The sequence below is a fragment of the Phyllostomus discolor genome, chromosome 6 (genome assembly GCF_004126475.2).
Source record: "Phyllostomus discolor isolate MPI-MPIP mPhyDis1 chromosome 6, mPhyDis1.pri.v3, whole genome shotgun sequence".
Taxonomy (NCBI): domain Eukaryota; kingdom Metazoa; phylum Chordata; class Mammalia; order Chiroptera; family Phyllostomidae; genus Phyllostomus; species Phyllostomus discolor.
In genome coordinates this window covers 160,165,380-160,233,997 of record NC_040908.2, presented here as the reverse complement: position 1 = coordinate 160,233,997, position 68,618 = coordinate 160,165,380, and the positions used below count along the sequence as shown (strand labels likewise).

Sequence of the window (68,618 nt, the reverse complement as noted above, 5' to 3'; positions counted from 1 at the left end):
ACCAGTTTGATTCCCAATCAGAGCACATGCCTGGGTTGCTGGTTGGGTCCCCAGTGTGGGGGGAGGACACTTGAGAGGCAACTCCACATTGATGTTTCTCTCCTTCTCTTTCTCCCTTCCTCCCCCTCTCTAAAAATAAATGAATAAAATCTTTTAAAAAATACTCTAGAGAGCACTAAATACAATTTAGGGACTGCCCCCACACCCTTTTCTCCTTTGATGGCCTGAGAACAGCTCAGAGCTGCCAGGGCTCACCCATGTTCTCCATGATTGTCATCATGTCCTGGTTGCTCTTGAGTTTGAATCGGGGCATCGACACAAAAGTGGACTGGAACTTGGTCATCTCCAGCTTATTCATGATGGCCTTGAAGACAGTGGGGCTGAGAGACTTTTCCACATCTTTGAGACTGTATTTCAAGTTCTGGGGTATCAGGATCACCATACTCAGGTTGTTGGAGAGCTGCAGTTGCCCCACCTGGAGAAAAAGAGGTGCATCTAATCACTGGGTCCCAAGGCTGATCGTCAGTCCGCTGCTCCAATCTGTACCATTTCAGCAAGCAGCAGCCAAATCTAGGCTTCCAGGCTATGCCATGAAATGGGGATGCCATCTGGGTAAACAGAGCTGGTGAGATGCAGAAGAATGAGCTCAAGTTCCTGATCACACAGGCGGAGGATGACACCCTGACCCTACCAGTGGTGAGCTATGTAACACAGGGAAGGAATTTGATCTTCCTGAGCCCTGTTCCCTTCCTCTCAAGTGTGTTGTGCATGAAGCATGTCATGTGCATAAGGTACCTCCAGAGTTATGAGGTCAGTCCTTTTAGAGACTTTTGATGGCTCTGTGGTACCTATGAGAGTAAATGTAAGTCTCTTAGTGTGACCCTCAAGGTTTTGTACCAGCTGATCCTAGCTTACTTCCCAGTTTGCTATTAGAAGGACTTTCACTGACGGCCAGACAGAAATATGAGAGAAGTGCAGCACCCATGGGTCTAATACAGTGGTTCTCCACCCAGGGCGGATTTGCCCCCAGTGGACACTCGGCAGTGTCTGCAGACATTCTGGTTGTCACAGATGGGGGTGGGGCTCCCAGCATTACCAGGATCTAGTGAGTAGAAGCCAGGGATGATGCTAAAGCCTACGATGCCCAGGCCAGCACCTCATAACAAAGCATTATCCAATCCAAATGTCAATAGTGCCAAGGCTGAGATTCCTTAGACTAGTAGGATATAAGAGACAATCAATAAAAGGGCATTAGGCTTGGGGTGGAAAGATGGACACGAAGAGTCTAGATTACAGAATTCAATTGGGCAATAAGAAAGGAACTGGAACCCATCACTATTTGGAATTTGAAAAAGTGGCTCAGAAGGAGCAGGATGTAATTGCTACCAACTGATGAGGAGCACGGACATGGGGTTCCTTGGTGGAGGCTCCAACTAGGAAGCCTAGTTGATCATTTGGGCAGTATGTACCCTTCAAGTCCTGTATATGGACCTTGAATCTCTGACCAAAAAGTACCATGTTATAGTCTTGAATTGCCAAGCCAGTAGCCTGGGCAGAACTGAACTGGTAAATCTAACCCCCTTGGTTGGGTGAATACTCTCTGAGTGTCATGAAGATCTGGAAGTAAATATGGGAATGACAAAACAAGCCAACCTCATAGTACTAATACAAGGTGATAAGTTTGGATAATATTTAAAAAAAAAGATTTTATTTACTTATTTTTAGAGAGAGGAGAAGGGAGGGAAACAGAGAGGGAGAGAAACATCAATGTGTGGCTGCTTCTTGAGCGCCCCCTACCCGAGACCTGGGCCACAACCCAGGCATGGGACCTAGACTGGGAATCGAACCTTTTGGTTCACAGGCTGGCACTCAATCCACTGAGCCATACCAGCCAGGGCAAGTTTGGATAATTTTAAGTGAATCAGACATGCTAGTTTTACGCTTTTAAGTGAAAAGGTATAGGGTGATTTTATTTATTAAGTTTGAGAATGATGTCAAGATGTTGGGTTAAAGTTGATTTAACCTTTATTTATTTACATATTTATTTAAAAAAATATTTTGTTTATTTACTTTTAGAGAGAGGGGAAGGATGGGAGAAACAGAGGGATGGAAACATGGATCAGTTGCCTCTCATATGCCCCCAACTGAGGACCCAGCTGGCAACCCATGCATGTGTCCTGACTGGGAATCGAACCGGCAACCTTGTGGTTCACAGGCTGGAGCTCAATCCACTAAGCCATACCAGCATGGCAAACAAACAAACAAAAAAAGGCATATTTTTCAAGTAAACCCATAAGCTTGAAATGCTTATGGGAATATTAGTTAACTATATTTGTAAATGGAACAAATCATTTAAAGAAGTTTAATCTGTTTGAAGTTGCTTAAAGAATAAATTAAAGTGTTTTTATATAAGAATTATTATAGATGATTACAAGTAAATTAGCTTAAAGTTAAAAGGCTTATGTAAGATTTTGAATTTATAACATTAATACATTAAATAAGCCCTGACCAGTGTGGCTCATTTGGTTGGGAGTCATCCCACAAAGCAAAAGGTCACTGGTTTGATTCCCGGTTGGGGCATATGCTTGGGTTGTGGGCCAGGTCCCCAGTTGCGGGCATGTGAGAGGTAACCACACATTGATGTTTCTCTCCCTTACTTTCTCCCTCTCTTCCTTTTTCTCTAAAAATAAATAAATAAAATCTTTATTTAAAAAAAGACTTTACGTTATTCTGACTAGTGTGGCTCAGTTGGTTGGAGTGTTGCCTGGATACACCAAGGTTGCAGGTTCGATCCCCAGTCAGGGAACATACAAGAAGCAACCAGTACATAAGTATAACAACACATCAATGTCTGTCTGTCTGTGTGTCTCCCCTCTTTCTCTAAAATTAAAAAAAATCAATCTTTAAAAAACAAAAAAAGACCTCACGTTGATACGTCCCTACCATACATATACACTCTGAGTTAGAGCGAAGGCCTGAATATGCCATACGTATTCACTCTTCTCTGCCCTAGACATGCTGTTCTGGTTTTGTGAAGTAGTTATGAATGGTCAAATTCACTGAATGGGAATGAACGTGTGGAAAAGTCAAAAGTAACCTCCTCTGTGTCGTCTTCCCAGACACACATACTAGCACCCTCTACTGAATTCATTCATTCCTTCATTCACTCAGCAAACATGCCATGAGCACTTATTATATGTGGCAGTGCTCTAGGCACTGGGGACACTCTAGGAAACAAGACAGGTACGGCCTCTGTTCCCCAGGAGAGAGACAGACAATACTGTAATCAAATAAGCAAATAACATAATTTCAGATAGTGGTAAATACTATGAATATAATAAAACAGCCATGTTGCGGGGTGAGGAGGGGACCACTTCAAGGAAGGGAAGGGCCCCTCCACCAAGGCCATCTTTGAGCTGACACCTGGGTGAGCAGAAGGAACGAGGTGTGTGAACATCTCGGTGAAGAAGGGTATAGGCAGCGGGAAAGCTAAGGATGGCTCCCAAGGTGGATACAAGCCCAGTGTGCTCCACGACACATCCTTTACTTCTCAGCCTGGAACTAAGTCACTGGATGCCTCCCACTCTTTTCTGTCTCATGGGTCTGGCTCTTGCCCCTGCTAAAAGGCAGAACTATCTGATCACTGGGCATGAGACACCTTACTAACTAGAATCTTCCAGCTTCCACATTGTCTTCCCTCCCTCCCAATTCACTGAAGTAATACTGTTCAATTTCTGCTAAGGAACTGGAGCCATTAAATACACGTGCACCACACATGTGTGTGCATACACCACATGCATGCACACATAAGATATACCTATACGTGTGTATACATACATGCATGCTCTACATGCATGCCTATATCAGATGAAGAGAATGGAAACACGACTCACTTCTTGCCATTTGATGCAGTAGAGATGAATGTAGAAACTTTAAAATCCTGCTTTGCAGCCTAAAATATATCATGCGTGCCTCGGCCAAGGCTGGAGAAGAGAGCAAGAGAAAAGAACAGTGTGGAAATACAGAGGCAAAGAGTAGACATGAGTAAAGGTACACCCCAAACCAATGGGGCCATGGCAGAAAAGAAATCAGGACACACAAGAAGAGGCAAGGAAACAAGAGTGAGAAGAGCCAAGAACTGACCTTGGCCTTCAGTGACGGGTCAGTGAAATGGGCCACCGGGTACTTCTTGCTCATCATCATAGGCACTTTTATCACAGAGGATTTTAAGTGAAAGGGCTCCTTCTTGGTTTTTCCATGTTCAAATGGTACCTTCCACTTGGCTAGAGGAAAGACAGAGGGGGAGGGTTACTCTACTGCAGGTGGGGAAAGGATGTAGAGCTAAACTCCCTGTGAGCAAGGGGTGGGACAGGTATTGTACAATGGGCTGCAGTCATGAAATCTGGGGCCGAGTGGGCTCTGAAGCCAGGAGGGGAGGAAGGGCCTGGTCCAGGGCCCCCTTACCATTTAGGTAGATAGCATTGAGGAGGATCAGGCGGGTGTCGGAGGGCAGGCTGTCCAGCAGCTGCTTGATCTTGTGATTGGTCTTCTCCGCCGCCCAGGTGTTGATGAGGTCCAAGTTGGCATCACTGTCATTTCCCAGGAGTCTGGGGCTGCCATACACATTCTGAGAGGCATTCACAAAGGCATCCCTTATGGCCAGGTCTGTGGCAGGGGGAGCAGATCAAGAGAAGTAGGCATGAGTCCCCTGAACAGCCCCCCACCCTTCCAAGAGCAGGCTTTGAGCGGGGGTGTGTTTCCCATCGCTCTGTGTTCGCACTTCAGTGAACACAGCGCGCTGGAGCAGGGGTCCGGGCCGTTCCTCTAATGGATGTGGCAATGAGGCCCAAGAAGCCAAACCCTAAACTTGGGGCAGAATTCATCCTGGGCTCCACCAGCCTCTGCTTGCTGTGTGAGCATGGCTCAAGAAGAAAACTCCAAACGTCCGTTGGCCTGTATTCTCCCTGCTTTCTTTTCTTAATTCAAGAGGCCAACAGCGTCTGCTTGCTGGCCTCCGTGTAAGTTTATAACAAGACTTCCCAGCTTCTGCTCTCCAAAGCCCAGGTCCACTAAAGAAAACGGCGTTTGAAAGAGAAATGTTTCCTGGATTAAGTAACTGATATTGAATGCAGCTGTATTTTCCACCAACCCAGCGAGGCAGAGGATGAGGTGGATTCCTAGCAAATAAGTAAATGCGATGCTACATAAACACCTCTGAGCAGCCCCGTTTTCCCATCTCTAAAAAGAGGTTTTTTTTTTTTTTACCTTGTGTTTTGGTATTTTCTCAGTGTCTACAATGAACACGTATTGCTTTCATCAGTTGAAAAAAGACAAGAACACATTTCCCCCTTTATTTAAAGACAGGGCCAGACTAGATCTGTAGTTTTCAAATCTTTTCAAACAGCAGAGAACTGTGTTTTCAAACCTAGTCATGTCTGAAGCCCACAGTGTAAAAGACCTGTGGTGGAGCCTGGGCAGCAGCTCAGGGCCCAGCTGGCTCCACCTCCCTCTCACAGGACAGGCACCCCCTTCCCACTCTGCCTCCCTGATGCCCACGACTTCCGAAGCAGCTCTGCAGAAACCTAGGGCTCTGTGTACCAGACCTTGAAGAAAACTGCATTCCATCATTTTGGAAGCGATTGCCCTTATTGCCTACTTACCAATCTAACCCATGTAAATGACAATAAAGCATATAATACAAAAAAAAAAGTACAAAGACTAAGGAGGCCCAAGACACTCCCAACCCAGATTAGCAGACATTTTTTTTTTTTTTTTTTTTTTGCCTATTTTACGTCTCTGGCTCTTATTCATGAACTATTCATGAACTCTTATTCTAGACAGAGTTGATGAATACAAAGAACTTGCCCAAAATCTCATGGGTTCTCTGGAGTCCCCACGTGTCTGCTGAGGCCCTCCTGCTGCTCTGCAGTCCATCCTGGGTGTTCGAGCTCTGACATTCCCTCCCCACCCCAGGGCTGGGTCGCCCTCAGAACTCCCTCAGGACAGGACCCTACCCAGCAGCTGCCTCCCTGTTCCCCGTCCCAGCACTCACCTGGGCTGTGGAAGATCTGAGAGGCTGAAGTGAAGCCTTTGGACACATAGGCCTTCAGGGCCTGGTGGACACAGGGAAAGTCCTCAGGGTAGGAGAGGAGGGTCTCCAGGTTTTTCTTGGTGTTGCCCCCAGCCCCTACAACAAAGGGGACAGATGAGAGCCAACTGCAGGAGACGTTGGCCCTCATCGGGGGGACAGTGGGGGTCCCCCTGTCGGGACCACTTTTGAGGGACCAGGCTGGAATGGGGTGGGGAATCACGTAACACCAGGGCCAGAAGCGTAGTTCCGGGAGACAGTACATATACCAGAAAGAGAGGGGTGGGGGGATTAGGAATATCACAGGGAGACCTTTTCAGGCCTTCAGATACTGCCCTTCCCTAGTTTTCTACCTAATATCCATTCCACTCATCAGTCAAAGCCTGGTCCAACCACTGCCTGTTGCACAGGAACTATTATTTAGTTAGTGTGGGTTTACCAAGGTTCACCCGATAGGCAGGGCCACTAGATTCCTATTAAGAGGAGACATCACAGAATCATAGAAGAGAACGGATGTTCAACACCCTGTCAATTACTCATGATTAAATATTTATCACACACATTTTCTACGCAGTAACACTTACTTGACTGCAGACACTGTAAGTGCTTTCCCCACATTATCTCATTGAATCATAATAACCCTTTTTACGTAAGGACAATCATTATCCTTAGGGTGCAGATGAGGAAACTGAGGTTTAAAAGGTTAAGTGATCTACTTAATTTAAGATCACAGAGTTCAGCCCTGGCTGGCGTGGCTCAGTGGATTGAGCACAGGCCTGTGAACCAAAGCATCGCTGGTTCAATTCCCCATCAGAGCACATGTCTGGATTGCGGGCCAGGTCCCTATTATGGGGTGTCTGAGAGGCAACCACACATAGATGTTTCTCTCTGTCTCTTTCTCCTTCCCTTCCCCTCTCTCTAAAAACAAATAAAAGAAAATCTTTTTTAAAAATCACAGAGTTCCGCCCTGGCTGGCATAGCTCAGTGGATTGAGCGTAGGCTGGGAACCAAAGTGTTGCAGGTTCGATTCCCAGCCAGGGTACATGCCTGGGTTGCAGGCCATAACCCCCAGCAACCGCACATTGATGTTTCTCTCTCTCTCTCTATCTCCCTCCCTTCCCTCTCTAAAAATAAATAAATAAAATCTTCAAAAAAAAAAAAGAAAAGAAAAGAAAAGAAAAGAAATGCAGGTCCCACAGCTATTCGGCCTGTGCAGGTCCACAAAAAAAAAAAAAAAAAAAAAAAAAAAAAATCAGAGTTCCTAAGTAGAGGATGGAGACAAGGATTCAAGCCGTTCAAGCCGTATCTTTTGGGCAATAAAGAAGTTAACTGAAACCAATCAACTGAATTGGCACTATCTGAAGACACTTAGGTAGTCATAACTGAGGGGATGCTACCGGCACCCAGCGGGTAGAGGTGATTCCGGGACTCCAGAGGAGCCGCTCTCACACAGGCTCCCTCTGTTGTCTCTAGTAGCCTTCCTGGAATTTCCCTTGGAGTGATTGCTCTGTTTCCATTACATGTAGCAACTTGTTTGTGTCATTCCTAGGGCAATTAACCCATGGGTGGTGCTTGAGGGTGATCCCTCAGGAACCCAGAGGGATTAACATTTTTTGACCTCCCATCAAGCCAGGCCCTGGACTATCCTGCTTAATTTTCTGAGGTAAATAAAACCACCTCCACTTTCTACAGGAGGACTCGGGCTCCGAGACGTGAAGTGATCCGCCCAAGGTCACACAGCTCGAAAGCAGCGGCATCACGATACTATCCTACTTATTCGACTTCTGCCTCTTTCAGTTCATCTCCCTTATCGTCTGAACTCGAGCCATGGTTGGTGGGTGGGGCTCTGTTTCGTACGTTCTTTTTTTTTCTTTTTTAAGATTTTATTTATTTACTTTCTAGAGAGGGAAGGGAGGGAGATAGAGAGAGAAAGAAACATCAATGTGCGGTTGCTGGGGGTTATGGCCTGCAACCCAGGCATGTACCCTGGCTGGGAATCGAACCTGTGACACTTTGGTTTGCAGCCCGCGCTCAATCCACTGAGCTACGCCAGCCAGGGCTCGTATGTTCTTGTATAGTACAAGAACAGTATAGTATAGTTTTATAGGCGAGAGTACTTGTTAAATCATTGTTACAGGAAGGAGTACATGAAAGTTCAAGAACAAAAAGATGACTTCTCCCCTCCCCTCGAATGTAGCCCATTGGTATAGCTTCCTCACTGAGGCACAGCTTTGGGGATCCTCATGGGAGGGTCTGGCATACAACCTGGACAGGGCTCAGTCAGGGTCTTACCAAGCAGGACCTGTGTGAGCAGGCCGGCGATGCTGAAAGGTGAGAAGACCATATTGGTCTCAGGCTTCTTCACGGATGAGAAGGCGTGGTAGAGCTTCAGGGAGAAATCTACCAAAGCCTCCTGCAACAGGGTCCTTGATGAAGGGTTCTCCAAGTCAGGACAGTAAGTGTCAGGCTCCGGGCAGAGGGGCCCAGTAGTGGGCAGGGTAGTTGGGAGGGTAGGTTCAGTGGTTGACTCGATGCTGAGCTGACAGGTGCTTTGCAAAGTGCTATTGGCTACTGGGATGGCTGAGTTGTTTGTTTGCATAGAAGAGCCCACGGTGGGTTGAATGGGTTGATTCTCAGGTACCTCTTCCTCTAAGATTTCTTTGGCCTCGGTGGGTTGAATAGGTTCATTCTCGGGAACCTCTTCCTCTAAGATTTCTTCGCCCCCGGTGGGTTGATTCTCAGGAACCTCTTCCTTTAAGATTTCCTTGCCCCCGGTGGGTGAAATGGGTTGATTCTCCAGGATCTCTTTCTTTAAGGTGTTCCTTTCGCCTTCCTCTGGCAGGCTCTCTGGATCGGCAGGGCCATGGTCAGTATCCTTCAGATCTGAGGAGGCTCTACCCTGTAGTTCAAGAAACTGTGTTTCATTTTTCTACGAGGCACAGGCCCCTCCAACACTCAAAACAGGAAGAGGAGGTGGGGATGTGGACAACGTCCCTCACCCAAGATAATTTCCGAGAAGGCCTGGTGGGTGAGAGGCCTGCTCTGGAGTCATGGCCACAGAGTCCTTCAGAATAGGGGTCAAGGCAGGACGGGTGGGGGTGGGGGCTGGGACAGTCTCTGCAGAAGATGAGGAGTAGTAGGCAAGGGCTCTGCTGACCACTCACTGCTGGCTGTTTCCCAAACTTGGGAGCTGAGTGTTAATAGCCACTCATCTATGTTCTTGCAATTTAAAAAAGAAAAGAAAATATCTGGCCCTGACCAGTGTGGCTCAGTTGGTTAGGTGTTGTCCTGCAGAGGGAAAGGTCTCCCGTTTGATTCCCAGTCAGGGCTCCTGCCCAGGTTGCGGTTCCACTCCCAGTCAGGATGTACAGGAGAGGCAATCTAGTGATGTTTCTCTCTCACACCAATGTTTCTCTTCCTCTTTCTTCCTCCCTCTCTCCTTCCCTCCTTCCCTGAAAGAAAGAAAAGGAAGGAAGGAAGGAAGGAAGGAAGGAAGGAAGGGGAAATGAAAGGAAAGGAAGAAAGAAAGAAAGAAAGAAAGAAAAAGAGAGAAAGAAAAGGAAGTAAGGAAAGACAGGAAGGAAAGAAAGGAAAGGAACGGAAAGGAAAGGAAAAGAAGGAAGGAAGAAAGGAAGAAAAAAGAAAAGGAAAGAAATGAAGGAAAAGAAGGAAGGGAGGGAGGGAGGAAGGAAGGAGGGAAGGAAGGCAGTCTTTTTTTTTTTTTAAGATTTTATTTATTTATTTTCAGAGAGGGAAGGGAGGGAGAAAGAGAGAGGAAGAGAAACATCAATGTGTGGTTGCTGGGGGTCATGGCCTGCAACCCAGGTATGCACCCTGACTGGGAATCGAACCTGCAACACTTTGGTTCACAGCCCACACTCAATCCACTGAGCTCCGCCAGCCAGGGCTAGGAAGTCAGTCTTTAAAAAAGAAAATACCTGCCCGCCCAGACTCACCTGCCTGCCCAGCAGAGACATTTGAGCTTGTGGCCTTTGCTTTAGAACAAGTGGATTTTCATACTGTGGGTTGCAACCCACTAGTGGGTGTTGAAAACAACTGGCGTTCCACAAGTGAGGAAAAAAGGAAGAACGGAGGGAAGGGAGGGAGGGAGGGCAGGGAGGAGGCAAAGGAGGAAGGAAGGAAAGGGGGAAGGAAGAAATAGAATAGACTAGTGGCACTCAGTCACAGGCAGTTTTGACCCCAGAGGATGTGTGGCCATGTCTGGAGGCATGTTTGGTTGTCATAAGGGACAGAAGGGTGGGGGGGAGATGCTACTGGAGCCTAGTGGGTGGAGGCCAGGGATACAGCAAAACATCCTGGAACACACAGGACAGCCACTCACACTGAGGAATTATCCAGCCCCAAATGCCGAGTGTTCTGGGTTGAGAAACCAAGTACTATCTCCATTTCACTGACAAAAGAAACTGATGCTGAGTCATACTAAGAAACTGGCCCAAGGTCTCGCAGAAGCTGGAGGACGACTGGGAGTGGAACCTCCGTCTGATGCCAGGCCCCTGCTCATCATGGCATCACCCGTTGAATCTCCAAGGGCACTGCCCGAGCCACCTTCCCCACAGATGAGCACACAGGCCCGGGTAGCCATCCACCTCGCTCCTGGGTTCAGCCCTTACCCCTGACCTCCCAGACCACTGGGACGTCTCACCGTGACTGACGCCCGCTCAGCCCCAGGTGTGTCTGCTACCACTGCTCGGCCCCAGGTGTGTCTGCTACCACTGCTCGGTTCCCACGGAGGAGAACCTGTGTCTCAGCTGCCAGCAGCCCCCACCCCACAGCTCAGTGTCCACAACAACCCTCGCTTGTATATCCCAAAATGCTGTCCATCTCCTTGCCCTATGTGGTCTTTCTACTTTGCACGTGATGAATCAGGACAGTTAGGCTCGGAGAACTGACCTGCTGAAGGCCACCAAGGCTGGTGCCAGGCAGGTCGGACCCGAACCTGCTGTCGCCTGAGTCCCCAGCTCTTCTCAGGCTGTCTACGAATGGGGCTGCAACGACCACACTGGCTGATCCCAAGAGGACCTCTCCTCATTCTCCAGGGCCTGAAGGGTTAATCCTAAACACACACCCCTACCCCCATCCCTTGAAGGGGCCACTCACCCCAGCCAGCAGCAACAGCAGCAGGAGGGTCAGCGGGGTCAGCCTGGAGGCCATCTGGGAGGCGACGTCAACCCGGACCTGCGCAGCCAGCCAGCTTTAGAGACAGCTTTGAGGACCGGGGCCCATCCCCGGGGCCCGCCCCATTCCATTCCTGCCCTAGCCCCTCTCAGCAATGCCCTCAACCGCCCTCTCCCGGACACTTTCTCCCAGGCTCCTCCCTCCGTTTTGTTTTCCCAAAACTGCTCCCCTTTCCCGGCACTGGCTGGCTCTGCCTCCCCGCCCCCCTCCACCCCCCAGGCCCGGGTCTCAGTCCATCTGTTCCATCCTGGGGGTCGTGCTTTAGCCAAACAATGAGGCCAGAAGCAGGGGGAGGAGGGGAGGTCCAGAGGGGGCTAGGCACCACAACCCAGGAGGGGCAGGGGAGGGGGTGGGGGAGGCAGAAGTCTCTAGCGGAAGCAAGTCTGTAGAGACTGCAGAGATAAAAGGCGGGGCGGGGCGGGGGGGGGGGGGGGGAAAATGGGGGAGGGAAATAGGGAGATGGGAAGACCCCCTCCCCATTTCCCCTCGAAAGAACCAAACCTGCTTCCAACTCCTGGTCACTGGGCTGCTTCAGTGCAGACTGAGTGGATAGTCCCACGGGATCAGGGAGGGTGGGGTGTGTGTGTGTTGTGGGGGTTGGTCTCCGCTATTGGCTGGCCTAGGACACTGCCCAGTTACAAATTAAGGATGATTGATCGCTGGTGTGAGTTCCTGTAAATCCGATGGGAGGGACCCCTTGGTGGGCTTTGGGGGCCAGGAACCAGGGATTTAGCCCAAAGTTCCTTGGGAGGTAGGAGTGGGGAAGTTTGGGTGCAGCTCTCAGCTTTTTGCAACAAGAAAGCTCACGCCCCTCCATGCTCATGGTTCATGTTAAACGCCTCAGCACAGGCAGAAGCTGTCCCACAATTTACCGGCAACCAGGGTTTCAGAAATGGCTCATCTGCGCTGATCTTCAAAGTAACCCTTTCAAAGTAGACCCCTCTGTGCCCACTTGATAGTTCAGAGACTGAACCTCGGGCACTCAGTGTCTGGCCCAGGGGCACCCTCACTCACTCCGAGATAAGCCTGGGCTGCTGGGCCTCCATCTCCGGACGTCCTAACCTGGTCCCTGCTCCTCTGTGCTGGGGGAGTGTGCTGCTTCTCTGCTCTTGAGACCTGGGATCAGTGACCCTTCTCTTGTGACACAGTCCAGCGATGCGGGCACCCAGCCCAGCCAGCCTTCGGTAAAAAAGGGAAAGCTGGGTTTATGTTGGGGACAGGGGACGTTTGCAGTGGCCTGGGAGCCAGCAGACCCGGCTGGGAGACCTGGCTTCCCTCTCAGCCCCTCCCCTCTGCGGGTTGCCAAACAAAATACAGGAAGCCCAGTTAAATTTGCATTTCAGATACACAAACAAAAAATTTTCTTGAACGACGGTCCACGCCATGTTGGGATGTAATCATACTGAGTTTCTTGTTGTCATTCACCTGAGATTCAAATTTAACTGGGCATTCTGCATCTTATTGGCTACATCTGGCAACCCCACCCCGTTTGAAAAACAAGGCAGTCTCTGGTGGCCTGATGCAGCTCCAATGTTCTGCGCAGCAATGATTGTCTCACTGCTGGGCCTGTCCAGTTTGGCACATTCCAGAAAGCTGGCTGCTAGCACCAGAAGTGCTGTGCAAAGGGACTGACCTGGGACAGAAATGAGGGAGAGTGTTTGTCTCCTTGGGGGCCCTTGGAAAAGACCCATAAATACTCTGCACCTGCTTGGCTGGAGTTTCCGTTCCTGTGGCCCCTTGGGAACTTCTTACACCTGGGGAAGTTCCTTCGTGTCAGTGCCAGAAGTAAAATGGGGTCACTGTAGTCAAGCTGCTGAATCACGAACATCAAGAAGGTTGAAGCATGAGGAAACGATTCTATCCTTGTTTTAAGTAGCCTGGGGACTTACACTTTTGAATTTGCCCATCCTGTGTCCTTGCCTGGTGTACATCAAACATCCAGATAGCCTCTGGTTACCTCCCTCCCTGCTGAAGGACTCAGGTATCCAGACCAGCTGACATCCAGCTGACATCCATCAACCAGACTGCCCGACATCTGACTGATAACCATCCTGGCCCAGTCCTGGAGCTAACAGTGCAGGACTGATTATTTCCAAGGATGTTCTTTTTGCTGTAAGAACATTGAACTTTTCTTTCTTTTTTGGAACACTTCTGGGGTTTTGCCTACCTGTGTCGCTGGTATGCAAACTTGAAGACCCTTGAGTAAATCTTTATTATTTATTCCTAGCCAAAGCCTCCAGGTCACTTTTGAGTTCATGTCACACATGGTTGGGGCAGCGGCACACACATTACTTCTCCATCCCAGGGCCTAACCGAGGGCCTCAAAGGCACATTGAGCTTGTGGGTTCTGAGAAACAGGCCTGCCAAACAAAATGAAGTTGGTGGAAAACAACCTCACTCAACCTCTCCTTAATTCTCCTGACACCTAGGAAGTGGGTGCTAATATTACCCCCACCTTAAATGGAAAAAAAAAAAAAAGAGAGAGAGAGACTCACAGAAGTTCCCTGATTCATTCAACACAGCTAGTAAGTGACAGAGTGAAAACATGGACCACGTCTGTTTGACCCCGTATTAACTGTAACAGTGGGGAATTGTAACCTGTCCCACCATTCCTCTGACCTTGTTTCTCTAAGTGCTGACTCTAACTAATATGTAGCTTGTAGATGACCAGCATGTGTGTGTAAGAATCCTAGGAGCTAACTTCAAAAGACACAGACCCTGACCTTCAGGCACCCCAGCTCCAGGAGATGTGCTGACCTTTATCTGTGGAGCAGGCTGACGTGCAGTCAGGATGACTAAACCAGGATGACGCATGCCGAGCTGTTACTGGCCTTATTGGAATGGACCGCGCTCCTCTGCACCCGGAGGGCTTTGCAACCCCCTCCCTCCATCTCTTCGTTCTCTCCCCCCTCCCTCCTTGTAAAAACCCCTGCCTCCACTGAGATGATGTGGAGATGGGCTTTGACACTTGAGTCCCTCATCTTCCAGATGGCTGGCATCTGAAAATAAACCACTTTCCTTTACATCAGCACCTGCCTCTTGAGTATTGGCTTTCCGAGCGGCAGGCAGCCGGACCTGCATTCAGTTACATTAACCCCTATAAATCACTGGCATACACCGGGGCTGGCCTGAAGCAGGCAGCAGACCGAGCCTCCTGTGCCCAGCTGCAAGGGTCTGAGGCTCTGTGGACCCAAGTCTCAGGACAGACTAGGCCTGGTGGAGAGGTTTCCCTGCCTGTGGGTCTACCTCCAGCAGCCGTCTCAGCTCTGTGGCCGAAGCCATGCCTGCACTCTGGACATTCAGAGGGTGTGTCTGCTGTGTGGGGACTCTCCAGCCTGAAAAAGCTGGAGCTGGAGTGGAGTTCTCCCTGACTAAGCCACTGGCACTTTTCCCCAGCAGAATGGCTGGAGGCTGACTTAACTGAGGTGTTAGGAGAATTCCTCCCTAGTATGGGTGTTCAGATAGTCGGTTTAGGCTGTGCCTTCAGTGCTTCCCAGGTCTTGGGTTTCTCTGGCATGGGAACCGTCCTGTCTGATGGGTGAGGGGTGGGGAGCCCCCAGGGACGTCTCCCCCTGTGTTTTGTGTGTGTGCATGGCTTCTCCCCTCTGGTGCTGGATGAGGTTCTAGTTCTCACTGAAGCTCTTTCTGTACTCAGAACATTTTATCATGTTTTTCTCCCACTTCAGTCCTCAGATACTGAAGGTTCAAGTTGCTGGGGGTGAACGCTTTCTTCTCCTCTGAAGAAAAATTGTACAACACTTGGAAATCACACAGAAGAATCCAGGTCAGTTGACTCTCGGAACACAGAGAATCAATCGAGTGATGATGATGTTCTCTGTGCTGGCACAGGCAGGACTCAGCTAGTGCCACTCCGGATGCAGAGAGGTGTCGACTGGTGACAAAGATCGCCTTGGGCTTCAGGGCTCAATCCTCTTTTCAGAGCCCTGACTGAGAAATGCCATTCTTGGGGAATAAAATTTTCTTTGACTTCTTATTTATTATGGATCGGGGCCCAGCGTCTTTCATATCAGATGTAGACCTGCCCCAATGGATAAGATACAAATTTTTTGGGGGGGGGGGCCGGTCTGGTAGAGACGAGAGTGAAATGGAAACATTTGGAAGAGACGATAAGGATAACTCCAAGGCTATGGCCTTGTAGTCCTGCGGGGCAGTAGCCAGTTTGTAGTTAATGTAGCTCTGTTACTCTCCATTCTCCTTCCCACCGGGCACACAGGCGCGCACACACACACACACACACACACACGAGTTCCTCGATCATTCCCTGAATCAGCTTTGCCAGCCTGGTGTTGGTCTCACTCCGGTTCTCACCGTGGGTTTGTCCCAGAATGTTTCTGCCATTGTGAGAGCTGTGTTTTCGCTGTCCCTTTTGTGGGGTTGTGGACATTTCAAAAGACCGGCTGAACCTTGTCTTTCATTTCCTGCAAACAGAGCCCTCTCTTGGGGGAGGAGGCACAGGCTTGGTGGCCAGGAGTGAACGGGCCGTGGGGGTTCCTGCTGCCCGTGCTCCCCGGACATCTTCATTCATGCTCTTCCTCACAGGTCTGTCTCGCCTGGGCTCCTTCCCTCTCACCTTGCCAGGGACCGAGCCTTCCTGGGAACTCACTCACTATGGAGAGTCTCCATTCACAGGACCTTCCTGCTGACAACCCTCCTCTCAGGTGTCAGCACTCCATGCCTGTGGCCGCACTGTTCACAGTAACTATGAGGAGGAAGCAACCTAGATGACCATCACCAGACGGAAGGCTAAAGAGAACGTGACATGCACAGGAGTGTACGGAGCCTTCAAAAACGAGGAAATTCTGCAGCATGAGACCACCTATTGGACCTTGAGGACGTTATGCTAAATGAAATAAGCCGGACACAGAAAGGCACATACTACATGATTTCACTTATACGAGATAACTTAAAAGAGTCAAATGCATAAAATCAGAGATTGCCATGGGGGTCACCAGGGAGTGCGGGGGAGGGCGTTTCTGGGGCATCATATGAATTGACAGGCATACGGTTCCAGTTCAACAAGGTGAACAAATTCTAGGTATCTGTGGTACAACCTTGTACCTAGAGTCCACAGCAGTGACCAGTGACATTTGTTCAGAGGGTGACTCTCACGTTGTGTGTTCTCATCAAAGCGAAGTGAAACAGTCCCTCTTCTTTCATCTCCCCTCTGTCTCCTGGCAGCAGACGGGTGGGAACGAGAGACAAAGACAGGAATTAGATCCGAGTAATCAGACACAAACAACCCGAAACCTGCACTCACACCGCATCTGGAGACCCCGGAAGGCCAAGGGTTACAAAGCTTTCCTGGGTAGCCAGACACAGGTGATGAGTCTTTATGGGTGTTTGAAATGGTCTCATTTCTTTCTTTCTAAGGAAATTTTATATGGTCCTGTCAAAATTACCACTACAATATCATATGTATGTTCTGTAAACATTTCTAGGCTACCTGGACATTTCTAAAACGGGAAGTCATTCCAGATACAGCTGCTGATAACAGTTGCACGTGTGTTCTTCCAGACCCTCCTCTCTATGTACACAATTGTGTGATTTCGTACACCTCTCCCGCACACGTGGTTATTCCTTTCCCCCTCAGTGGGCAGGGCCGTGTTCCCTCTCATTCCCCCCACGGCCACATAGCAGTGCACTGTGCGGCTGTCTCCCACACTATTTCTTTGGTCTCACACGGAGAGACATTTGGGTCGACCCCCCAACCCCCCAACTGCACGCTGGCTCCAAAAGGCTCCCTGGTGTGTGCCCACGGTTAGCCTTCTCACTCAGCGGCATGCTTGGGTTCTCTGCCACGTTTCCGTCTCTGACCTTTGCCTCCAACTCCCTGTTGCCACCTCTTTGGACAGAAAACTGAGGTCTGGACTATTTACTCAGCCGTGAATGCAGTCCTCTTTGGATGGTAACTTCTGTTCTGAAACTTGTTTTGCTCTGTCTGTTGAGAGAGAGCAATATATCTGTAGGTAGCTATGTATCTATGTGTCTGTCATCTATCTACTGTTTATGTATGTATCCATCTACAGAGAAAGAGGAAAAGAGAGAGACAAGGCATTTGCTCTAGGAAGGCCTCCAATGGATTGGGTGAGGCCTGTCCACATTATACAGGGCAATCTGTCTCATTCAGTGCCCACTGATTCATGGACATACATGTATGTATGTGTGTGTGTATGTATACACACACACGCACACCCTGTTGGTTCTGTTTTTCTGGATAATCCTAAAGTAAAGGCTCAATACTGTGTGATGGTTTGACAGCTGGTGAAAGCAGGAGAGACATGCACAGCCTGACTGCAAGGCCCCTCCCCACTCTGCTTCCTCAGATCAGGTCCTGCAGCCAAAGAACCTTCCTTATCAAGGGGGCCAGGCAGAGCTCCTGCTTACCTCTGACTATGCGTGTCGGGCCCCTGCCAGCCTGCAGAATTATTCAAGCAAGCCAATCACATACCTCCTCCTCGGGGAGCCAGGGGCACTGCACCTTCTGGGTACGAGAAAGCCTGACTCCTGCAGCCCCTGGTTGCTGGCTGTCTTCCTGTGTGCAGCCTCCATGTGGCCCTGTGTGGCATTGAAGTCCCCCTCCCTCAGGGTGGAAGCACATGTGACCAATAGCCAGCTGTTGTCCATCCAATGTCAGGTGTCATATGTTCAGCCATCCCCCTAATGACAGGGCAGGAGTCCCTCCCTCACCAGTGGGATCAGAGGTGTTTCCAACAAAAAGCCACTATCCCATCAGATTCTCCCACCTCCTAGTATTGTCCTAATCTAAGCGTTTAGCCAGTCTATTAATGTCTCATGATGGTCTTAATTTTTATTTCCTTGAATTACTCGTGAGATGGAGCACTTTTTCATGCTTATGGTCCACTTGTATTTTTCTCTGTTGGACCATCTTGTGGCAGAAGCTGATGCGCCGTGTTCATCAGAGTTGTTTCCTTTTTCTCCTGGGCACGCAGCTAGACTACATTTCCTGTCTCCCCGTGCAGTTCTGTGAGCCCGTGGCTGACATCTGGCTAATGGAATGGGGGTGGGGGTGACAGGCGCCATTTCAAGGCTTGACCTTGAAAATCCTCCCACCCACGAAACTCTCTTTTTTCCTTCATCTGCTTGCTGGCATGGGAATGTCCAGGGTGCCTTTGAGGGCCACATACTGAAGATCACCATGGGTCTGATGCCTGGGTGCCTGAGTGGCTTTGTGGAGCAGAGCCTCCTCTGGTGGAGAACATCGGTTTTGGACTTCACCTGCGCAAAAAATAAATTTCTACAACTTCTATTGTAGGTGGCTCTGCTCTAGCTATTAGTCTGCCTTAGCTGATATTTGCCCGTTGCTCAATTAGGCTTTTCTTTTGTTTCAGAATTCTTTGGGGATACAAGTCTCTTGTCAGTTATACATGTTGCAAATATACTGCAGATATATTCTTTCTGACACTTTTGAACACGCAGTACATGCACAGCCGTGTTTCCAGCCGTGCCTGCGCAGAAATGTCCCCACCTGCGCATGCCGTGACCGAGTCCGCCTTGATGTGGAGGCACGATTTCCCCTAACAAAGATGGATTCGGTGCATTGTTCAGGGACACACTGCTCTGAGGACAATCCCTGGTGTGTCCTTCTCGTAAAATCACCTCAGAGCTGTCTTTAGACTGGCAACTACTGAGCACCGGGACCAGTTTTGTCCTGTAACAAAACCCAGCTGAGTCTTTTTGTTTAGCCAGAAGCTCCCTGGGGCCTTTGTGGGCCATGTTTCAGGCCATGGTGCAGCTCGGACCAGTGGCAATAGCTCTGAGCTCACAGAAGGACCCTTTCGTCTCCCACCACCGTTCTAACTTGCCATCCGGACAGCCGGCACAGAAAGTTGGCGCATTGGTGGATCTGGCTCTCCTGCTAGGCCTCCGGACTCTCTCCTCACTCAGCCTCTTCCCCACTGGGCTGAAATGGGAAAGGGAGGGAGAACAAAACCCTGGGGGAATGGGGAAGTCAGCGCCCCTTCTTTTACCTCGGGGTGTGTCCTCTGATGAGGATATGGTTACTTGGGTGACAGAAGTGCCCGGGCCTTTGAAGAGGCTCCTAGGCAGAATGCTGGTTTACTCCTCTTCAAGCTTCTTTCTCTCTCTTAACTTTCTTTTTCTTTCTTTCTTTCTTTCTTTCTTTCTTTCTTTCTTTCTTTCTTTCTTTCTTTCTTTCTTTCTTTCTTTCTTTCTTTCTTTCTTTCTTTCTTTCTTTTTTCCTTCCTTCCTTCCTTCCTCCCTTCCTTTTCCTCCCTCCCTCCCTTTGTTTCTCTCTCTCTCTCTCAACACAAACAGAAGAGGCCATCTGCAAGCCAGGAAGAGGGACCTCCCCAGTCCCCTACCGTGCTAGCATCCTGACCTCAGACTTCCAGCCTCCACAACTGTAAGAAGATAACTTTCTATTGTTTAAGTCCCCCAGTCCATGGCATTTTGTTATGGTGGCCAAGCTGACTGATACAATATTGTTTAATGGACTCATTTTGATTACTTGAACACACTTACATAAAAAAGGAAACCTGACATCTCTCTTGTAAATGGAAAATTGGAGCCCTCACTAGTAACAGAATGAATTGGGGCTGAGCAGACACAGGGCCCCAAACCCAGGATACTTTTATGTATCCTTTTATGAAAATGCTTTAACTTTAATTACTTTTAAAATTTACAGAAAAAATAAATGTAACAGGGAATCTGATCTGGATTATATTCTTGTTTATACCAATGCAATAATACAATGTAATTTTTAATCTTTTCTTTTTCATGAAAGAAGGGACCCCCCCCCCCCCCACCAAGGCAAAACCGCCTAGGGCCCTGAAAGTCAGAATGCAGCCCGGGAATGAAGGTGCCTATAAGAGAAATGCTGTGAGAGGAGTTCAGTCTCAGGGAAGAAACCCTATCTGGTCATACTGAACTGAGGTAGAGAAGGGATACAACTGAATACATCAACAACCAAATTTATCATTTCATGAAATTGTTACTTCAGATGAAACTTGTATTCCTTTTCCTGCTTGCATATTGTTTTCCATAGAGGTGCTTTCATACAGATTATTTAGCAGAGTTCAAATTTCAGAGAATTGCTTTGGCTCTATAAATTTAGGCTCTGCTATGCTCCACCTTTTTGTTCCGTTAAACTTATGACATTATGAAAACCACCACAACAAAAAGCCCTGGCTGGTGTGGCCCAGTGGACTGAGCACCGGCCTGCAAACTGAAAGGTCATGGGTTCAATTCCTGGTCAGGGCACATGCCTGGGTTGCAGGCCAATGCTTCTCTCCCTCTCTTTCTCCCTCCCTTCCCTTCTCTCTAAAAATAAATAAAAACTAAAAAAAAAAAAAAAACTTTGTTCCAGCCCTGGCTGGCATAGCTCAGTGGATTGAGCTCGGGCTGTGAACCAAAGTGTCACAGGTTCGATTCCCAGTCAGGTCACATGACTGGGTTGCAGGCCATGGCCCCCAGCAACCGCACATTCATATTTCTCTCTCTCTGTCTTTCTCCCTCCCTTCCCTCTGTATAAATAAATAAATAAAAACCTTTTAAAAAAACTTTGTTCCCCCCTCTGCTGAACAAAGCTATGGGATGGAAGTTCAGCCTCCTGACTTGGTTATTCTAACATGAGTATTTGACCTGGGGTGGTTGTCGTGGTGCTGCTCCCTCCATGTGCATCCTGAGTTTTGTGTGAGCTGCCTCAAGGCCATAAACTGAGCAAGCAGGTGATACCCTCTGCTCTGCATCAGACCATAAAGACGTCTTTTTGGCTATGTCTAAAGGACAAGACCCACTTCCGGTTCCCCAAGGAGCCAGCTACAGGAAGCTGGGGACACTGTGGTCTTGTGAGCAGCACTTAGGTAGCTACGCAGCCTCTTTGATACTGAGGGCACCCCTACTGGTTGAGAGCCACATGGGGCCTTCTCAGCCAGTGGAAGCAGAGGAGTCCTCTACAGAGAGGGGTTCTGAAGGAGTCCTTCTCTGGAATCATAGTCTACCCAAAGAAAAAACTTACATGCAGACATTAACATAAATATATATGTGGATCAGGGACAGCCTTCTCTTTATGGATGATCCCACAATAAAACTCAGGGACCCAAACAAAAGGAATTGGCTTCCAGACATCTGAGCCTTGCTGCCTATACAAGCGTCAATTCATTTTCATGCTTTTTATGACTTTCGCATTGGTAGAACTTTTCATACTCTCTCAGTTTTTTTTTGAAATGACTCAATTTTTTATTACTCAAAATAGCTCATTGGAGTGCATTTAGAAAAATAGAAACAGTAGAAATTGCTATTAACCTTGTGCATTGAATAAGCAAGCAATGGCATCCCAGCCATTTCCTTGATTACTAATGAGGGTAAATAGTTGTGGTTTTTGACTAGCTGTGTTTCCTCTTTGTTCAAATGTTCATGTCCTCCACCTCTGTAGTGCTTACTGGAGTTGTTTTTGTATCAGGTTATACAATCTCTTCAGATAATAAATATAGTTAAACTGGCAATAAAAAAGGAAGAAATGTCATGAAAAGAGAATGATGTTACTAATTTCTAGCTGATTCTGCCTGCCGAAATCCTGTTACCTCCTCACTCCTTGTTGAAAGAAAAGATTTACATGTGATAGGTATGAAAGACGGACCAAGGCCAAACTGACACTCTGTCCTTGGGAAACCAAAAGAGTCAGAAGAAATTGAAAAAGGAAAAGCTCTTTCAATCTGTGATTTATTATGATTTAGTGCCCTACACTTGCTTGACACCTCTTCAGTGGGTTCATCCAGTAGGTGGGGGCACACTGGATTTGATGATGATGTTGGTGATGAAGGTGAAAATGTTGATTATTATATTATTGTGGTCCAGGGTTATTGCTCATTGTAGGTCGAGCCCTGGGCTAAAAAATTTCAAATTAAACACTCACATACTCCTCACAATAACATTAGGAAAAAGGTGTTATTATCTCTATTTTATGGGTAAACTAAAGCTTAGAGAGCTTAAATAATTTGCACAAAATAACTTGGAAAATGTCAGAGCTTTAAATCCAGGTGTGATTGACCCTAAATCCCATGTTCTTCATGGCTAGGTTACACTTGTTATTTTTTGCTCCATCTTTTCAATTCATTTTCTTTAAAAAACATATTGTGTTTGTTTATAGCTTTGAATGGGTAGTTACTCACATGGTGGGAAATTTTAAAGGTACAAAACAGTTGGAAGAGAGTTTCCTTCCTACCTCATCCCAGGATACCAAGTTTCTCTCCCCAAATGGATAGACCACTCATCAGTTTTTTTAAAGTATATTTTATTGATTATGCTATTACAGTTCCAATTTTTTCCCCTTTTCTCCCCTCTGCCTGGTACCCTCTTCCCTCCAGCAATCCCCCCGCCCCTCTTAGTTCACATCCATGGGTTGTGCACATAAGTTCTTTGGCTTCTTCATTTCCTATGCTATTCTGAACCTCCTCCTGTCTATTTTGTACCTACCATTTATGCTTCTTAATCCCTGTACCTTTCCCCCCCATTCACTCCCTTCCCCCTCCCCACTGATAACCCTCCAAATAATTTCCACACCTTTGATTCTGTTCCTGTTCACTTAGTTTGTTTTAGATTCAGTTGTTAATAGTTGAGAGTTTGTTGCCTTTTTAATGTTCATAGTTTTGATCTTTTTCTTAAATAAGTCACTTTAGCATTTCATATAATAAGGGCTTGGTGGTGATGAACTCCTTTAGCCTTACCTTGTCTGGGAAGCACTTTATCTGCCCTTCCATTCTAAATGATAACTTTGCTGGATAGAGTAATCTAGGTTGTAGGTCCTTGCTTTTCATCACTTTGAAAATGTCTTGCCAATCCCTTCTAGCCTCTTTTGAGAAATCGGCTGACAGTCTTATGGGAACTCCCCTGTGGGTAATTATCTGCTTTTTTCTTGCTACTTTTAAAATTCTCTCTTTATCTTTAACCTTTGGCATTTAAATTATGCTGTGTCTTGGTGTGGTCCTCTTTGGGTCCAACTTGTTTGGAACTCTCTGCTTCCAGGACTTGCATGTCTATTTCCTTCACCAAATTAGGGAAGATTTCTTTCATTATTTTTTCAAATAAGTTTTCAATTTCTTGCTCTTCCTCTTCTTCTAGCATGTCTATGATTTGGATGTTGGCACTTCTGGAGATGTCCCAGAATTTTCTTATTCTCTCTTCATTTTTTTGAATTCTTGTTTCTTCATTCTGTTCTGGTTGACTGTTTATTTCTTCCTTGTGCTCCAAATCATTGATTTGAACCCCGGCTTCCTTCCCTTCACTGTTGGTTCCCTGTGGTGTTTTCTTTATTTCAGTTCGTATAGCCTTCATTTCTTCCCTTATTTTGTTGCCATATTCAATGAGTTCTTTGAGCATCCTGATGACCAGTGTTTTGAACTCTGCATCTGATAGGTTGGCTATCTCCATTTAGTTTTTTTTTTTTTTCCTGGGGCTTTGTTCTGTTCCTTCATTTGGGCCATATTTCTTTGTTTCCTCAATTTGGCCATCTCCCTGTATTTGTTTCTGTGTATTGGGCTGAGCTGCTTTGACTCCCTGTCTTAGCACACCTGTTAAGTTGTATGGGGTGGAGCCTTCGGTATTCACAGGGGTAGGGCACCCGCTTCACTGCTTTGTGGCTCCGTATGAGGGGAAGGGTCGGAGTGGGGACAATGCGCTGCCTAGCTGCTGGAGGCTTGCTCAGCACTCGCCCCCCTTCCAGTCACTTCACCTACTTCCCATATGCAACTGGCACCCTTCTTTATCACTTTGATCAGGGCTGTGGCCCTGGTGTTGGTTCCCAGAGTGGGTGGGTTTGCAAACATTCTAGGACCATGCAGGCCCTTTAAATAGACTCTCTTGAGAGACTGGCAGGGTTTTTTTGCCACCCCCAACCCCCACTGATTTTTACAGCCAGAAGTTATGAGACTTTCTTTTCCCAGTGCTGGAACCCTCGGCTGTGCAGTCCAGCCTGGGTCTGGGGTTACTCTCTCCCCAGGTATCTCTCCTGATTTTTATCCCCCACATGTGCATGCGGGACTGCTTGTTCTGCTGGCCACCCCACTGCCTTGCCACAGCTGCCTCCCTGCCAGCACACTGTGTCCTCTCCACCCCAGCTCCCCAGCTCCTCCCCTCCTGCCCATCTGGGTGAATGTGGCTTCTTTAAACCCTTGGTTGCCAGTCTTCCATACAGTTCAATTTTCTGGCAGTTCTGAGTGATTTTTTTTGTTTTGACGTTGGTTGTGATTCTTCTTATGGTTGTACAAGAAGGTGAAGCATGTCTACCTATACCTCCATCTTGACTGGAAGTTCTCATCAGTTTCTTAAGCAGCCTTACTTACATGTTAGTCCACAATCATTAAAGACAATTTTCAGAAAAAAAGGCAAAATCATGACTCTTGTACAGATATCAAAGGAACACAAAATTTCTTTCTGCTCATTAATCAATGAGGGAGCCAGGCAGATGTTAGGGTCAAGGGACTCTGCCCTGACCAGTGTGGCTCTGTTGGTTGAGCATTGCCCTGCAAAGCAAAAGGTTACCGGTTCGATTTCTGGTCTGGGCATATTCCTGGATTTTGGGTTTGGTTCCCCACTGGGGCATGTGTGTGAGAGGCGATGTTTCTCTCTCACATAAATGTTTCTCTCCCTCTCTTTCTCCTTCCCTTGCCCTCTCTCTAAAATAAATAAGTAAATATTAAAAAAGGAATCAAGGGACTCTGCAACAGACATTTATAAATAGAGGATGAACATGAATATGTAAATGGAGGCAAAACTGTTTTCCATGGGGTAGGAGGAAAGGAAGTCCATTAAACCTCTATTAGAAAGAATTTGCATGCGCATATGAATTATTTTGCCATGGGAAACAAAAGAAAAAAATAAGCAAATGGGATTATAGCAAAGGAAACCACCAACAAAATGAAAAGATAACCAATAAATGGGAGAACATATTTGCCAATGATACATCTGATAATGGGTTAATATCCAAAATTTATAAAGAACTTCTACAACTCAGCATCAAACCCACACCCCCCCAAATAATCCAATGAAAAAATGAGCAAAAACACCTGAATAGACATTTCTCAAAAGAGGACACACAGGTGGCCAATAGACATATGAAAAGATGCTCAATGTCAGTAATCGTGGGAGAAATGCAAATTAAAACCACAATGAGATATCACCTCACATCTGCCAGAATGGCTGTCATTCTACATGTTGTTTTTCAGTCTACAAACAACAAGTGTTGGTGAGGATGTGGATAAAAGGGGACCTTAATGTATTGTTGGTGGGACTGCAGACTGCTGCAGCCACTGTGGAAAACACTATAGAGCTTCCTCAAAAAATTAAAAATGGATCTGCCTCATGACCCAGTGATTCCACCTCTGGGAATTTATCTGAAGAAACTTGAAACACTGACTCAAAAGAATATATGCACCCGTAAGCTCATTGCAGTATTATTTACAACAGCCAAGATTTGGAAGCCGCCCAAGTGTCCATCAGGAGATGAGTGGATAAGAAAGCTGTGGAATACTACTCAGTCATAAAAAAATAAGGAAACTTTACCTTTTGTGACAGCATGGATGGACCTGGAGAGTAGTATGCTAAGTGACATAAGCCAGGCAGAGAAAGATAAATACCGTATGATTTTGCTTATAAGTGGAATCTAATGAACAAAACAAACAAAATAGAAACAGATTCATAGACACAGAGAACAGAGGGACTGCTGTGAGAGAGGGTGGGGGTTGGGGGGCTGGGTGAAACAGGTATAGGATTGTCTAACCACTATGCTGTACACCTGAGAATTAATACAAAGTAATACTGCATGTAGACTGCAATTCAATAATATACTTTAAAGTTCATTTTTAAAAAAAGAATTGTTTTGCGTGCTATCAGTTACTACAACTTATAGAATTGTAAAATAACACAAAGACAGTGCGGGGCAGAAGGGGACCCAGCTCCGTGCTCACCGGGGCTTCCCCAGCCTGGAGAGCACACCTGTGTGCCGCCCCACCTAGCTTGGAGAGCTGCTTCCCCAGGCGGCTGCAGCAGAGGAGGAGAATGCTCGTGGTGAGCTGAGTATGCCTTCCACGTGCCAGGGAGGGAGCTAGATCCTGAAGATACAATTGCTAACATGACTTTACAGCTCTTCTTGATTATCTTAGGTATGACAGATTCTATAACAAATGCTTGTGAGTTACTATAAAAAAAGGAAGACAGCCCTGGCTGGCATAGCTCAGTGGATTGAGCGCGGGCTGGGAACCAAAGTGTCCCAGGTTCGATTCCCAGCCAGGGTACATGCCTGGGTTGCAGGCCATAACCCCCAGCAACCACACGTTGATGTTTCTCTCTCTCTCTCTCTCTCTGTCTGTCTCTGTCTCTCTCTCCCTCCCTCCCTTCCCTCTCTAAAAATAAATAAATAAAATCTTAAAAAAAAAGGAAGACAGTCTGAAAGGATGTGTGTAGACCTAGGTAGGATAGTAAGAAGCTAAGAAAAGTTCTTGGCAAGCGGAGTGGGGAAACTGAGGCAAGACAATTAAACAAGGTGAGACAATTTGAACAATTTACAGCCAGCTAGTAACCTTATCTTCCCTAACCAAGAACACCTGAGAACAAATGGTTTCTACCTCTTCTCCCTAACCAGAGAATACATAGTGTAAGTCACCCTGGTTAGGGAGATAGAGAGCAGAAACCAAATGAATGCATTTGTGCCAGCCAACCCCAAGGACACATGTGCTCATGGGGCGGGCGGGGGAAGGAATAACAAAAACCTGCTCAGAGCCAGACAGAGCCAAAATAAAAGTAGAGCGGTGAGGCTGACCAGAGAATGATCCCATACTCCCCTATGAGCTCGTTTGGATGAGTCAGCATGTTGAAGGGTGCACCTGGACAACGAGTGAGTATTCTGGTGAGACCCCTCCCTGAAAACTCCCCTAGGATTCCCGCCTGCAGAAGAGAGATTAAAAACTCTCGAGACAAAGGAGGCCAGCGTGGGCTCTCTCTGGAGCATACTCATGTCGCTTTTTGGACATGAACTTTTTACTTTCTTTCTCCTGAACTCTTGGGGTCCCCACGAGACTTGCAACCAGGGCAGCAATGAGCAGCAGGCAGTGGCAGCTCGTCCCCAGGTTTACCCCCTGAACCTGCTCCAAGGCTCCCCTTTTTCTCTGACTTCCCAGGGAGCTCACAGCAGCCCTGCCTGGCTCACGTCTGTCACTGTGACTTTTACTTCTCGGTGAGTTCATGTAGCCCAGCGTGGGCCCCTCCTTTCCGACCACATTTCTAGGGAGACAAAGCAGAGCAAGGCCTGTTGCTTCTTTTACCCTATGCTCTTCCTTTGTTCCACTGTCCCCAGCTTTAATAACCATACTCTCAAAATGAGTTGGGTTTAGGTTGTGAAATTTTTCCTGCACGAAGGCAAGAACTCATGCACTACAGGCCGGCCTGAGGCAGGCCTGCTGTGGTCCTGGCCTGTTTTGGGTGGCACAGACAACGATTTTTTCCACCCAAACCGATAACTACTCTATCAGTTTCTTAGGTATCCTCCAGGTTCGTCTCTAACATGCAAACATAAATGTATGTACTGTCATCTTTAAATATACTGCTGGGGTGTCATACTGTCCATGGTGCTTCAGACACTTCAATGTATGCCCCCGCCCCGACTCCTTTTCAGACAGTCTCCGTGACATGCTGGCAATGGCAGAGCTGCCAAAAAGGAACTTCCTGCCTCATCCAAAGGTGGGAGATGACAATGTTCCCTGTGAAGGCCCTGGAAGGGTCCTGGGAACCAGGCATAGCCACACCTTCCAGACAGGTACACATCTATGACTACAAAGGCCACAGCCATCACGGGGCCTGGAAAACCCTGACCCAGGGGGGAGGAAGGAGAAGAGCGGTCGAAGAGATAGGAAGTTAGCAAGTGCAATCAGACTCCAGAGCTGGGACTCCTTACGGGGCTAGGTGGCTAGCACAGCCGGTGAGGCTGGCCAGGCCAGGAGAAACCTGGGGAGGCGAGGCCTGCAGGGCAGGGTGGCCTGCCCTCCTGCTCTGCAGCAGCCGCCCGGACTTTGCTCCAGCCAGGCTCTGCCGCGAGGGATTGTGGGACTGGTATCGCAAAGGCCTCGTTTTTTGAGAATGAAAATATTGGTCCTGGCTGGCTTAGCTCAGTGGATTGAGCACGGGCTGTAAGCCAAAGGGTCGCCAGTTTGATTTCCAGTCAGGGCACATGCCTGGGTTCTGGGGGCCACATAAGAGGCAGCCACACATTGATATTTCTCTCTCTCTCTCTTTCTCCCTCCCTTCCCCTCTTTAAAAAAATAAGTAAATAAAATCTTTAAAAAAAGAATAAAATGTTAATGTGACAACTTTTTCATTTTAAAAAGAGAATAATGTTAAATTGAAATGTTATCCAGTTTTGAAGAGGTAGTTTATCCACGTTGTTCAAAGATTTAAAAGGAAATGGGGTTTATAGTTTTCCTTCCCTTGCTGTACCCAGTCACCTAGTTACCCTCCCCAGGGACTCTCAGGATCTTGAATCCCTGCAGACCTGTTGCAGGCATACGAAGGTGAATATTCTAGTATGATTATAATTATCACATATTGTCCAAAATCAATTCCTTACTCCATCCACTACCATTAGCCCCATTTTATAGATGAGGAAGTGGAGGGACAGACAGGTGAAGGTTATTCAGACAATAACAGTAGACCTGGGGTTGAATCCTTATTATTTATACCTGGGAGTTACAGTTTTCAAAGTTCTCCACCTCTGTGAGCTTGGCCTCACAGCAATCCTGGGAAGCAGGTGGGAGGTTCCATGGCTCGCCCAAGGCCATGCTGCACTGGGGGCAGATGTGGAAGTAAAGTTCAGGTCTCCTTGGGGCTCGTCCTGCCACACACACACACAAAGGTCTGCATTGTGCCAGGACCAGAAGGCCGTGCACATGGGTCTCCCACTTGTGTGGGCAGTTAGGGTCCATCCCAGGATGGGGAGGCTGGTTAAATCCATGACTCTGAATTCAACTCACTTAGGGTTTCCGGCAGAGAAAGGAAGGAGAGTCACAAAACTTTGGACAGACTAGGCTCCACATTACGGAACTGCTTTCCGTTTCCATGTGCACTGCCTCCACACCTTTGCTCACACTGTTCCCTCGTCTGAGAACACTCTCATCCCTAGTGCTTACTCCAGCTAACTCACCAAGCTTTGCAATGCACCTGGGTTTTTATCTCTTCCAGGAAACCTTGCTCCTTTCTGAGGCTGCATCAGGTGACCCTCCAGGCTCTCCCTAGATCCTCAAGCTTACCACTTGGTATTACAAATCCAGGATCCAGGGGCTGCCCTGCCTGGGTAGCTCAGTCGGTTGGAGCATCATCCTCATGGCCACCGTGCTAAGGTAGCGGGTCCCATCCCTGGTCAGAGCACATACAGGAATCAACCAATGAATGCATAAATGAGTGGAGGAACAAATCTCTTACTCTTCCTTCCTCTTTCCCAAATCAATAAATAAAGAAATAAATAAAAATGGAAGGCTGTGTTCTTATCTTCCTCAAGGGCAGGATGGGACCCCACAGTCTCATTGTGCTATTCCCTGCAAGTTAGTGCCCGACACTCAGCAGTACAAAATGCATGTTAACTGAGGTGAATGACCAAGGGTAGGGTCAAACACCTCAGTTCCCTCATCACTACCTAGATTAAGGCACTGTGGACAGTGTGCTATTCATTTCTGGCATATAGAGGGTGCCTGGTTAAACTGTATTGGCTTGAATTAAACAGAACTAATCGACTTGTAAATACATCGCACATCTGAGCAGAGAAGTCATTCGGTTCCAGGTTCCACGACACTTAGATAAAAACTACGTGAGGCAGTGAGCACAAAACTCAAAATAGGGGCTCAAAACTTGCCGATTTCTTTTCTCATCTGGACGGAAAGCGCTGGGGGGTGAGGAAGGCGGGTTCAGTCCTCCCAGGAATCTCATCATTACTATGCCATTCCTGCACGACTGTTGCTCGGTGCTCAGGAGCGGCTCTTCCACTGTGGCCTCAGATCCTGGCTGGGGGGAAGGGGTCTCTGCCCCTGTGCCCCTGTAGGTTGTAAAAGACCGATGGTGAAATAAGGGAGGCTCCTGAAGTCCACCGTGGGGCTGCCCCCACCCAACTGTTTTCCCAATTGGCACCTAGTAGGCACTTACTAAATATTAAACCTAGTAAAGGACCCAAACCCCTAGGCGAGAGAGGATGGGACCAACAGCGCCTCCTTGCGGTGCTGTTCACCATCCAGCCGTCACCTGGGAGAAATGACCCTGCAATTCGCCACTGAAGGCTGGACCGCACAAACTGCAAGGGGGAGGGGTCCTTGGAGGGCACATAGCTACATCGCCCCCCACCCCTTTTTAGAGGTGGGGTACGGGGCCCAGATGGGGGAAATGACTCGTTCGAGGGGCTCCGGGAGTTGGCTGGGAGAGCTCTCGGCGGCAGTTTGAGGGTGGAGACGGCCGAGCGGTCTGTCCTGAGCTGCGTTGGTAGAGCCAGCATCCTGTAAAGACTTAGGCGAGTGAGTGTTTGGGGAGGCGGGAGATGGGGGAGTCCGGACACCGCCTCTGGCGACAGGGAAACCAGAACCTAGATGGGCGGACACGAGCGCCACACCCCCGAGGGCTCGCCGCTTGGTGCACAGCGCCCCCCAGCGGGTCGCCGGGGTCCGGGCACGCTGCGTGCCCGACAAAGAGCGCGAGTTCAGGGGATCCGAGCCCACCGCACCAGAGATCGGGCGGGGCCCAGTTGTCCCCTGCCCTCCGCGGGGGCCCGTTATCAGGGAGAAGGAGGGAGCAACTTCATTCGGGGGCCCCCCCGCCTGCGCGCGGGCGGGGCTTCCGGAGGTGGGGCCCTGGGGGTGGGGCGCGCCGCGCCAGGGCTGCCGGCGCTTGCACACAGCAGCTGGAGTTGTCGGAGCCCACTCTCTGCCCCAAGATGACAGCGAGCAAGCGGGTCGCGAAGGTAATTAACTGCCTGTAGATTGACCCCTTTGTCAAGGCTCCCCTCGCCCTCCCCAGTTCCTCCTCCCTCCGTTCTTCCGCGGGGCTCTCCGAGCGCATTTGTTTGTACCGGTTCCGGGGCTGGCTGAACCCTCTTATCCTCTCCCTCGCCCAGTGGAAGAGTGGGTCTGCGAGAGGGGCCAGAGCTGGAGTTTTGGGGGTGTCTAGTGGCATATCAGGCGGAGGTGTCGCCGGCTCCCTGAGCAGTAGTGAAGATGAGGATGAGCCAGCTTCCTCTAGTTGGTTTTGGTTTCCCTTCACCTGCCAGAAACTTGTGATAACAATTGCTTGCGTCTCAGCTGCGGAGGGGTTCCAGGAGCTAGGTCCGGTGGAGTGGGTTATGAACAGAGATAAAACCAGGACAAGGTCCTTGCCTTCGAATAGCCCGGGGCCCGCCCTCTGATTTGGCACCTGCATTACCGAGAATCCCAAGGAGAAGTCTGGGGTGCTGAGTAGGAGTCGGGAGCAATGTTCCCTGGATATTCTCGGGAGAAAAAGATGCCAAGGCGGACCTGGAAGATGTCCTGGAGTAGGTGGCATGCATTCATTCGTTTGTACAAATGTTGAATGCCTACAATGTGCTACCTCCTGTTCAGAGATGAGCAAAAATCCTGCCCTGGCAGGATTCTCCAGAATTGGAGATTCGTAGCAAAACAGGTCAGAGGGTCTTTCCAGCCAAGCGGGAAAGAGCAAGGAGCTGTTATCTGGTATTGACCCCGCTGGCACCATTAAGTGCCGAGCAGTGTACATTAGTTATTTCATCTAATTCTCACAGAACCCTGTGAGCTAAGTCATAGGCCCCCATTTTACAGATGAGGACATTGAGGCTCAGAGGGAACCACTCAGTTGTCAGGGTCACCCAGCAGGCAGGGAAGGGGCGGGATGTGAGTCCAGGTGGATAGGGTTCCCACCTGCCGGTCCCTTCAGTGGCCTCTCTACTTTCATTTTCTGTTCCTCTGAGTCAGGTGATGCCCCACTGGGCCTTAGGAAGGAGCTGTGTGTCTTTGCTTGGGTTTCCACAGTCTCAGGCCTGGGGAGAGTTTTGGCAGAACTCACCTGTAGCAGATACAGCCCAAGTGTGCCCAGTGCTAGTTAAGTCAGGAAGTGTCCATGCCACCGCTTCTCCGTTCAACCTTGGCCTTCATTGCTGCCGGAGTCACAGGTATTAGTGGAACTAGAAACTTGGAGTGGCAGATGCTTCCCAGATATGTGAGGTAAAAGACAAGTGAGGGTCATAGACGCTGGGTGGAAGCTGTTGGTTGGTGTGAATAGAGATGGAGTATGTGCTGAATGGGGGAGAGGGGTGTGCTTATATATTGGGGGGCAGGTAAAGTTCAGGTGGTCCACAGTGTTAAGGGACCCCTCCCCAACTGTGGACGGGCTTTGGGAAGCTTTCTCTCTGCCTTTGTTTACACTAGGGTCTCTCAACCTTGTCACCATTGACATTTTGGGCCAGATAATGTTTTTGTCGGTTGTTTATGAGCATCCCTGGCCTCTACCCACTAAATGCCAGTGGTGCCCCATTTGTGACAACCAAAATTGGTTGTAGACCTTGCCAAGTGTCCTCTGGTGGGGGGTGGGGGCTAAAGTTGCCCTTAGTATAGAACCAGAGGTTATACCCATTCCATGTTCTAGAAGATATGACCTGCCCTTGAATGTCTTTGAGTCTTTAAATCATTCCCCCACCAAAGGAAGTCTGTTGTCCCACAGAATGGACCCCGAAAGGGAGAGGGTTCCTTGATCAAATACATTTGAGAAGTACTGCATGCTGTGGGCTCACATCCTGGAGATTCACAGCACACAGTAGCGTATTAAAGACTTGGGAAGTCCTGCCGTAGAGAAATCTGATTAGCCTAGTGTTTCCCAATGCATTCGACCAGGGGACCCTTTTCCTATAGTAACTACTAACCTTGCCTGAGGCACACTGTACACATTTGCTCTGATGGGGCCCTCAGCCTTGGGGCCTCTCCCCTTCTCTGCAGGGAGGGCTCCTTTTATTCTGCATGGCCCAGCTCAGTGTCACCTTCCATGAAGCCTTCCTGCTGTCCCCTTGTCTCCTTCCCTGCTGTGTCTCCACACATTGGCCACATAGTCACACCCTTGGTTCCTCCATTGCTGCAATGAAGTTCTGGAGGCCTGGGCCCTGCCTTGGTCAGGTGTTAATAGAGGATGCTCTGGAAGGGGCTGTTGGGAGAACTCAGTGACGTCCAGGTGACTGGGCCGCTTTTCTAGGAAGGTGAGTCCCTCCCGTCCCCTGGTTTCTCTGATTGTTGTGAGACTTCTGCTTTGCTGCCGTCTGTCCGAGCCATCTCCCTTCCCTCGTCCTGGGGTGGAGGGGTCTGACAGGCACAGGGCGATGTCTCTGTTGCCATGAGCCCGGTGGGGACACACCGTCATGCTGGACCCTCAGTGGATGCTATGGAGGGAAGGGGACAGGGTGTTAGGGCCTTGTGACTCTCTAGGAAAAGGACTAGAGGATGCTTTCAGGACAAAAGACTCCCAAGAGAGCTGACTCCCACGTTGTAGCACCTGGAAGCAGTGACCTTCATCTTCCCTTCACCTAGCACCGACATCGGTGTGTGAGGCTAATACCCGATAAGTCACTTAAAGCACCCAGCACCAGGCCTGACACACGCTGAGTGCTTAGTAAACGGGGGGCTCCACCTTTGGGACTTAGGGCAGCTCGTGCTGGGGTGGGTGAGGCAGCTGGAATAGGGGAACCCTGGCCCACTGCCCCTCGCTCTGTCCTCAGGAGCTGGAGGATCTTCAGAAGTGCCTTCCCTGGTACCTGGGGAACCTGGTCAGCGAAGACACCAACGTCCTGGTGTGGCACGCACTCCTCCTGCCCGTGAGTGTCCCTGGGATGGGTGACAGGCTGGCGTCCTGGGTGGGGATGGGTAGGGCTGGGCAAGAATTTTCCCTGCCTTAGAGTCCTTTTTTTACTGCCTTTCATATTTGGTAGAGGGGGGTCTCTCTCTGGATTGATTGTGTCCCAGTTTGAGGCAGAAGAAGCTAAAAGAATTTTGGACTTAGGGGGAGACCCCTTCCTCAAACCAGTAGCCACCAAGTCCATCACAGAAATTTCAGCAAACAAACAACTTCCAAAAAAGAAAAAAAATCTATTTTTTTGTAGCTTAATTTGTTTGTTTTTAAAATTTATTTATTTATTAACTATATTTTTCAGTGGCAGTTTACACGCAATATTATTTTGTATTAGTTTCAGGGGTACGGCATAGTGGTTAGAGTAGAAGATCATATGCTTTACAAAGGGCTCCCCTGGCATTTCCAGCGCCCACCTGACACCACACACAGTCGCTGCAGTGTCACTGACTGTACTCCCCACGCTGCACGTCACATCCCCGCGACTATTCAGCAACCACCCACCTGCACTTGTCCATCCCTTCACCGTTTTCACCGGGCCCCTGAACCCCCTCCTCCCTGGCAGCCATCAGTCTGTTCTCCGTATCTGTGAGCCTGTTTCAATTTTGTTTGTTTGTTTTGTTCTTTAGATTCCACATATAAATGAGATCATATGGTATTTGTCTTTCTCTGACTTATTTCACTTAGCATAATGCCTTCTAGCTCATCCATGCTGTCGTAAATGGTGAGATTTTATTCTTAAAAAAAAAAAAAAAAAAAGCCCTGACCGGTGTGATTCTCTTGGTTGGACTTGTCCCACAAAAATGAAAGGTCACTGGCGTGGTTCCCGGTCAGGGCACATGCCTGGGTTTCTGGGTCAGTCCCCGGTCGGGGCGTGTACGAGAGGCCACAGATTGGTATTTCTCTCTCAGGGTGAGGTTTCTCTTCCTCTCTTTCTCCCTCTCTTCCTGTCTTTCTAAAAGTGAATAAACAAAATCTTAAAAGATTTCTTGGACCTTTGTTAAGGGATGGGGGAACTTCCTGTTTCCCATGGTGGCGGTGGCGGAGGGAAGTTTCCCAGTTTATGCCGACCTGCACGTGTTCTGCAGAGGTTTGTTACAGCCCAGACGGTCAGTGAAGCTGACAGCTCATACGCAAGAGGCGTCGGCAAAAGGTTGTCAGAATAAAAGCGCATTTCATCCGATATCCTGAAGGGGTCAGGGAAAATGGACACAAAAATGTCGGTTAATTATATTGGAGTAGTGTTGTTCAGATTTTGAAGTTCACAGAGAAGACGCTAAGGTCATTTAGCCTTCCGCGAGGCCTCGCCCTTGGCCTTGTCTCTGCCCGCCAGGTCCCAGCCCCATCTCGTTATCAAGAAAACGCTGACATAAAAGCTGACACATTCCCTCTGCCCAGTAGTCACCCCTATCTCTGACTTCAGACACACCCAAGACCACTAAGGCTTCGGTTCGCCTTTTGCTTAAAGCCTTGACTGTGCTTGAGTACGTATGCTGTTCTGGCAGTCTCTGCCCTGTCTTCTCTCTCACTAAGGTCCTGAAAAGGTCTGGAGCCTGGCACCAGCTCTGTGCTGGGCTCACCCAAGCTCTGGGGTCCCTCTGCCTTGGGGTGTAGAGCAGTGTTCGTGTGTGGAGACGTAGAGTCGACGGCTCTGGGTTCCTGCCCCAGCACTGCCAGTGTGGCCCTGGGCAGGTGACCTACATCCACTGAACTGCAGTTTCCTCACCTGGAAATGGAGGTGCTGACAGGCAGGAGTTTTCATAATACTTATCGTAATAGCTGACACATACGTAGTGCTTGCCATGTGCCAGGCCTTGCCCTAAGCACTTAGTGTGAATTAACTCATTTAAGCTTCACGTAAGCCCTATGATTAAGTAATAGTGTTCCCATATGGAAGCCCAGAGAGGTTAAGTGACTTACCTAAGGTCACACAGCCAGTGAGTAGCAGAGCCAAGATTCACACCCAGGCAGCATGGCTCCAAAGCCCATGTGACCCCTGCACTCGGCTGCACGGGCCAACATGTGTCACGCCCTCACACAGAGCAGCCCAGAGTAGGTGCTCAGGCAAGCCTTTAGGTTGCTCACACTCTGGAGGATTTCCTGCTGGGTCCTAGCAGCCTCCAGCCCTTGGTCCCTCAGACCCTGCAATCTTAGTGTTTTGAATCATGGGAAATACACATAACAGTATTTCCCATCTTAACCGTTTTTAGGTGTTTGGTTCAGTGGCACTAAGTGCATTCACATTCTTGTGCAGCCGTCACCGCCGTCCCATCTCCTGAACCCTCTCATCTTCCCAAAACTCTCCACCCGTGAAACCCTCACTCCCCATTCCTTCATCCTTCTAGTCCTTGGTAACTAGTTTTCCAATTCATGTCTATGCATTTGACTATTCTGGGTACCTCACAAAAGTGGGATCATTTAAAATGTGTTCTTTTCTTTGTCCAGCTTATTTCAATGAGCATAATGTCTTCACAGTTTGTCCATGGTGTGGCATTGTCAGAATTTCCTTCCTTTTTATTTTATTTTTTTAAGATTTTGTTTATTTTTAGAGAGGGGATGGGAGGAAGAAAGAGAGGGAGAGAAACATCAATGTGTGGTTGCCTCTCAAGTGCCCCCTACTGGGAACCCAGCCCACAGCCCAGGCATGTGCCCTGACTGGGAATCAAACTGGTGATCCTTTGGTTTGCAGGCCGGTGCTCGATCCACTGAGCCACACCAGCCAGGGCCAGAATTTCCTTCCTTTTTAAAGCTGAATAACATCCCATTGTGTGCCCATGCCTCACGTCGCTTGTACGTTCATTCACAGATGGGTGGGTTGTTTTGACTGCTTGCTATTGTGAATCGTGCTGCTGGGATCTCGGGTACACGAACACATACCTGTTTGAGTCCCTGCTTTCAGTTCCTCTGAGTGTATGCCCGAAGGTGGAATTGCTAGGTCATGTGGTAGTTCCTAATTGTTTGAGGAACCTCCATACAGTTTCCTGCAATGGCTTCCCTAGTTCACATCCTCAACGCCCTGAGTTCTTATGGTTTCCTCGCCCCAGTAACCGTGTTCTCCTATGTTTGCGAACAGAGGGTGTGCCGATACGTGTCCTTCTCCTCTTTCATGGGTGGGCCTTGGAGGCAGACAGGTGAAGGCAAATAGTGTGCGATCTCAGTTACACAAGGAATCTAAAAATAAAAAAACAAAAAAAACCCCAAACTCCCAGGAGAAGAGATCAGACTTGGCTTATCAGAGACAGAAGGTGAAGGGAGTGGGAAATGAAGGAAGGTGGCCAAAACGTACCAATGTCCAGTTACGAGGTAGAAATAAGTCCCAGGGATGTAACACACAGCATGGTGTCTGGAGTTAACACTGTCGTGTGAGGAACAGAAAGTTGTTACGGGAGTACAGTTCTCATCACAAGGAGAACACACTTTTTCTTTTTACTGTATCTGTATGGGAAGACGTGTGTTAGCTGAACCTGTTATGGTAATTATTTCACAACATATGGAAATCAAACCATTATGCTGTACACCTTGAATTTATACAGTGATTCAATTATTTCTCAACAAAACTGGGAGAAAGTTAATTACCAATAAAAACAAAAGCTGAGGTGGTCGTTGGAGCTCATCTAGTCAAATTTTACCCATTTTTCAAATGAGGAAACTGAGGCCTAGAGATGGGAGGCCCTGGCCCAGGTTACACAACAAGAGTCAGGATCAGATTTTTCGGACTCCCCGCTCCCCCTGGTTCTTTTGTGATTCCAGTCCCCCACTGATCCATGAATGCAGGCGTGGGATAGAGGAGGCCTGGGGCTCCCGGGGCCGGGCAGGAAAGGGGGAAACCAGACCGAGTCTCCAGGAGAAAAACATCTTTTCAGGGCAGCCCTGCCTCAGAACAGAGCTTCACCTCTTTTCTCGTACAGGAGACGCACCCTTACAACCTCAAGGCCTTCTACCTGCGCATCAGCTTCCCCAGGGACTATCCGTTAAAGCCCCCCACGGTGACGTTCACCACCCCAATCTACCACCCCAACGTGGACCCCGAGGGCCGGGTGTGCCTGCCCATCATCAGCAACCAGCACTGGAAGCCCTACACCAAGGCCTACCAAGGTGGGCGTGGCGGCGCCTGCCACGAGGGACCGATGCCGGAGGGGTTACAGGGCTGATTGGGAGTTAGAAAAGTTTGAAAGAGAGGAGATAAAATGCATGGGTCTCAGCGGAGCCAGGGCATCAGCTAGGAGGGATGCGCCCTGAGACCCCCGCTCCTGCCTCTGGTCTCACACCTGGGCAGGCGTGTCAGCACGTGAGTTGGGAGTCGAGGGCAGGGCTTGGAAAAGAAGGCGGCTGCTGCGTGCGTGCGTGCGCCTTGGTGACGTCTCCGCTCCTTCTCAGGGCTCCGCACCCTAACTGACCGTTGAGGGGATAGGCCCAGGGATGAGAATCCATATCAGTTAAGACTTCCTGCCTTCACCCCCCAACTTCATTTAGTCTCCCAAGCAACCCCACCAGAGGGTGCTCCCATTCGCCCCATGCACTAGCTGAGCACACTGACTGAGACAGGGAGGGGTGAAGCGCTTCCCTACCTACCGCCTGGCAGCTGGCCGGTGGCAACTGGGGATGCAAAGTGGGCTTGGCTGACAGGTGCGGTGCTGGCCAGCAGGACCCAGGGCTGTGATGGGGGAGTGTTGTGTGGCTGCACAGTCCTGTCCCCTAGTCAGTCTCTAGCCACGTGTGGCTGTCGAGCACACAAAATGTGGCCAATGCAACTGAGGAACTGAGTTCCTAATTGTGGTTAATTTTATTAATTAATGTAAATTTAGGTAACCGTCTGTGGCTGGTGGCTTCAGTCGGTGTGCCTTTGGATCAGCTGAGAAGTCCTTAGCCCCAGCAACAAGGGTCCTGGGCTGGGGGTGGGGTGGGAAGTGCTCGTCGGCTGACCTTCAGGGGGGCTGCGAAGCTCTCATCTCAGAACTGTGTTCCCCGTGCGCATGCACAGGTGCCGGGGAGCCGCCCTGTCTCCACCGAGTTCCCACGGGCATCTGAGAAAGATCAGGAGCCACCGGACGGTAGCGGTTTCCAGTCTTTAGCCTCAGAACCCTTTTCCCCAAATTAAGTTTCTTTGGAATCCTAATATCAATCAGGAAAGCGAGGGGTTCTTATTGACAAGGGAGTGAGCCCCAGACACCCCACGTGTCTCACCGTGGAACAAAGTTTGAAAGCCACTGGTAGAGCCAGTCAGGGCTTTCGGCCTCTTCACCCAGGACTGTGCGAGGCATTCGATGTGGTGGTAGAGTCATCCTGAGAGATGGAACTCCCTGGGGGTCCCCCAAGCAGTGCACACAGAGTTTCAGGGGGGGTCTGGGACTGGGCAGTCATCACCCCCTTCCCAGGATTTTTCTCTCCGTCCTGATGTCCTGACCTCACTTCTCTCCCCAGTCCTGGAGGCCGTCAACATTCTGGTGAACCGTCCAGACCTGAGGGAGCCCGTGCGCATGGAGCTCGCTGACCTGCTAACACAGAACCCGGAGCTGTTCCACAGGAGCGCCGAGAAGCACACCCTCCAGTTTGGAGAGCACCGGCCCTCCTAACTCTGGCCTGCCCCACTGTGGGCGTGATGGATGGACACACCGCACGGACTGGGGCCAGAGCCCCTTGGTGGCCCATGCCCTGCTGTTTTACGAGTTTTTTTTTCTTTTTTCTCCTTAAGTTGTTAGTTGTGTGTGTGGTATGTGGTATGTGCAGACCAGTTCCGGGTTCACCTGGCCGCAGGTGTGCTTTCCCACACCCTTTCTGTGCCCCAGAGCTGGGCATGTTAGATTTGCAGAAAAACAGGCCAGCTGTCCAGTGTTCTTGGATATGGGGATCCTGGTCTTACTAGTGGCTCTATCTTGAGGTCACCTTCCAGGCCAGCTCACAGGAAATGAGCCCAGCAGCCAACCAGAATCCTCCTGGGGGCCTGGGGGGGAGTGAGGGGCAGGGCACTTGGCTGGAGTCACTTGTGATTGGGTGAGTCATTTGATTACATGATTGAAATCAGCCAGGCTGCTGATAAACATGGGTCGATTTGGGTGTTAAACCTTTTCTTTTCCACTGATGCATCACTAAGTGAAGAATCAGATCTCCATGCCAGAAATCTGACTACTTGGTTTCCAAACCACTTGCAGTCTCATTAGGTTGCCCTTCCTTGGGGCCTGGGCCTCAGGCAGGGTGCAGTGGCCTCTCCAGCTTCCAGTCTGGGGGAGTCACAGAAATCCTGTGTTAGTCCAGCCATTAAAGCCACAGACAGCTGTGGAGTCTGGCTCAGTGTTTGTGGACGGGAGGGAGTGGTTTCATCGGAGGAGAGGAGGCTGGGAACTTAGCTGCCGTCTAATAAAGGTATGACCCAGCCTTTCATGAGCCGACGGCCTCGAGCCTCGGGCAAGCCCAGTCACTGTGGGGCCACGAGGGACTGGGCCATCCTGGCCAGAGGGGCCATCAACATTTCCATGGGGGTAATGTCCCCATTTTATAGATGAGGCACTGGAGGTACGGGGCCAGTGGTGGACTGCCCGGTCACCTCCTGCCTCAGTGCAGCGCTGGCTGGTGTTTGTTTTTGTGTTTTTCCTGGGCTGTTCTTATCAGCGCAACATTCTCCAAACGGCTGAGAAAGCCAGACAGGTTTGTTCACAGGATGTTACCATCAGCTCAGTAGTGGGCAATGGATAAACAAAAACAAGCCGCACCTGCCTCTGGAGTTGGAGGGATTAACTTCACCCGAAGGAAGAGCTTTCTGGGTGCCATGGTTCTGAGCCACTGGGAAACCACCCGCACTTATTTATTCACTTAGGTATTTGTTTAGAGAGGAGAAGCGGGGAGAAAGAGAGGGAGAGAAACACTGATGAGAGGAGCATCGATCAGTGGCCTCTTATACATGCCCCGACCAGAGACTGAACCCAAAACCCAGGCATGTGCCCTGACCTGGAATCGGACCTAACCAGGCGACCTTTCTCTTTGTGGGATGACACCCAACCATTTGAGCCACACTGGTCAGGGCCCACCTGCTTTTAAGAGGCAGACATGGGGGGTATCTTTGAGTCAAGTTCGGGTGAGATTTCTAAAGCATCTTCTACTCCAGCCCCTGCCCTGGGATCTCTAACCTGGGAGGAGTGTGGAAAGAGGGACTGGAATTGAGAAAAATGCTGCCAATGGCTCAAAATGTGAGATTTGGCTTTACTCTTGGCCACTGCTTATTGAACAAGTATGTGACAGATACCAGGCAAGGCTTTTTGCTCATTTCATTAGTTCATTGAATGCTCACGGCATCCCCATCAGGTTTGAACTCCTTTTATCACAATCAGACGGTAAACAGGTTCAGAGAGGTTAACTCACTGGCCTAAGGTCACACAGCTGGTTAGTGGTGGGACCCAGGCCATTGTCCTTCCCAGACACCTTTCATGCTGTAGAAAAGATTGTGTCAGGTGAGGAAATGCCAGGTGAGGAACCCTGGCAGCTGTGGTTTATTATCCCAGAGTACGAGGCTCCTGGGTGGGCGAGGGAAGCAGCCAGACAGGCTTTTGCAAAAGTACTTTCAATGCAGTTAAGACCGAAGCCATCTGCCTTAGCCCAGGGCCTGGCTCTCTTGTCTCTAGGGTAGAAGGGAGCCTCGGGGCTGTGGCTGGTCAGCCGGGCACCCTGGCCACCTGTGCCCACGGGGTCAGTCAGCTCCTCATTTCTTTTTGGTCTTCACCAGTCCCTTCTGCACGAGGCTGCGATACAGCTCTTGGATGTAGGTGTAGACGCACTTGGAGTCGGGCACTGCCAGCCGCACCATGTCATCCACCTCCAGCAGCTGCGCACAGTCGGCCAGTTTCCTGAGAGGCAGAGGTGGGGCGGGGTGAGGAGCAGAGCGGAGGTGAAGAAGGTGGGAGCTGGGGGAAGCGGTGAGTGGGGGCAGCCCTGCCAGGATGAATCGTGTGTGTTGAAGACAGGAGGTCATCTAGGCCAGCTCTCCCATTGCACAGACAAGGAAACGGAGGCCCTGACAGAGTCAGAACTCACACTTGGCTGATTCCAAAGCGCACGTTTTCATTGCATTGTGGCCTCACGTGGAGCGGGCCCCTTTAGTCTCTCTCTCCCTCTACCTTAACCCACCCCTCCCACCTGCTCCTCTCGTGGCTGTCCTCTGGAAGGCCAGGCCCCTCAGCAAGAGCTGAAAGGACAGAACTGCCGTGCTAGCCAGAGTGCTGGCTTAGGGCTGCACCGTCCCCACTGTCATCCAGCCTCTGTGTGTTTACTGAGGGAGCTCGGCACTGAGTGACACCCAGGCTTGCCTGCTCTCGAGTCACTGTCATTCTTGAGGCAGGAGACAAACAGTAATGAAAGAGATGGGCCGTCAGATAGTGAGAGGCGCTGTGGAGGAAAGTAAGGTGGAGGAGGGAGCCAGGGCATGGTCCTGTGTCAGCGGCATTAAAAACGGTGCTCGGGGGAAGGAGGTCTCTCCAAGGGAGTGAACCATGCACGTATCTGGGGAAGAGGATTCCAGGCGGCAGAAGTAACGCGTGCAAAGGCCCCGAGGCAGGTGTGCTTGATGTGTTTGAGGAGCAGCACGGAGGTCAGGAGCAGGTCCTCTTTTTCTAGCCTCTCAGCTGCTCTGCGGGGCAATGTGCCACTCCTGGCTTTGCTAAGGCTGATAATCCCAGCTACCTACTGTCAGGGACTTGCCACTGGGTGCCAGGTGCTTTATCAAGTGTTTCCCTTTAAATGGTCTCATTTACACCCCGCCCCCCCCCAACCCCCAGCAGAAGAGGAACTGGAGGCTCAGAGCATTTTGGTGGTTTGCCCAAGGTCAAAGTGAGTGACATAGCTGGGACTCAACCCCAGGCCGGCCAGGCGCCTCTGGCATCCTTGCCTTGCAGCCAGGCCTCAGCAGCCCCAGCCTGCCAAACCGCCGTGGGTGCTGGCAAGAGGAGAAACCAGGGTCCCAGCGGAAATCCTCTCTTGGGGCTGAGACAACTGGCCCAAAAACCCAAGTCAGATTGGCCTGGGTGCTGGGGGGGGAGGAGCACAGACTGGAGGGTTTTGAAGAATGGGACAGGCTCTAGTGCAGTGACCTTGGCTCTGGGTGTGGGCCCTGCACGCCTGCACAGGACAGGGGGCCAGGCAACTGTAGAAGCACCGGGGATCTAGCCCACTGGGGGCGCCAGCACTGGCAGCTCGTCTGTCATCCTAGGACGCCCCTGGAATCAGAGGAGTGTTCTGGAATAGGGCGATAAACCTTCCTTGGCACACTTAATCTTCACCCTAAGCCATCAGGGTGCTTACGTCAGCTGCTGAGGGTCACAGAGCTAAGGAGGAAGGAGGCAGGATTCAAATTCAGCCCCTCAACCTCCGTTCTCCACCCTCCACCCGCATGGTCCCCACTGCGTCCTCTGCTTTTCACTGCTGCCTGATGCCTCCTGTCAGCCGGTCATCATTGCTGATTGGTCCTCCTGCCTTCCTGTGGCTCAGCCTGGCTTGGAGGAGGACAATGGCCCACGCCCCGCAGGCCAGGGACATCTGGTCAGGGCAGAGCGGCACACCCTTCTGACGTTCACTGGGAGCTCCCAGTCCTGACTAGGGGCTCACTTTCAGATCCCAGTTCCGCCACAGTCCTCCTGTGCGGCCCTCGGGTGTCACGGACCATCTCTACCTGTGTCCACACTCTGGGGTTGCTGCGAGGGTTAAACGGGATAAGCCAAGGAAAGCACTTGGCAGAACACTAATCACGTGTGGCTTGTCATCATCCTCAGAGGTGTTTCTGAGCCCAGAGCAGGACGGTGGTGCTCCTGAGCGCCCCCATCAGGGCACTCATCCCTTCCCTTGGCGGGCTAATGTGAAACTGGACGGGATCTTCCGGAACATCATCTGGTGGTTTTCACATGTCACTCTTGGTGCCCTGGGGCCCGACAGACGTGCTTCAGGGACCCTCTTGGGAAGGGGGGTTGGGCGCTAAACTCCAGGAATCCCCCCCCCAACCTAAAGAAATCCCCCTTTAATCTGTTTTATATGTTGGGCACTCACTCAATATTTTATTTTCGGAATCTGCTGGGGGGTGGGGATAACCCCACCCATTGGAAAAGCAGGGATCAAGATCCAGTCCTCTCGTTTTGCCGATGGGGACACACAGGCCCAGAGAGGGGAAGGTTGTCCCAGGCTTCCCTGCAAGTTGGCGGCCAGGCCTGGACAGGACCAGAGGGCTCAGCCTCCCAGGCCAAGTGCTGCTGACATACCCAGTGACTTCTTTTCTGTCCAGGGCTATATAGGCACGCCCCCGGGGTTGCCCTCATGGCCGCACCCTCTACACAGCCCTTTCTCCACCAGGTGGCTCAGAAGGGCACTCCTGGCACGAGCTCTTCAGGAGCCCCGAGGCCAGAAGGGATTCAGGCTTGGTGGGTAGCGATGGAGGAGTCTGGCTGAGGCTGGCTTTCACGCTTTTGTGGAGGCGGGGCCTCCCCCCGGCCCCTCCGCCCAGCCTTCATGTCCTTGCCTCTCAGGTTCTTCCTTGGGCCACACTGTTCCTCACAGCCTTCCTGCCCTTCTAGTACCATCCATTTCTCCATCCCACTGCCACTGAGCTGTGCGGGTCTCAGCGATAAAACCCCCAGATTCCAGAGTGAATAATAATGATCAGTTGTGGATATCGTTCATTAAAATACAGGCACAGCAGCTAACACATTTTTGAAGTCTTTTTCTGCAGGTTTGGCCCTGTTATAGGAGCTTTACTTAGTTATCTACTTAATTCTCACAATAGCCTTGCTGAAGAGGAAACCTCATGCCCATTTTAAAGATCGGAATGTGGAGGCTCAGGCGGGCACAGAAGCCTGCCCAAGATCACACAGCCAACAAGTGGCAGAGTCAGAATCTGACCCCAAATCTCTGCACCACCCTGTCCAAAACAGCAGACCCACCGTCCTGTTCCCTGTTCCTCACCCTGCAGGTATCGGCATCGTCTTTATGGCGCCTCTGCCCTGGCGCAGTATTTGGTACAGGTGTGTGTTGCTCTCTCTCCCTGTGGAGTATAAGCCAAGCACATGCAGGGATTTTGCGGATTCACCCACTGCTTTGTCGTGAAATCGTTCCTGGCCACCACCGTCTGTCTGTTGGCTACACCACCATGTGGCCACACATTCTGCGACCCCTGTGGGTGCAGCCTTCACCTTTGGGACCTGAGCCCTGACCCCCGCTGTGGCTCTGCTGTTCTGGCCGCGGCTTACTCTGCAGTGGAGAAGGCCAAGGCGAAGTTGTGCCGGCGCTTAGTGGGGTCCAGCTCAGCGTAGTCGAAGGCATCTGGGAAGAACTTGTGGATGAGGGCGCAGAAGGCCATGCCGCTGCTCCAGCTTGACGAGAAATTCTGAATGTCCACGTGCTGCGGGCCAGCAGGGAGGGGCGGCCTCGGTGAGCCTCTGGGGGCCTGGACTTGGCCCCCATGAGCCTCCCACCCTCTGAGCTTTGCACCACTCAGACCCTCCCCCGCACTGCTGCCCTGGGAAGGGTCCCTGTCCCCTTGCCCACCTCGTAGTTTCTCGTCATGGCCCGGCACCACTCCAAGAGCATGTTCTTGACACCGCCGATGGCAGCCCCGGCGGCCTTAGTGTTCCGGAACAGAGCCGTGGGGCCCGAGGCTGCCCTGGGAGGGGAGGGGTGGAGAAGGCCAGGCCGGAGAGGTGGGAGGCGACCGAGGGTGCCATCAGGGAGGAGCCCCGGTCCCTGTGTGGCTCCTGCCCTCCCACCTGGGCCTGGGCTGACCCCGCCCCCCTCAGGCCTCCGTCCCGCAGACGCAGGGTCCCCGGGAAAGCCTAGCCCGGCCGGCTTCCCGCTGCGTCCTACCCGCCGAACTTGTCCACGATGGCTTTGCGGTTCTGCGCGTGGACCCCCCGGGGCCGGGCAGGGGCGGACACCCTGCGTTCCGGTGCCTTCTCCTTCTTCTTCTTCTCCTGGGAGGGAGGGGGCTCCGTGGGACTCGGGGGCGCCTCGCTGGGTGAAGACTCACTGCATGGAAAGGTTCAGAGACCAGTGAGGGCCTGGGACCCGCCAGTACAGGGCACAGGGCGGGGTGGGGCCGGCTGGGGGTTGGGCGCCTGCAGTCTGAAGGCATGCACAGTCAGGGCGCCCACTCTCGGCAGGCGTGTCCGCTGCGCCCGGCACTGGGAGGGGCTGGGAGGAAAAATGAGGCTCAGTCTAACTTGGGGAGCCGGTGGTCTGGGGGGATGTGAGGACAGAACTAGGGCAAGTCTGAGGTCTGACGTGAGTTTGAATCCTGGCTTTGCCTCTTATTTGCTGTGTGATCTGGGCCCCTGTCCTGTGACTTCTCTGAGCCTCAGCTTCCTCCTCTGTAAAATGGGGGCAGGAACACACCTGCCGGGCAAGAGGGCTCTAAGGCTTGAGGAAGGTGGGGAATGTAGAGCACCCCTCGGAGCCCGTCACATAAATGCCTGAGTGCTCGGTGAGTATTTGGTGACCCTTCTCTAAGAAAGTCACACACAGGTGCATCTCACCTGGAAAAGAAGGTGCTTCTAAGGACTACAGTTGGGCAGCGGCGAGAATGAGGCTCTCATTTCACCCAGCACCCGCAGGGCACCAGGCACTGTGCTAAGTGCTTTACCCACAGCACATCTCCGCCTCACAATAACCCCATGAGGGAGCTACAGTTACAGCACCCGCTTCCCGGATGGGGGGGGGGCAAAGTCACACGGCCAAGGTCACGCAGCTGGTAAGAGGCAGAGTCGTTGTCCAAACCCAGTGGACTCAGAGCTCATGCTCTGTGGACGGAGCTGGCACCATGGAAACATGCTGAGCGGCCAGATGAGGGCCTCTATAAGACCTGTTGGGGGTGCCGAGGGGCCAGCGATGGAGGGAGGGAGGCGGACCAGGTGTGCTGCATGCTCCCTTGGCCCCAAGATCTGGCTCCTTCAGTTTCCTGGGCTCTGCCTTGGGAAGAGGCTGAATGCCAGGGATCCTGGGATTCTTGAGATCAGGTGAGGGTAGGCTTTGAAGGGAGCAGGTGTTAGGGGGAGTGGGAGCCTGGGCCTCGGGGTTGGATATTACCTGGCTGAGGGGCTGGTCTCTTCTGAAGCTGCGGTGTCTGGGCCCAACCCATCTGCAGAAAGGAGCAGGGGGAGGGAAGTGGGGGGGCTACCGTGACTGCACGCCCCTCAGGGGAGCCCCTACAGCAGCCCCTGGGCTCCTGGCTCTCACTCACCTGGGCTGAGGCCTTGACCCTCCTCTGTGGGGCTCTCGGGCCACTCCTCGGGGGAGCTGGGAGTCGCCCCTGCCCCTTCCTCCGACTCTCTGTCCATGCCCTGTTCCTGCTCTTCACTGCGCCCACCTGAGTCCTGGAACCGACACGATCTGAGCTCACAGTCACGCAAGCGCCTGCCCAAGGCTTTGTGAGGACTTCAGAATGATCTGGAAGACAGCCTGGGATGGGGAGTGTGGCAGCCCCCGCCCTGGCTCTTGGTATCCGTGGGGGGAAGACTGGACTTTCCCCAGGAACTAAAGCAGAGGGGCCTTGCTTCCCCGGGGGCAGGGGACTCCGAACACTGGTGGGGCCTCCTCCCCCCTCTCCTCTGCCTCACTCACCACCTCCTCCTTTGTGTCCCTCTCCTGGGGTGCAGCCTTGGCCTCATCTCCCGGGGCCGCCTTCTTCTCAGAGTCCGACTTGGCCTCTGGGGCTCCGGCTTTCGCTGCGGCTTCAGCCTCGGGCTCCCCCGTCTTGTTGTTCTCCTCCTGAGAGGCCGTTGTGGCCTCCTGCACTCCAGCACCCTGCTTCAGCTCAGCCTTGGCCTCATCCTCCACATCGGCTTTCTCCCCGGATTCGGGCTTGGCTGCTTTCTCCTCAGCCTTCTGCTTCTCAGGGGCCACCACCATCTCTTCTTTTCCCTCCGCCTCCTTGGGTTCAGATTTGGTCTCTTCTCTCCCATCAGTCATCTCCTGAGGAGCCTCTTTGGTCTCTTCCTTCCCACCACCCTCCTCTGGAAGTCCAGCCTCCACTTTGGACTCCGCCTTGACCTCACCCGATCCACTGGCTTCCCCCTGCAGTTCTGCTGAGACGCCGTCCTCTGCTGGGGCTCCTTCCCCTCTTCCCACCTCAGACGGAGGCCCCTCTGTGCTGGTGCTCTCTGAGGTGACTTTGGCCCCCACTTCTGCAGAGGCTTCACCTGCCGCCGGCGTCCCCGGGGTCCCTGCGGCTGGGGAGGCGGCGGTCCCATCCTCGGAGGGCTTCCCTTCCTTCTGCTCCATCTCTGGGAAGAGGAGACAAGCAGGCTTGGTCATGCCCCCTCCTGCATGAGGGGGCAGCCCGACCTCGGACAGCGGGACCCAGCGTCTGGGGGCCTGGGGTTCAGTCCTGGACCCTTCCTACTTGGACACGTGACTGGGGCACCCACCTCCCTGGGGTGCGGGGGAGGGGCAGGCGCTGCTTCCCCAGAGGTGCGCTGTGGGCCCCTCTGCCTTCAGGCCGGGTGGTGGTCACCTGCCCGCCCTCTGCAGGTTGTGGCTTGGGCTTTCATGAACGTTAGGTCACGTAATACCTTTTTGGTGATTTTTGCCTCTTTGTGCTTAAGCTGCGGAGTGGTTACAATTCCGTACTAGCCTTCTGGAACACGGTGGGGATAGCTAGCCCCAGGCGCAGGGCCCAGAGCAGGCAGGCGCACGCAGACAGAATTGGATAATACTGTTTTGTCTCCACAGTTTCCGTCTCTACTAGTGATACAACTTAAAAAGAAACATGTATTGAGTTGAAAAATAAGTTCGGTCAGAGGAAGACATTCAGGAAGGTGGAATGCAGATGGTACAGAGGAAGCTGCATCCCAGAGGTGGAGCAGAAACGCCTGAGAGCTGGGAGCGCCGGGGCCCGGGGCCGGTGGGTCCCCGCGGGCCTCCGCCAGCTCGTGGAAGGTGGGCCTGGGCACGGGGGAGCCTCCTTCGGTGGAGATGGAAACTGCTCTCTCTGACCTCTGCAGGGAAACCTGAGCCTCCAGCTGCCTGGGGTCCCTGAGGAGACTGGGGCTTCCTAGTCAAGTACCGTATAAATATACTCTGGGATCTACAATGGCAGGTGGATGGCGGGGGGCGGGGCCAGCTCCCTCATCTCCCTGCCCCTCTCGGGGGTCTGTTTACCGAGAACATGGTCCCCAAATAGTGTTCAGGGCATGACTCAGGCAGCAAGAAAAGCAGACTCCCCTGTCACTGGCTAAAAATACCTCCTGCCCTTCACAGTGCTGTGTTCTGGGTGATTGTACCCGGGGCACCTGGGTGATTGGGACAGAGGCAGGAAGACAGGCAGGAAAGGGCCAGGGCCCAGAGGGACCCAGAGGGAACAGAGGTTCCTGGGTTGTCCTGCGACCAGACCAGGGTCCCAGGGTCCCGGGAGTTTGTGCCCTGGATTCAGGCCACGTGCACAAAGCAACCGATTGATGTTTCTCTTTCACATAGATGATTCTCTCCTTCTCTCTCTCCCCATCTCTTCCCCTCTCTCTAAAAATAAATAAATAAATAAATAAAAAAGAAATATACAACTTCATTAGCACTTAGGTACTCCAAGTAAAGAGACTTTAACATTGCTTAGCCTTATTTAACTCAGTTTTCCCCCAACTTCTTTGACCATGGTTTTGTTTGTTTGTTTGTTTGTTTTTTGCTTTCTTTTTTGCTGTTTTTCCTGAGGAGCCGCTGCCACCCCCTCGAGCAATGCCATGTTTAGCAGAAGACTGTATGGCCAACGCTGGTGTGAACGGCCCGCACGCCCCTTCCTGCCCTGCACTCTTGTTTGGAAGGGGGTGCAGAGTAGTGGCAAAAGTCACTGACTGGGGAGTCTTCCTGCGATGGGATCCCAGCTCCCACGGTGTACTCCTTGTGTGTGGCCTTGAGCAAGCAACCTGCCTTCCCGGTGTTTTGATTTTTGGAGGTAAAAATAGGTCTCGCCACACAGGGATGGTGGGGGCTTAGGGAAGCCAATGCATAGGAAGCAGGTTGAGGCCCGCCCGGCGTGGAGGGAACGCTCAGCACACAGCAGCTCGTTCGGTGTAGGTTGGCCTCTGCCCAGCCTCGTGCCAGATTTAAGTCCCAACCCGACCACAAGAGCTTTTAGTTGGACAGACAAGGCAAAGAGAACTGAACGTTGGTAAGTTGATAACAAGCCCTTTTTAAACCTCAAAGTGTCACCCTGGCTGGTGTAGCTCAGTGGATTGAGCGCGGGCTGCAAACCAAAGCATCGCAGGTTCGATTCCCAGTTAGGGCACATGCCCGGGTTGCAGGCCATGGCCCCCAGCAAGCACACATTAATGTTTCTCTCTCTCTTTCTCCCTCCCTTCCCTCTCTAAAAATAAATAAATAAAATCTTTAAACCTCAAAGTCTTAGCAATCGGCTAAGACATAGCAAAGTGCTGCAACCATTTTCCCTTTGTCGACATGCTACACACTTAGGGGGGCAGAGGAGAAGGACAGGTGTACACACACACACATGCACACACCTCAGCTTTCCACTCCCCAGATGTGTCACAAGTAGACAAGGAGTGAGGAAACTCAGAATGCTCTGAAGCCAGGATAACACCTCCCACCGCCAGCAGTAATGTCTCCAGAGCCAGAGCGGCTCACGGCTCACACGATGCCTCACTTTACCTTGCTTGCTTGTCCCCTGTTTTTTAACCCTTGGGAGCCTGTGTGATTGTTCCCATTGGGCACATGAAAAACTTGAAGCTGGGGGCATTGAAGTCCCTTGGCTGAAATCGTAGGACAATGAAACGTCCAAACTGTACCTAGAACCCAAGTCTCCTGACAGCTAGCCCGGAGCCCGTGTCGAAGATGCTGCTCCCACCAGGTCCGCAGTCAGGGCCCTTCCAAAGGCTCCGGCCCCAAGGAAGGGCCCCCCCACCAGTGGGGGGAAGACAGTCAGGCACGGCTGAGGAGTTTAGCCCTCTCTCTTTCCCTCCTTCCTCTCCACTTTCCTTCCTCCTTCCTTCAGAAGCTTTCATGCCACCCTGGTTTTGTGTCTGAAGCAGCACTGCTGACAGCTGCCCTCTCCTCCCAGGAGCCCAGGGCCAAGCCCCAAATTGTGTAGACGGCATTTGATGGGTCTGCTGATACCTGCAGACTCGCTGTCACCCCCATCTGCCTTCCAGTGCTCTTGAGGCTTCCACCACCCCCCATCCCAGCCGGGCACCAGCCTTTGGAGAGGCCACTTAACTGCTTAGACAATCTGCCTCCCCACCCGACTGAACTGCTGAGCCTCTCTGCCCCAGCAGGCCGCCTGCGTGGATGGCCACCTGCAGGCTCATCTAGGTAATCTCAGGTTGCCCAACCCCCAGAGGCTGAGCTCGGGTATCTAAAGAGAGTTGACACAGTTGGTAGCGAAAATTAGGAAGAAGCCTGGATTTCTCCAACTCCGGGGTCCTGCTTGGAGCTTCCCATCCTGGCAAGGTGGGAGAGGAGTTGACAGGTGGAGGGAGGCCCTTAGAAAGGGGCCCAGGGCTTGTCTTACCTGTGGGGCCTCTGCCTGGGGGGTTTGAGAGCTGTCTCCTTCTTCCAGCGGAGTGGCTTCACTCCTGGGTAGCCAGAGGCCTCTAGCCCCCAGCAGTTCTGGCCTTTGCCCCTCCCCCCCACCTTCCTCTCTCCTTCCACCCCACCCCCATTTCAAGAGTCTTGGGTCTCTGAAGAGCATTGTTTACTGCCTGTTGGTACAACACTTTCCCCTGCCGGGGAGGCTCAGATTTCCCATGGAGATCTGACAGGTGGCACCTTTCAATCACAGCAGGTCCCTCCTACTCTGACCCCAGTAGTACGCATCCTGTGGTCATCTTGCTTCCCCATGTACTTGCCTGGCCCTGGTGACCTGGAAAACCATCCAAAGGCCCATTTGGATGGTCACCAGCCCTCTGGCCACCCCTGTTCATCCAGAGCCCAGGCTAGGCCTCCTTTGCCCCGCCCCCTTGTGTCTTTAAATAGTCCCTTTACTCTTCCTTGGACAGAAGCAGCTGCTGAAGGGTGGGCTAAGGAGGGGGAGAGAGTGGGACAGCTGCCTACGGGACTCGGGGAGGATGTGTCCAGGCTCACACTGGACGGAGAGATTTGGAGGGAGGAGGGGAGAAGACTGAGGGGCCAAGGCGATGGCTTAGAGTCCAGAAAATAGAAAGCTGAGTTCTATTTTGAGCGAAGTGACTGGTACACAGCAGGCTCTGTACACATTTTTGTGCTGAATTGAGATTTTGCTCAGAAAAATCAAACACACCTCTCCCTTCTCTATGTGTGTCCTGTGACCTATGTAACAAAGACACCACTTTTTGGAGTACGTGTGCAGGGGACCCCCACCCCCACCATGGAGGAAGCTCGGGACTCCTTCAGCCCACCCCCCCCCCCCCCCCCCCCCGGTCCCCCCAACGTCAGCCACACTGGCCTCCTTCCTGTTCCTTAAATCGATTCCTTGCCACACTCACACTCAGGACTGGAAACTTTTTGCTTTCGCTCTTTGCGGGACTAGCTCCTTCTCATTCTTTTGCGCTCAGCTCAGATTTCATTTCCACAGAGAGACCTCTGTGACCTTCAGTTCCGTGCCATCGTTTCAGCTTGTTTTATTTTCACCTTACTATTTATTAGGATCCAAAATTACCTTACTATCTGACTCTCTCACTAGACTCCACGCTGCACGAGGCAGGGACTTCATGTACTCTGCTCATGGCTATGCGCCCAGGGACTAGCAAATGGCCTGGTTTGTATGAGCTGCTCAATAAGTATACATTGGATACATGAATTGATTACTTCGTGAATAGAAGCATGGAATTGGAACTGGGGGGAAGCTGAGCTCGGGATGATCTGAGAGCGAGGTCTGGGTCCCTACCAGTGGTTGAATGGCTCCCCACTGGCAGGCGCTGGCTGCCTCTGGTGTTCAGATGCCTCCTTCTCCCGTCTCGAGTTTCCCTGCCCGAGATTGGTGAGACATTTCATGCGTCTCTCTGGCCTGCTGTCCTTTTCAAAAATTAAAAGTCATTGCTCTTCCTACCCTACTGTCTTTAGGTATTGAAAACGGCAAAATGTAAGATCATCGTATCACCCATTAAAACTTCTCTTAGACAATTTCATGCATTCATTGACGGGTTGGTTTTTGAACACCTTGTATGCGCTGGGGATATAGCAGGAAACTTGAGAAAAAAATAGGCAAAGCCAGATCGCAGAGCGGTCATTTTAGCGTGGGGAGAGGCGGCGGGCAGATCAATAAGCAGGGTGTGCTATGTTAGATGGTGGTGGATTCTACAGGGGAACCTGCGGCAGCGAAGAGGATAAGGATGCGTTTCATTTTGGGGGGGAGGGCGGGTGATATCCTTGGAGTCGTCAAGGAAGCCATCACTGAGAACATGACATTGGAGTAGAGACCGGAAGGAAGTGAGGAGGGGGCAGCATGCAGCGACCTGGGGAGAAAACAATCCAGGCCGTGGCAAGAGCAAGTGGAAAGGTGGGTGTGTGCTTCGTGTCTGACGAATAGGAAGGAGGCCGGCATGGCTGGGGTGGACACGGAATTGAGTGGGGCCTCAGAGGCCCTCGTAAGGACTCTGTCTCTTTGTGATTGGAAGCCATTGGAGTGTTTAAGGTCGTGAAGTGACAAGATCTAACTTTAGTTTTTGACGAGGTCACTCTGGCTGCTGTTTGGAGAACAGCGGGACGGGGACGCATGAGTCAAGCGAGCAGACCCGTGAGGAGAATGCTACGCAATCACAAGGTGGAGGCTGGCAGCTTGGACCCGCTTGTCGTCAGCAGTGGGGGGAGAAGTGGTGAGGAACAGTGACCGTGGATGACAGCGATTGACATTGCCCAGGCTTTCTCTTCGAGCTCGTAGGATGACCATCCCACTCAGGCCCTTGGCGTTCCTATTCTCTTAGCTCCTGCTCGTCTCAAGGGAGTGCAACTAGGGGTCCTTGTGCTCTCTCTATGCCTCTCACAAGTGGCCAGGGCCCACGTGGGGAGATCCCGAGTGACAGCCCTGCATCTCTTCCTTGAGGCGGACGTCGCATCTAAGAGGACAATACTGGCCATGGTGATTAACAAATACCCAATTCCCCGCTGGGAGGGTGAGAGGCTGGGAGGCTGGGAGGCTGGGAAGAGGTAGACCACAGGACAGAGGGAGGGGCCAGAGCACCAGCCGCGTGGCGCTGCCGAAGATCAGCAGTTTTGGACGATGCATCTGGATTCCGCAGGCCTTGGAAGGCTGGGGCTGTATAAACGGTCTTTTACAACATAAAACTTAGCAGGGGCCACTTGAGATTCCTACTTTTGGGTCCTCACATCCTCACCTGGACAAGTGTAGGAAGGAAAAGACGCAGTCTCATAGTAGATAAGTCGAATAACATCATCATCGATAAGAACAAGGATTTCCCTGGTACTGGGGGGAGGGGGAAAAGTGGAGTTGCTGCGCAACGGGTATAAAGTTTCCGTTATTCAAGATGAATAAGTCTAGATAAGATCTGTGCAACATTGTACATGTGCTTAACAATACTGTATTGTGCACTTAAAACTTTGTTAAGAGGGTAGATCTCACATTGTTTTTTAAAGACACATTACCTTTTTTAAAAAAATATTTTATTTATTTATTTTTTTAGAGAGGGGAAGGGAGGGAGAAAGAGAGGGAGAGAAACATCACTGTGAGGTTGTCTCTCATGCGCCCCCTACTGGGGACCTGGACAGCAACCCAGGCACTGCCCTGGCTGGGAATCGAACTGGCGACCCTTTGATTTGCAAGCCACTGAGCCACACCAACCAGGACTCATGTTGGTTTTTTTTTGCTACTATAAAAAGACATTTTTGAGAAATTGGGGGAAATTGAATATATGCATTAGATGACATTAAGAAATTACTATAATTTAGCCCTGGCTGGTGTAGCTCAGTGGATTGAGCGCGGGCTGGGAACCAAAGTGTCCCAGGTTCGATTCCCAGCCAGGATACATTCCTGGGTTGCAGGCCATAACCCCCAGCAGCCGCACATTGATGTTTCTCTCTCTCTCTCTCTATCTCCCTCCCTTCCCTCTCTAAAAAAATAAATAAATAAAATATTTTTAAAAAACCTAAAAAAGAAAAGAAATTACTATAATTTTAAGGGCATGAAGATGGTACTATGGAGAAAATACTTTATCTGGTAGGGATAAAAAATAAAGAAAATATGGTTAAATGTTAGCAATTGTTAAATCCTGGTGCTGGGTATATGGAAGTTCAATATCTTGTGCTCTCCACATTTCTGTGTGTTTTAAATTTGCCTTTACAAAAGTCTAAACATTTTAAAAAATACAAACAATGATTTATTATTGAGCATCTGCCATGGACTAAATGTTTTAATTACATTATCTTTTTTTGTAATGATTTTGAAAAAGACTTTATTTTGAAATAATTATAGTTTACAGGAAGTTGCATAAATAGTACAGAGAGGCCCTTGTGTGCCTTTCACAGAACTCCCACTAAAGGTTAACTCTTACATAACCATATGCAATATCGAAACCAGGAAATTGGTGTTGGCACAGTGGTGTGCACAGTTCTATGACATGCGTGGGTTTGCGTAACCCTCTCCACCGTCAGCACGCAGAACCATTCCGTCACCACAAAGATCTCCTTTGTGCTGGGCCTTTATAGGCGCACCTCCCCCTCCCCCCACCAACTTGAACCCTGGGCAACCATTAATGTCTTCTCCGTTTCTGTAAGTCTGTCACTTGGCGACTGGTATTTAAATGGAATCATACAGTATTTGGCCTCTCATTGCACATAAAAAAAAAAACAATCTTGTAAGTGCTCCTTTCCTTTTTCCATACAATTTCTTAATATTCCGTAATATGTTGACTGTATTTTCAAAAGCAAAAACTAGGGCAACCCATGTCTACTATAACACATGGACAATGTTTATTGAAGCATTATTCATGCTAGCCCCAAACTGGAAACAACCTCAAAGTCCATCAACAGAAGCATGAATAAATGAATTGTGGCTTATTCATACAATCAAACGCTAGACAGTAATGAAAAGAATGAATACCATGCACAGAACAATATGGATGTTGTCAGGAGCCGACCAGCAGCTGACCTTTGACACAGTCAGGTCAGGTGAGACGCATCTGCACAGCAGAGGCGACTGTGGCCAGGTCTCCTGTCTATCTTCTCCCGTGTGCCTGTCCCTGCTAGCAATAGGTGGTGGGATTTTTGGACACCTGTGTGTTATCACAAAAAATCTGCACGATACCTCTGATTCTACACAAAATTACTTGCTGACCACAGAATAGAGACCCCTAGCATCCCTAGTGCTGCCTGCTTTCCCTACCTGGGAAGTTAAGGACAAAAATTAAACTATGGGCAGACCAACTGCCAGAACACTGAAGAAAGCTGTTGCTAGGAATGTTTTTTAGGGAGTCACCACCTGAGAGCTTAAGATTTATTACAGCCACTACCCCTCCCACACCCTGGACAGGAGTGTATAGAAGCAAGGAGTTCTAGTTGAAAATAATAATCTCAATACATGGAAACGAACACAAAACATGCCCCCCCGCAAGATGTATAAATAAAAAAACCTAGGCAAAAAACCAGTTACCTAACCGAGACAAATCTAACCTTAACAGACAATAGCTAATTTCTATATAACCTATAAATCACCCCTTGCACCCTTTTAATGTAGACCAATCCCTAGAATCTTAATAGACACCTAGTTACTAATTGGCACCTGAAAGTTTCTGCCTGTATAGCTTCATTGGCTATCTGATTAATGACCCTCTTGGTCAAAATAACCTTTGTTTAACATGGTTGATCTGTGGGACCTCCTGTACTTTTCGGTTATTTCTTTGTTTAACATGATTGATCTGCAAAACCTTCTGTGTTTTTAGAAATTATTTCTATGGTAACCATTCAGTTTTAATAATTACACTATGCATTGAATGTTATATAACCTCCCCTATAAAAATAAAGATTGATTTTCTCGGTGAGTCAGTCAGGCCTAGAGAGCCTGGCTGTCCTCCGGCACCCCACTGGGTGTCTCAATTCATCCACTTCGCCTTAGCCGTGTGTCCTTCGGGGACCCTGAGACCCCAATGAGGCTGGACCCCAGCAGGATGTAACCTGGCAGACACTGCGGTGAGCTAAAGAAGTCAGGCACAAAACAGAAAATAATGTATAATTTCATTTACATGAAGCTCAATGATAGGCAAAACTGAGCTAGAAGTCCGGATAGTGATTAACTGCAGGAGAGGGGGTATTGCCTGGCAAGGATCATGAAATAACATTTTAGGGTGCTGGAAGTATTTTGTATCTTTTTTTATAAAAGATTTTATTTATTTATTTTTAGAGAGGGAAGGGAGGGAGATAGAGAGAGAGAAACATCAATGTGCGGTTGCTGGGGGTCATGGCCTGCAACTCAGGCATGTACCCTGGCTGGAAGTATTTTGTATCTTGATCTCAGTGGTGGTCATAGGAATGAATATACATTTTACGAATAAGCTTAAGATCTGTGTATTTTACACGCTTTACTGAATGAATATCATACTTCAGTGTTAAAATATCAGGGCACAGGGTTTGACAAAGATGAGTCCTGAGAGCAGCAGTGAAGCCCAGTGTTGAAAATCTGGCCTTTCTTGGGCAATTAGGGAGGCACCTGGTGACCCAGCCATTGGGACACTTCTCCAATGGGAAGTGCACCCATGCATCATATCTTCCAAAGTTAATTTACTGGGAAATCCCTGGAAAAATCAAGGAATTGAGGTGCGTTTTTTTTTTTTTTTTTTGCTGGGGGGAGGGTGGAAAAAACTAAGTCTTTCTTAGTTTTATCTGAAAGGTAAAGAGTTCACAAGTACCCTCCTTGCCCTGTGACTAAACACACTAAGTTAGCTAAAAATTGCTTTGTTTTCATGGCCCAGTGCGTGTAACAGAAGTTGAATAAAATGTAAGTACACCTGTCTCGTCTTTCTGTGAGCAGGTACCATGCCTCCCTTTATCTTTGTAACCTCGGAGAAAGCTTAGAGACCTGTACACACGCAGCTGTATTCAGTTTCTTGGAGCACTGGTTCCCCAACTTGGTGGCACAAAGGAATTTATGTACTATTTATGAAACTTCCTGTAAACCTATAATTATGTCAAAAATCAAATGTTTAAAAAATCATTACAAACAAGAAAAACAAGTGAAATAGATAATGTAATTAAAGCACCGAGTCCATGGCAGATACTCAGTAAAATCATTGCTCTTGCCCTGACCAGTGTGGCTCCATTGGTTGGGCATCATCTGGCTAAGCGAAAGGTTACCTGTTCTATTCCCGCCAGGGCACATGCCTGGGCTACCGGCCAGTCCCTGGTGGGGGCCTGTGTGAGAGGCCACTGATCCATGATTCTCTCCCTCTCTTTCTCCCTCCCTTCCCCTCTAAGAATAAATAAATAAAATCGTTTTAAAAAAATCATTGTGCTTATGTTTTTAATTTTTAGACTTTTATTATGGCAAATTTAAAATATACAGAAAAGTGGAGAGCACAGTATATTGAACTTCCATATATACCTATCACCAGGATTTAACAATTATTAACATTTAGCCATATTGTCTTCATCTATTTGTATCTCTGATAGTCTTTTTTTTCACAGTGCCATTTTCAAACCCTCAAAATTATAGTAATTTCTTAATGTCATCTAATGCACATTAATGTACCTCTACTTCACCTGGGGAATTTTAAAAGTTTACTGATATCCAGGTTCTACTCAGAGAGATTCTGGTATCATTGGTATGAGGTGAGGCCTGGGCATGGGGATTTTTAAAAGCGCCCCAGGTGACCTTAAGGTGCAGCACGCACTGAGAACTGGCGTTTGAGAGAGTTTTCCCTCTTGCACGCCTGATTAGTGCTCAGACATCAGCTCTCTGGGTGCGGTGGGGGCGTGGAGGCGAGGTTCCTTGAGCTCCGTAGTCCAGCCTCTTCCTACAGAACCACTGAACTCAAACCTCTGCGAGACCACCGCGGGGACTTGACGTCCAGGCTGCAGACGCTCTGCACTCCGCCCAAGCCTCTATGGTGTTTGGGCGACCTCTCTAGCATTGGCAAATCACCTTCGCCTTCAGCCAGGGCCGGCAGCTCCCTCTCTATTGTAGCCTATTTCCCAGAGCGGCCTGGTTGGAGGAGGCGGGACTTCCTCCCGGAACTGGCCCACGTGCTTCCGCCTATGCCTGCCTGGGTACAGGGTAAGTTTTTAGCGGTAGCCCGAAGTTGGGGACACTGGTGACCGGCTCAAGGCCGTGGCGAGTGAACTCTGACCTCAGTGTGACTCTGCTGTCACTGCCACTTCAGAGGTGCAGCGCCTGGGCGGGGGCCCGGGCGCGTTAATTTCCCATGTGGTCGAATCCCACGGCCCAGGACGTTCAGGCCAGAGGTTTAGTGGGTTCTCTTCCGGTCTTTCGAAATTTTGGACAGAGGTGACCTGGAGACATTGGGCGTCAGCGCCCCGGGGCTCGATTTCCAGCCCCGTTATTGGCGTGCCTTGTGACCTTGGGCTAGGCAGTGTTCCCCTTCCGGGGAACTCAGTTTCCACATCTTTGAAATGGGATAGTTGAACTCAGGTCAGTGGCCCTTCTCGGTCTGCTGCCCTATGATCCCTCTGCATTCCTGGGTTGGGCAAGTGAACGGGAGAGGTGGGTTCTGACAGTGATATCTGCTTCCAGGACTAGGAGGCTGGAAGGAGATCTCCACAGTGCAGGGCTGAGATGGATCCGCTCAGGGCCCAGCAGCTGGCGGCGGAGCTGGAGGTGGAGATGATGGCTGATATGTATAACAGGTAAGAGGCAATTCTGTGTCACCTTGTCTTAGGGAATGGCCCTAGATCACTTTTTCCTAGGGTAGAGGTGGTGCATGACTTATGAAAAATGCTTTATTCAATTTAGGGGAGTCTGAGGCCTGTGCTTACTCTCCTCCTGCACCCACACCCACCAATTCCCCGGCCCCTGTGGTTAAAGCTAATGCAGACTGAGTATGGGGTCCCTAGAAAAAGTTCGGCATTTAGATTGGGAGGGAATTGGTGATGAAGGAGTAGAGCAGGAGAGAAGCTTCAGTCTAGGGTCTGCTTAGGTTCCAAGAACAGTTGAACATTTGTCTTTTGACAGATAGGACCTGTCCCACTTAATTAACATTTCTTAAACTCTTAACTTTACCTCAGGCACTTGCTAAGCATTTTACATGTGTTATCTTTTTTAATGTCCAAAATAATCCACAGGGTTAATTTTATTGTGAGGACCGTAAGGCTTCTAGAGGTTAAATAACGTTCTCAGGGTCCACAACTAGTCACTAGCAATGTTAGGTTAGTACTTGGGCAAATTTGGGAACAATTCATAGCTCCAGCAATCACTTATTAGTATGGTCTTGGGCAGGTTACTTGGACTATTTGACCAGTGGTTTCCCTATCTATCAGATGGAGGTAATACTGCCCACCTCATTATATGTTAAAACATTGACAAACTCTTAACATCAAACCTAATATGTAGTAAGGAGTCAATAAATGTCTTCTATTTTTAAGAAAGTTAGATTTTATTTATTTATTTTTAGAGAGGGGGGAAGGGAGGGAGAGAGAGGGAGAGAAACATCAATTTGCGGTTGCCTCTCGCACACCCTCTACTGGGGACCTGGCCTGCAACCCGGACATGTGCCCTGACTGGGAATCAAACTGGCAAGCCTTTGGCTCACAGGTCAGCACTCAGTCCACTGAGCCACACCAGCCAGGGCAAATGGCTGCTAACTTTTATTGGCTTAGGCTCTCTGGTGTCCTCTCTTGATGGGTTGGTTTATGTTGGAGGCTGTATGTTAGACTAATTTTTAAATGTAGGCTGTGAAGTTAGACTACGTGGGTTCATAGCTCAGCTCTGTGTGGTCCTGAGGCTCTGTGCCCCTTATTTTCCTTCTCTGTAACATGGGGATAGTGATCGTGCCTAACTCCTAGGGTTATCATAAGAATCATGTCAAATACTTAGCATGATGCCTGAACATAGCCAGTACTCAATTAATCGTTTCTATTTGATTAATTATAAACATGGGCTCAGGCAGAGTGCCTGTTCTCAAGGACCTTCCAAGGTGGTTGAGGTGCACACTGAGGTGCACACTGCCTGCCTGGGAGGTGAAATCAGTGTGGCAGGTCAGGGATGGTTGAGAGTTCCTGGTATGCCACAGGGTGCTGCTGACCTGACCTTGCCCTTCCTTCGCCCCAGAATGACAAGTGCCTGCCACCGGAAATGCGTGCCTCCTCACTACAAAGAAGCAGAACTGTCCAAGGGCGAGTCCGTGTGCCTGGACCGGTGTGTCTCCAAGTACCTGGACATCCATGAGCGGATGGGCAAAAAGTTGACAGAGTTGTCTATGCAGGATGAAGAGCTGATGAAGAGGATGCAGCAGAGCTCTGGGCCTGCATGAGGCCCCAGACAGGATCCACCTCGAGGTGCACCCTGCCCCTTTCCACTTGTTTAATTAAAGTGCTCCCATAGGGTGTCATCTGTGAGGACTGCCAGGCCTAGGCATCTCTGGAGGGTTTCCGGGAGCCTGGGGGCTTTTTCCCAGTCGAAGAATGGGTATCTGTCACATTGGAATGTGACTATATGTGTATGTGTACATATATAAAATATATATATATTTAAAAAGAAGTTTGTTGTCACCCTAGTGTGTGCAAAACAGTGTGCCTGGCACATTGGAGTAAAGGCAGCAGGTGGAGTCTAATGCAGTGTTGAAAACTACGGACTGGTATAATGACTTAGGTCTGCACTCCACGTCAGCCACTTGATGTATGACCCTGAACATGTCATGTCACTGCGCTTTAGCTTCCTTGTTGTAAAATGGGGATAATCATAGGGCTGTTGTGAAGATTAAATGAGTTAATATATGTGAAATATTTAGAATAATGACTGGGGCATAGGAAGTACTCATAAATATTAGCCATATATATGGCTATATGTATTATATATATTTAAATATGCATATCTAAATAACAATACAGACTGGGCAGGGTGTGGGCCGGAGAAGGCCACCAGTGATTTTGCCTGCAGCTGCTGCCACTGCTTGGCACGCAAGGTGTGCCCTGACCCTTCCTCTTTGGGTAGGCTTGAGGGTGCGTGCACAGGTGGTGTCCTGGGGCCTTGAACTCCAAGGCCTTCCCTGGACAGGCTGTGAATCTCCCGTCCCAGCCCTGAGAATGAGTCTGCAGGGACTGCACTGCCACCAAGCACGGGCACCCCAGGCTTCTAAGAACAGCTCTGTGTAGCCACCTAGTCCTCTGCAATCGAGCGGAGATGAAGAAATTGAGGCATAGAATAGAGACATTAAGGGTGTTTGTTTGTTTTAGAATTATTGAAGATAGCCCTGGCTGGCATAGCTCAGTGGATTGAACATGGGCTGCAATCCAAAGGGTCACCTGTTCTATTCCCAGTCAGGGCACATGCCTGGGTTGCAGGCCAGGTCCCCAGTGGGGGCCACGTGAGAAGTAACCACACATTAATATTTCTCTCCTCTTTCTCCCTCCCTTCCTCTCTCTTAAAAAAAGAAGGAAAGAAAATAGAAAGAAAGAGAGAAAGAATTACTGGAGACAGAGTTTTCTTAGTTTTACTTTTTTAATGGTTTATTTTAAATCAAATACAATTTGACATGATGGCAAAAACAATCATTGGTTTGAGTTCCACAACTGCAGAACTAAGAGGACTTATGTAGATCGGACTCAGTCCAACAAAAGATGTTGCATTTTTTACATTGTAGGTAAGACCCTTCATCAGCAGAAAGATTGCAGCTCACTTTACTGCAATGCTCTTTTGTGGTGATTCGGACCTGAACCCTCAGTATCTCTGAGATGGCATTTCATTTGTTGCATTTCCAGTGTGTGGCACCAAGTCACCAACAAAGATTTTACCAAAAACCTCAGCACCAGTAAATGTGAAGGTTGGGCCCCAAGTGATTGTAAGCACAGGACAGAGACTAAGCAGTTCCGAAAGTGTTCTGACTGGGAGTCCACAGTCCCCTGTGCCAGCAGGGGTTACTCAGGCACATGTAGCAGAAGCTACTGGATGGGTCCAGGCGATAGAATATGGGCCAGAGAATTTATGGACTCCCATTTTTCAGAAAGTAAACAAAGCAAAAGAGATAAAAATGGCAAAGGCTTGAGACATTCTTCAGTGAAAGTGTCAGAAAGTTTCAGCAGAAAGGTACAATGTCATACAACGAAGTAGCTGATGAGCTGGTATCGGAGTTCAGCAATTCAAATAACTGTTTGGCAGCTGATTCGGCTTATGCCCAGAAAAACAGTAGGCAAAGAGTTTGTGGTGTTTTGAATGTGCTAATGACAATGAATATTATTTCAAAGGAAAAAAAAATCAGGTGGATTGGCCTGGCAACTCTCCTCAGGAGTGTCGAAACCTGGAGAAGGAGGCCCTGGCTGGTGTGGCTCAGTGGATCGAGCGCAGGCCTGCGAACCAAAGGATGGGTGGGGTCGGGGCACGTGCCTGGGTTGTGGGCCAGGTCCCCCGTAGGGGATGCTCAAGAGGCAATCACACATTGATGTTTCTTTCCCTCTCTTTCTCCCTCCCCTTCTCTAAAAATAAATAAATAAAATCTTTATTAAAAAAAGAAAAACCTGGAGAAAGAGAAGGAGAGGCAGACAGAACTGATAAAGCGGCAGTGGGCGCAGCTTCGAGAGCTTCTGCAGCAAATGGCTTTCAAAAACCTGGTACAGAGGAATCGACAAAATGAACTGCAGAACCAGGGCCCTCCAGCACTCAACTCCACCATTCAGCTGCCATTTATAATCGTCACTCTAAGCAGGGAAACAGTCATAAACTGCAGCATCTCCAGTGACAAGTGTAGAATGTCTTTTCCATTTTGACAGCACCTTTGAGATCCATGATGACACAGAGACGCTGCAGCAGAGGGGAATGTCCTTTGGCCTGGAGTCAGGCAGATGCTCTCTGGAGGACCTGAACCTCGCTGCATCACTGGTGCCAAAGGCTGTACAGGCTGTATCGCAGATACCTCCACAGGACCTTGGTCAAATCAGGGACTACGTGTGACCTCCACCCTGAGTTTCACATTTAGGCCTCACCACTGGTGCCACCTGGGCCCAGTCCAGTGTAAGCCAGGGGGTTATTCTCGGGTGCTGAAGTGGCCTAAGCAACAGTTCCTTGCCCCCAAACAGTCCCCCGTCTAGCAGTGTGGCCTCTCACCGAGTCCCCAGGTGGTGAGACACCCCCTGCTCGTTCAATGAGGAAGACAAGGAAGAAGAGGAGGCGGATTCCTTCTCCCCAGAAAGAGATAGGACAAATACCATGTTTTTTAAAAAATAAAAATATAAAAACAATATACTGAGTCCAGCACAAGTTCCCCTTTTTTAAATGACACAATCGTTTATTACAAAATCATAAGTATGTAATTCTGTGAGAACAGTGTCACCCTGAGGCACACCATATGACATTTTAAGTGAAATTAAAACTAACTACACCCATATTACCTCACCAACCACACTCAAGCAGGCTGGACCCTGTATATGCTGTTACATAACATATGATGTATAAATATACTTAATATTACACAATTTGTAAAACATACTCATGTTTATATTAAGTATATAACTATAAGTGATTAATTATTGACAACGAATATTTAAATGACAAAATTAAGTGAAGGCAGGCATTACAAATGCTATAAAAAAGTATTTACACTTTTTATACATCACACCATGGCTGGTGTGGCTCAGTGGGTTGAGTGCCAGCCTTCGAACCAAAGTGTTGGCTTGATTCCCACTCGGGGCACATGCCCGGGCTGTGGGCCAGGTCCCCAGATGGGGGTGTGTGAGAGGCAACCAATGGATGTTTTCTCCCTGTCTTCGTCCCTTCCCCTTTCTCTAAAATAAATAAAATCTTTTAAAAAAAAGTATTTAGAGGTGCCAGTGAAAGGTAGGCTGGATTTAAGAAGGAAGCAGCCAACCTGTTGGGTCCACATGGCAATACCGAACATGTGAAGGGACCCTACTTGGTACATGATCCAGAGAGGACACAAGTGATCACCGTTGCCACTCAGCATCCACCTGAATTAGGGACAGAGCTCCTCACTCTCCATACACTACCCACCCCATCTGACCCGCCCAGCCGAGCTAGGGGTCCTCTTAGGAGCTGGGGGCCCAGAGGAACGGCTGCTTGCTGGGGTCACGAGCAGGGCAGAGCCGTGGACTGAAAGCTGCATTTGCTGCCTCGTGGAGGGGAGGCTGCCCCCACCGCTAGTTCCTGTCCTGAGGAATGCAGGTGGAGAGGTGTTCAGCTTCCAGAATGTGGGGGACACTCAGTCCACGTGGGATTTCGGTTGACACCAATGCCACTGTGAGAGTAGTCTCTTCACAGTGGGCCTTCTCGGTAGAGGGAGGTGTCTGGGGTGTCGCCTCACCGGGTCACCGGGCGTGGAATGAAGGAGACAGGATAGAGGCAGTGAGTTTCAGGCTTAAAGGTGAAGGTTCAAGCCAGACCGCCTGAGGTGACGTTTTCTAGCAGTGTGACATTGGGTGAGGCATTTAACTGCCCTGTGCCTCAGTTGCCCCATCTACAAACCAGCAATAAAAGTACCTAACTCATTGGTTGTAAAAATTAAATGTGTTAATTACTGAAGTGTTTCGGAGAGTTCCTGGCTCACATTAAGCATGCAATAATGTTAGCGTTTTAAAAAAAAAAATCGAAGTTTTGTGTGAGAAGACCCTGGATAGACCCCTGGAAAACTTCAAAACCGTTGTCCACCGGCATTAGTGGTGGGCAGAGAGCTGAGGCTTCTTTCTAGGTGCCGAAGTTCAAGTTTGGTTCACCAGGTGGCGCTGTGTGCTCACGGGATCGATGGGCACTGCCGTGGCCAATTCTACAATTACGTATTATTTGCTTATCCTATGTGGGCCTTGTGCTAAGGAAGAGGGGAGAGGTGAGGAAAATTAATACCGGGCTTGCTTTCAGGTTTAGCAAGATACCTCAAAAATTCTCTGAGCGCATCGCTGGAAGACCTAGAAGGGACAGTAGTTGTGGAGACAAGAGCACTTGTGTTGAAGTGGCAGAAAGTGTGGAGGGTCCAGGAAACAAAGCTGGGGTGTGCCTGGAGTGCTGAGTGCGCAGGGAGGTGGCGGTGAGAGCTGAGGCTTGAAAGCTGGGCGGGCGCAGGTCCAAGAGAGCCTGGTGAGCTGTTAAAAGAGTTCGGATTTTCTCCTACTAAGGGGATCAGCAAACTGCTGAAGGATGTAAACCCGGGCAGTGACGCTCCCAGATCTCTCACCTTAGGACTCCCTCTAGCTGCCAGCCAGGTGGATAGTGGTAGACGCTGGTTTAATCGGATTAAGCGAGTGAGGAAAGAAGGGGCATGATGTAAGAACAGCTATTGAGTTACTGCAGTGTGCTAATAAGTATATTTATTACAGTTAATCCTTACAACGACTGTGGAGCAGGCCCAATTATTCTCATTTTATAGATGAAGAAGCCGAGCCTCCAAACAGTTAGTAACTTGCTGAAGGTCACACAACAAACGAGCAGCAGAGCCAGGATTCTAATTTATTCAGACACCAATGCCAAGTTTTAACCAGTCCTCTAGGATTGGGGTGGGGTGGGCGAGCTCCTCAAAGGGACAGCGATTTCGTATTTCATTCAACAGTATTAGTTGTTGGCCTGTTACATGCAAAGAACTATAGAACCAGCTGGGTATGTCCCTGCCCTCAGTGAATGAGTGCAGGGGGTGGGAGGGGTGAGTACAGGAGAGACGAACAGACAGGCAAAGGGTATTAGAATAGCTTGGGCTCTTCGTGCCATAGAGAAGAGTCAAAAACTAATCCTCAGATGTGTTTTTGCTGCATTATCACAGTTTTAAAAATCAGGAAATATCGCATGAGAATCTGGACTGTCACTTCTTTTGAAAATTTAGAAGAACTAACAAGTCAGCCTACATTCCTGCTTTTGCAGCAGGCCGCTGGAGGCTGGGCAGAGGCTGGGCTGTCCACCACACTTCCCACCTTGAGTTTCTTCCTTTGTCATTGTCGTCTGCTGGACCTGTAGGCTTTGGGCCTGTGCCTTCTGGTCTGCGTGGTCTCTGCTCCGGGTGGCCGGATGAGCTGGACGCTCTATGGGAAAACGTGCTGTAGGCCGTCTGTAAGAGGGCCCTCTGTGCCCTGCCCACTGCTACGCATCCCTCACGTGGCTCCCTTCCCTTCATGCCTCAGGGCCTAGAGACTTGCTTCTAACCACACAGCAAAGGCGAGGGATGCCACTTCTGAGGTTAAGACACAGAAGATTGTAGTGGCCCTCTTGTTAGTTCTCTCTTTTTTTTTCTCTTTCTCCTCTTGCTTGCTTACTCTGGTGAAGCAAGCTTCCCTCTGGGGAGCTGCCCTGTGAAGAGGCCCATGTGGTAAGGAATTGGGGGGCAGGTTCCAGCCAAGGGAGGAAGTGAATCCTGCCCACAGCCGCATGAGAGAGGTCAGAAGCAGATCCCCTCCGGTCAAGCTTTTGGGTGACCACAGCCCTGACCAACACTTTGCAGCTTTGTGAGAGACCCTGAAGCCAAGGACCCATCGAAGCTGCACCCTGACTCCTGACCTAGAGAAACTAAGATAACAAGTGTTAAACTGTAACATTTTGGGGTAATTTGCTATGTAGCTATAAGTAACACACAGTTGTCACAGCCGTTACAATGGTCTGAGACTATGGCCATTCGACACTTACATGGAGGATGGGCCAGGCACCATTCCAGGCATTTGGGACACATTAATGAGCAAAACAGATAAGGATCCTTGCCCTCTTGGAGCCCATATTCTAGTGGGGATGGTGTCACAACCCCGCCCCCCCCCCCACACTCACACACTAGTGGAGGTCCGGGTTGGCAGTGCTGTTCTGAAGGAAAGACAACTCCTTCAGCTCCTGGGGAGAGGTTCTTAATCTCTGACAGGTCCTAGACACGTTTGAAAGTCCACAACAGCCATGGACTGTTTTTTTAGAAAAATGTACACACACGTAGAATTTTACATGCAAATTTAGGGATTTTCATAAGAATTCTTGTGGTCTGACCTGAGAGGAGTCTTGTGATGAGCATTGTTCTAGGTGCTGGGGCAAAGGGAAACAAGATGGACAGTGTAAAGGTGGGGGGACATCGAAATCAGTGGCTCGTGCAGTTCAGCTAAGTCCAGGGAGCTGAGTGGCTACGCAGAGAGATGTGCCCCCAGGTCTGGGTGCTCAGGGAGGCTGTAAGTCACAGGCAAGTGAGGTTTGAAGGACGGGTAGGAATTTGTCAGGTGGCTGGGGCACGGTGGGCGGGGAGTTCTGGGTTACGTTGTGGGAGGAGAGCGGCAAGGAAGGTAGGCACAGGTCCCTGCCCTCCAGCCCGTGTAGTCCATCAGAGGAAACAGACACCTTGCGGCGAGTTTCATCAAAGGGAAATCCAGATGTTCCATGGGTCACACAGCAAAGGGATATATTGCTGGAGTCAGG

The 68,618-nt window shown here is 50.0% G+C and overlaps 4 protein-coding genes and 1 pseudogene across 12 annotated transcripts in view; 3 read left to right on the top strand and 2 right to left on the bottom strand.

The window, feature by feature from the left end:
* The window catches only part of SERPING1 (serpin family G member 1), a 13,290-nt gene extending 1,388 nt beyond the window's left edge, over positions 1-11,902 (bottom strand). Inside the window, exons 1-8 of one of the 5 annotated variants that reach the window (XM_036029463.1) lie at positions 11,786-11,902; positions 11,207-11,284; positions 8,787-8,987; positions 8,381-8,729; positions 6,053-6,187; positions 4,465-4,665; positions 4,144-4,283; positions 256-475 (exon numbers count right to left, since the gene is read on the bottom strand). In XM_036029463.1, the coding sequence (XP_035885356.1) occupies positions 256-475; positions 4,144-4,283; positions 4,465-4,665; positions 6,053-6,187; positions 8,381-8,729; positions 8,787-8,987; positions 11,207-11,260 (1,300 nt within the window). In that variant the 5' untranslated portion in view covers positions 11,261-11,284; positions 11,786-11,902. Of the gene's footprint in view, positions 1-255; positions 476-4,143; positions 4,284-4,464; positions 4,666-6,052; positions 6,188-8,380; positions 8,988-11,206; positions 11,285-11,785 lie in introns of all 5 variants that reach the window. The other 4 variants (XM_036029462.1, XM_036029461.1, XM_036029464.1 and 1 more) reach the window with 4 other exon arrangements.
* A 19,286-nt stretch (positions 11,903-31,188) lies between these two features.
* UBE2L6 (ubiquitin conjugating enzyme E2 L6) lies at positions 31,189-40,567 on the top strand. The gene is made up of 4 exons (XM_028517606.2): positions 31,189-31,268; positions 34,059-34,154; positions 38,095-38,281; positions 39,608-40,567. Exons 1-4 carry the CDS (start codon positions 31,242-31,244, stop codon positions 39,757-39,759), a joined length of 462 nt encoding a protein of 153 aa, XP_028373407.1. The 5' UTR covers positions 31,189-31,241; the 3' UTR covers positions 39,760-40,567.
* Positions 40,568-41,440: 873 nt separating this feature from the next.
* Positions 41,441-52,162, bottom strand: SMTNL1 (smoothelin like 1). The gene is made up of 8 exons (XM_036029456.1): positions 51,663-52,162; positions 47,768-48,429; positions 47,388-47,520; positions 47,234-47,285; positions 46,016-46,177; positions 45,701-45,815; positions 45,403-45,554; positions 41,441-42,021 (listed from the first exon to the last, which is right to left on the bottom strand). Exons 2-8 carry the CDS (start codon positions 48,425-48,427, stop codon positions 41,877-41,879), a joined length of 1,419 nt encoding a protein of 472 aa, XP_035885349.1. The 5' UTR covers positions 48,428-48,429; positions 51,663-52,162; the 3' UTR covers positions 41,441-41,876.
* On the top strand, positions 49,407-61,785 carry TIMM10 (translocase of inner mitochondrial membrane 10). 5 transcript variants are annotated; one of them, XM_036029459.1, is made up of 3 exons: positions 49,407-49,418; positions 59,826-59,938; positions 61,359-61,785. In XM_036029459.1, the coding sequence occupies exons 2-3, from the start codon at positions 59,868-59,870 to the stop codon at positions 61,558-61,560; spliced, it is 273 nt and encodes a 90-aa protein (XP_035885352.1). In that variant the 5' UTR covers positions 49,407-49,418; positions 59,826-59,867; the 3' UTR covers positions 61,561-61,785. The 5 variants fall into 5 exon arrangements, with proteins under 5 accessions (XP_035885352.1, XP_035885353.1, XP_028372280.1 ...); XM_036029460.1 differs by lacking the exon at positions 49,407-49,418 and adding an exon at positions 59,281-59,348; XM_028516479.2 differs by lacking the exon at positions 49,407-49,418 and adding an exon at positions 59,316-59,405.
* On the top strand, positions 61,712-64,466 carry LOC114499095 (annotated as a pseudogene).
* Positions 64,467-68,618: the final 4,152 nt, after the last annotated feature.

Excerpts from the sequence above, each read along its gene's own strand:
- UBE2L6 (XM_028517606.2), top strand. The coding sequence starts at position 31,242 with ATGACAGCGAGCAAGCGGGTCGCGAAG. Across the intron at positions 34,155-38,094 it reads GGCACGCACTCCTCCTGCCC|GAGACGCACCCTTACAACCT; the intron begins GTGAGTGTCCCT and ends TTTCTCGTACAG. Across the intron at positions 38,282-39,607 it reads CTACACCAAGGCCTACCAAG|TCCTGGAGGCCGTCAACATT; the intron begins GTGGGCGTGGCG and ends TTCTCTCCCCAG.
- SMTNL1 (XM_036029456.1), bottom strand. The coding sequence starts at position 48,427 with ATGGAGCAGAAGGAAGGGAAGCCCTCCGAGGATGGGACCGCCGCCTCC. Across the intron at positions 47,286-47,387 it reads GGGTCAAGGCCTCAGCCCAG|ATGGGTTGGGCCCAGACACC; the intron begins GTGAGTGAGAGC and ends TCCTTTCTGCAG. Across the intron at positions 45,816-46,015 it reads ATCGTGGACAAGTTCGGCGG|GGCAGCCTCGGGCCCCACGG; the intron begins GTAGGACGCAGC and ends CTCCCCTCCCAG.
- TIMM10 (XM_036029459.1), top strand. The coding sequence starts at position 59,868 with ATGGATCCGCTCAGGGCCCAGCAGCTGGCGGCGGAGCTGGAGGTGGAG. Across the intron at positions 59,939-61,358 it reads ATGGCTGATATGTATAACAG|AATGACAAGTGCCTGCCACC; the intron begins GTAAGAGGCAAT and ends CCTTCGCCCCAG.